This window comes from Poromitra crassiceps (genome assembly GCF_964638095.1).
Source record: "Poromitra crassiceps genome assembly, chromosome: 18".
NCBI classification, from domain to species: domain Eukaryota; kingdom Metazoa; phylum Chordata; class Actinopteri; order Beryciformes; family Melamphaidae; genus Poromitra; species Poromitra crassiceps.
The window spans coordinates 11,234-83,322 of NC_139636.1; the positions used below are offsets into that span (position 1 = coordinate 11,234).

Consider the following 72,089-nt stretch of genomic DNA (forward strand, 5'->3'; position numbering starts at 1 on the left):
GATTTAGCGCTGGCAGGGAGTTAAAAAGGGATAACCGTCGTCTAAAATCTCTTTCTTGGATTTACGGACGGGGGCGCTGCTGTGGGGGAAATGGCGGCCGGGGGAGATCAGAGCCGGGGCGCTGACCCACCTTGTGGGAATTGGAGGCCGAGGCTGTTGTTGCACCGAACGCGGCCCAGTTTTTAGCAGAACATTCTGCAAAATGTAAAGCGGCAGAAAAGAGAAAACCCTTGTTGAGAGCACTTAGCAACAGCAGGCTCAAATTGCTGACTTAGCTCAAAAAGTGTCTTTATGCAAACAACGAAAGGGTAAAGATGGCGTGTTGCCAATCTCCACTTCAGCACTTTGGTTAACTAGCGTTAACCAAACTTTCCCGTTTCATGGCTAACTGACGTTTTTCTTTTTTTACTTTTGACTGAGGGTTTTGTTATCAAGTAGGCGGCGGAGGTCAGAGCCACCGTGTGTGAATTGGGGGCCGAGGTCACGGCTGCTGGGCTTCCAGAACCGAACCTGACTCAGTTTGAATTCTGCTAAATGTAAAGCAGCAGAAAGCCCTTGTTGAGAGCACGCTGAAGCAACAGCAAGCTCAAATTGCTGACTTAGTTCAGAAAGTGTCTGAGTTGACTAGTGTGGGGGCCGGCTGGACTGTCAGTCAGATACAGGCCTATAGGTGCTGTCTGGTTGTAAACACACCTGCCTACATTTTGACATGTAGCCAGTATCTCTGTGAGAGCAACTGTGAATGTGAATATCTGTGGTACAGATCATCAACTTCCAATAATTAATGACTGAGGTCACCTCATGAGGGCGCAACAACAAAGACAACGACAAGTGTTGTCGTTGGACTGAGTTGAAACTTCAAGGGAAGCTTACATGTCTCCCTGCAGAAGGTCACTGTCTGTCATGCAGTATTTAAAAGTGTAGCTCTTGATGGGAACATTGTCATCTTCTTCACTAAAAGCTAGACTGGAGGTTTTACCAACCAAGCTCCATCTTTCCATCTGGCTTACGTCATGGTCATGAACAGATAACTGAAACCATTTCTCACATTAAATGGTTGCCCTGCATACAAAGGGCTTTCATATTTGGCAGCCTTTGTCACGTACATAAGCTGGTTGTGAGAGGCCTTCAGATGGCTGCTCTCCCAAAGAGAAGGGCCAAGCAGTTAGCGAGGTATTGTTCAATATCTGCTATAACCGCTCAATATGTAGGAGACGCTGCTTTTTGTACCCATGAAGTGGATAGTGACCATTACAGTATCTTGTCTTACAGTATAACTGTATTTGTCGACCTGCCATTGTCCTGTGTATTGCTATCCTATGTGTATGCATGGATTATTGTGGTTGCGGATTGGACACTTATGACCCCCAATATCTGATTGCATTATTAGGGTTTATGTCCTTGGCATACTTGTATTCATGTGGACATAAATCATTAATTCAAATGTATGTGTGTGTGTGTGTGTGTGTGTGTGTGTGTGTGTGTGTGTGTGTGTGTGTGTGTGTGTGTGTGTGTGTGTGTGTGCTGCAGCAGGCTCGCTGCCTCCTGCCTCCTAGACGGGGGGCCAGGAAGAGAAGAAGACCTGGATCTAAAGCCGTGCAGCGGTGTCCTTGTGGGTGGAAGAAGTGGACGACCCTCAGAGGCCTCCACATCCACCAGGGACGGATGAGATGTCTCCAAAGCCAGGTAGAGAACCAGACGCTGTCATGCCCATATCATAGCCTACAATAATGCCGTATGTCATATACCATGTAGCCTACATATTAATTCATAATTTGTTCACACATGATAAATGGCAAAACAAACAAACAAACATACAATTTAAAATCATACATACAGCTTTTCTCTGGGTAACTGTAAGAGTTGAGAAATATCCTTGGGAAATCTTTCCTTACTACATTGCTGTAAACCAGTGCTTCTCAACCTGGGTCGCTCCGGCAGCCGAAAGAGAAAGGTCTGTCACACACACTGCTCTTCACTAGATCTCCATTTACACAGCCATTTATTTACTAGAAGAGATGATGGTCTTTTTAATACTTTAGGGGTCTTATCGCACTCCTATCTACCGTAAATTCCGGACTATAAGGCGCACCGGTCTATAAGCCGCACCTTCAAAGTTGACTATTTTTTTCTTCTATAAGCCGCACCGGTCTATAAGCCGCGGGTGTTTTAATGGTATTTTTTGTTTTTTTTACAGTGCACACAGTGTCCGCGGTGTGGTGAAAAGAGGGCAAGAGAGGAAATTAAAACAGAAGTGGATTTATAGTTAGAAAGAGTGCTAAAGAAGAGAGAATTCCGTTTTTTATTTTTTTATTTTAGTTACTCACAGTACTATTGACCAGTCCAACTCAAAAGATATTCGGCAGTTTCACTTTGAGCTCTTGTTCCGCCGCTGGGCACACAGTGTCCGCGGTGTGGTGAAAAGAGGGCAAGAGAGGAAATTAAAACAGAAGTGGATTTATAGTTAGAAAGAGTGCTAAAGATAGTCCGGTCTGGTTATGACGAGTCTCGCTGGGTACAGTACGCCAAAGCGATATCCATTGACTCGATGATGCTGTTGTATGTTGCGCGTTTCTGTTGCACCAACGCGGAGAGGTCCTGCCGGACGAAAAAGCGCGTACCCTCCCAGGTGAGGGGCTTCTTCCCCGCAGCCTGGAGGATGAGTTGACGGTCGGGCCAGCGGAGTAGGCAGATGAAGATGGCCCTCGGTGGCAGGCCGGGGTCTGGACGTGGCCGAGGCGCCCGGTGTGCCCTGTCCACCTCTGGTGGTTTCTCGCCTTCCTTCAGGTCCAGGATGTAACACAGGATTTTGCCACGAAAGCGTCCATGTCACCAATCTCAGCTCCTCTTTTACATTGATCAGGCGAATGTTATTTCTTTTACTCCTGCTGATTAAGTCATCAACCTGCGTGTGCAGGGTTTCGATTTTGCATTTTATCCATTTTCGGACTCACTGTGTTGTTTTTGTCCTCCAGTGCGCGGATGCGCTTTTCCGCATTATAAACTCTGTTCACGGTTGCCTTAGTTTCTTTAGTGAGTGAGTGGATGGACTTCTGCACGTTTTCAAACTTGTTTTCAAGCTGCTCAAAACCTCTGAGCGATGTCGGACTTAATCGATAGTGTTTCACGGAGTAAAAGTTTAGCCCAAGCGTGTATCTCCAGCCTCCAGCAGGTGAGTCATTTCCTCATTCATGGCGTGATTGCTTCGTCTTTTTCTTTCTGCTTACCTGTGTTGTGTTATGTTATGTTATGTTATGTTGTTAAAAGAGGGCAAGAGAGGAAATTAAAACAGAAGTGGATTTATAGTTAGAAAGAGTGCTAAAAAAGAGAGATTTTTTTTTTTTTTTGGAAAAAATCCATAGATAAGACGCACCGTTATATAAGCCGCAGGGGCCAAAAAAGGCCAAAAAACGGGAAAAAAGCCGCGGCTTATAGTCCGGAATTTACGGTAATCTAATGTTTAATCCCACCAGATCTGAACTTAATCACACGCAAGGATATCCACTCTGTGTGTGTGTTTGTGTGTGTGTGTCTAATACTGTACATCCTGATGATGGCTCTCTGTTCCCCCAGCAAGCGGAGGAGAGTGAGCCTGCAAAGAGGTCAAAGCCCTCTGCTCCCGAGTCGGCCTCTGCGATTATGAAGGTGAGTTGGCCGAGGCGCACCATTTGATCCCTCTTCACACCGCTTCACCAAGGCAGGTGGTTTCCAGGTGGTGTCCAGGATTTTCCAGCACTTTCCAGGTGGTTCCAGGACTTGATGACCTCCCCATGACCTTCCCCTGATCATAACCCTCTGCCATGCAAAATTTCAGCCCAATCTGATCGAGACAGACGCGCGTGTGCACACACACACACACACACATGCACGCGTGTGCACACACACCCGTCAACTTTATTATATAGATTGTCGCAAATTTGCTTCAGGGTTTGAAGTGTAGGGTTTTTCTTAAGGTTGATGCAGACAGTTTTTCAGTTGACACTGTTGATAGCCAATATATGTGAAGGCAATATAATATCAATGCAAACCTACTCACCATGTGTAATGTCTCTCTATAGGCCACCCCAACGAAGCGCCACTGCAGCAACCAGCTATATCGCATGGTGTACTACACCTCCAAGAAGGCCGTCCTCAGCCCCATCACCGAGAGCCCCACCACGGAGAGCCTGACCTCCACCCGTCCATCCCCCACACCGCAGCAGAAGCCTGTCCTCAGGAAGTGCACAGGTAAAACACAGGCACTGACACGGTGATTCAAGTTGTAGTAGTGTTTTTGTACCCTTATGCTCCTAAAAGTGAGTTCACACCAAGCAACTTGGAATCCAAACCTCTGATGGGAATCATCAATTAGCGTGACACTTTAGACCACATCTTTCCTGTATGAAACGTTCATTGAACTTGAACGGTTCTTGTGGGGGAAATCTACTAAATTGGATGTAATAAAATGGATTAATGTAATACAATTGATTACTGGTTGAATTTACTGAATACTAAAGTAAGTACAAGAGCCACGCATGAGAAGAAATCACAGAAAATCACTTTTATTTTTCTGCCGGTTTCCTGGACTGATATAGATATTTGTTAATTTATCTGATGGTGAAAAATCTCACAATCTCACTCTCAAGTCTATCTCACTAAGTGAAATGATCTATGGTCTCTAAATATAGCTGAATTGCTTGGTTTGACCAAGTAGCCTAAAACTATTTGTATATGCATTTTATAAAATGTCTATGGAAAAATAAATGGCAGATGAAATCCCTTGGTTCATATGCCTAACCAGGAAGTGGGTGTAACTTTGGCTCTCTATAGACGGTTTCAACTTGACAACATACTGTAAACATTCTAAATTGCCCCCAGCTAACTTCCTGTTGCAGGGTATACAGTCTATGATGCTAATACAATAGCCGACAGGAAATAAGCTAGGTTTCCAACTGTTCCTCAGCAACACAATTCCATGAAAACCGTCTTTCAACAGGTCTGAAATCTTCCCAAGCCTATTATTTCTTCTTCATAGGTCTTTAATATTGCTTAATTGCTTTCTCGTTGCCATTCCTTCACCCCTCCCCTGACCTGCTGTACCTCTCCCTCCCCAGAGGTGCAGGCTGTGCTGGACAGTCCAGCAGATGTGAGCGGGGCGGTCATGGAGGAAGAGGAGGAGGCCAGGAAGAAGGTCACCATCGAGAGCTTCGTGCTACACAAGGTCCTCGGGGAAGGCTCCTTTGGCAAGGTACTGGAGGAGATAAGGTCAAACTTGGTCAAAGCTGTTTTATCGGCGTTTGATGTTGAAAAGGCAGTGAGGTTTTCAAATTAAACCTCTGCTTCGTTCCAATTTTACGTTGAGATTGTAGACGTAAAATGCCACGTTTTAGAAATGTATTCAAACTTACGTTGAGATTGTGTGTGTGCATTATGCTGGTTTTCAGACAGGTAAACTGCCAGCGTTTTATTCTGGTGGTGACTGGATTGCCTGATTGAGATAAGGCTCTGTGGATGTTTGTATGGTTGTCCAGCGGCTGCAGCAGTGTTCATGATGTTCTCGGTGTGTTTGCAGGTGTTTCTAGCAGAGCTGAAAGGCAGAGGGGAGTTCTTTGCCATCAAGGCTCTCAAGAAGGCTGTGGTCCTGAGGGAGGACAATGTGGAGGGCACCATGGTGGAGAAGAGGGTCCTCTCTCTCGCCTGTGAACACCCCTTCCTCACCCACCTCCACAGCACGTTCCAGACAAAAGTAATAACACCCAGACATCCACCTCCACACACTCCTTAAACCCTCCTCAGCCAGTTCTCTGTGACCTATCTCTGTTTTCTTTTCTTCTTTTCCCAGGAGAGGCTTTTCTTTGTGATGGAGTTCCTGAGCGGAGGTGACCTCTTCTTCAACCTGAAAAGCTGCAAGAGGTTTGATCTACAGAGATCAAGGTATGTCAGTCCAAAGCATAGACCAAATATTATGGACGTAGCTACCGTGACCTCACCCATTGGTTTTTGAAGCCTCAAGTTTGGCACTTTCACCGTCACCATCTTGGATATTTTGAAGCCAGTAGTGACGTGAATTTGGACGAGAAGAGCTGCTATTGGTCCGTGGTTGGCGAGCTGCACGATCACTGGACAGGGGACCTGTCAATCACACCCCAAAACATTGACTTTTCTATTGTCTATTTGACAGTACTTGAAATGGGTCCATAATTGACCGAATGAATATCATGCTGTATTGAAGAAGATTTTAAACTGCTGATTGAGACCATAAACTCATTAGGAAAGTGTTTACTGGGGCCATAAATAAAGTGAGAAGTATGCCCATTTTCATATTCACTTCCATGTAAGCGGACTTCCTTTGCAGCAAGTGGAGTCGCCCCCTGCATGCCCTTCGATAGAATGCAGGTTTAAGTTACTTCACAAACGGAGCTAGGAGCTAGCCCACTGGTCCAAAGACACGCTAGATGTTGGCTGAATACACACCTCCATTTTGCCTCACCCTCGTTATATCTCCTCTCTCTGTGTCTTCTTGCAGGTTCTACGGAGCAGAGATCATCTGTGGCCTTCAGTTCCTGCATGCAAACGGAATTGTGCACAGGTGGGTTCTAAATCTAGAAATAGGTTCCATTCAAAAAGTGTTTTCCTAGACATATTCCTCTCTCCCAATTGTACCATCTACAGTAAGTATTTTGTCCACATGAATATCAACCGTAGGCCCATTCCAGATGTGCTGGAATTCCATTTTGCCTAAAATTCCCTAAAAATTGATTTGGCAAAAAAAAGAAAAAAGATTTGATGTACAGTTGCAAGCTACTTTTTATTTTGGCATGTAGCCTGTAGCTTAGCTTGGTACATTTAGCTGGGGATAGCTTCAAAGTAGTGAATCTATATTTTAATGTAGAGTAGCTGGTAGCTTAGCTTCCTACATTTTCCAAGTAGCTTGACCAACAATGGTTCTCAGCCTAGACCAGACCTCACACCGGAAGAGATATGATATGTAGTACACACAAACACCTCATGCTTCTCTTTCTCTGTAGGGACCTGAAGCTGGAGAACGTTCTGCTGGACAAAGAGGGACATGTCAAGATAGCAGACTTTGGTCTTTCGAAGGAGAACATCCACGTCTCGCGGACCTCCACCTTCTGTGGGACTTCGGAATACATGGCCCCCGAGGTGAACACACACTACTTGTTAGAATAGACATGTTTGCATTAGAGACGTCCTGTGGTGTAGTGCAGGGTATACGGCGTATAGCCACTTATTTTTCAGATGGCTTTGCGTATAGCCATTTATACCGGCAGATTCCACCTGGAAGCGTTGAGTGGCTGCGGCTAGCCCCTTTCACCACAGAGTGACAACACAGTCCTGAAAGGGGCTAGCCGTAGACCCTGAACCATCCCTGAAGCGGCTCTCTCCTCTGCTCTGCTAATAAGGCAGAATTCAACAAAAATAAATCGTCAAAACACTGTATGTGATGGGACAAACAGTCACGCATTGATTTGTCAGCAGGGTACACAAGACACATAAGCCTGCTGTCAATATAATATGCAAATATATCAATTACTTGAATGCTTCCATTATTTTTGGCATTTTGGCAGCTACTTAGGTTCCAATAAACCTCTGTTTGAAATTCTTGTTTCAATGAACTAATTCAGTAATGTTCAGGTTATGGAAGCCTAATAGATTCCATTGTTACATTTTCAGTGTACGGTATAATTCAAACACTACCACCCCCCAAAAAGGTGATGGTGGGGAGGGAGTCCCAATTGTCCAGGGACCACTACACCACTGGATATGTCATTATAAATTAGGATGAGGTCTTTATATACAGTATGGGGGCGGGGCTTTGGATTAAAAGTCAGTTGTGGCCCAGCCATTGTGCCACCTCCCACTGGTCCTCGAAATCCTTGAAAGTTAGCAAGAATAGAAATTGAAGTTCTTTTTATATGTGTGTGTGTTTGTTTGTGTGTGTGTGTGTGTTAGATCCTGCTGGAGAAGATGTATGGCACATCAGTAGACTGGTGGGCATTTGGAGTACTGCTCTACCAAATGCTTATTGGTCAGGCACCGTTCCACGGCCGAGACGTCGATGAGCTGTTCGGGTCCATCCTCAGCCACACGCCTGATCTACCAAGCTGGCTGGACCCACATGCCAGCGACATCCTGGCCAAGGTTAGAGGCTGTGTGTGTCTGTGTGTGTGTGTGTGTGTGTGTGTGTGTGCGTGCGTGCGTGCGTGCGTCTGTGTGTGTGTGTGTGTGTGTGTGTGTGTGTGTGTGTGTGTGTGTGTGTCCTGCTGGCCATTCCAAAGATGGAACTTCCCCATTGGCTTCATTTGTATTCAGATTTGGAGGTTTGCCCCTTGATGACAGATTAAGATACTTATTAAAGTGTTGGTTAGGATGGCGAGAAGGAGAAGAGGCAGAGGCAGGCTTCAGGTTCACCACACATGTTTATTTGTGGGGAAAACCAGGCATTTTTCAGCTTGAGGAGATGCAAAGACAGACAAAAAAACAACAAAACTCAAATATTACGTTGAATCGTTGCACTCCGCATACTACATAAGTGAGTCTGTGACACTTCATGGCCACTGCTGGTTTTTGAGGGCCGGTTGAAATTAAATGAGTGACAGGTCGTAGCGGTTCGAAAAATGGGCTGCGCCTCCCGTGTTGTCTGATCGCAAAGTCGTTACTGATTGGGGAGGACTGAATCCACCACTGGCATATCACTGGCCAAGTGAACGGTTCCCTCCCATAACCAGCCGGCTGAGGGAAAGTGTCCCAGACCCAGAGAGAGCTCTGCAGCATGCAGTAACGTAGTGTATCAGACCCAGAGAGACCTCTGCAGCATGCAGTAACATAGTGTATCAGACCCAGAGAGAGCTCTGCAGCATGCAGTAATGTAGTGTATCAGTGTAAGAGCTCTCATGGGTCTGGCGTTGAGACTACATGTAGGCTCATCCCATGGATAACTTGGGCCCCACTGTCAGGCCAGCAGTTCTGGTACCCACTTGTGTAGTAAGGCAGTCTCCAGTCTACCTGGCAGGAAAACTGGAGAGGGAGACTTACGTATATTACAGACAGGGAGACTTATATTAATCATTAATATAAGTAAGGAAATATATTCTGAGGTTGTATGGATGTGACTTTTGACATTTTCAATGGTATTGTGAAAAGGGTCTTGAAAAAGGTCTTGAAAAGTATTGAATTTAACTAACCTAATAATTACGTTCTTATTATCTTTTCTTTTCTGTTTTCCATTATAAACATTGTTCCAGAGTCGGACTACTGTATTACCCACACCAGGTCATATAGGACATGCTGGCATCCTTATCACAGACAACAAGATGAATCTTTTATTCTTTTGGTTGTTAACTCAAACTAAAATAGGCCTCGTGACGGGGAAGTCATTATATGACTGTAAATCCAGCACTGCCTGTATGTCATGTATGTAACCTGGGCTCTGATGTGCTTGTCTGCTCTCTAGCTGCTTGTGAAGGTGCCTACGCGGAGGTTAGGGGTATACAGCAGGTCAGAAGTCAGAAGTCACAACTTCTTCAGCGGGACCGACTGGACGGCTCTGGAGCAAAGGCAGGTGGAGCCACCCTTCAGGCCAAGCGTGGTAAGTACAGTCACCAGGAAATCATGTGTTGGGTCGTGTGTGTGTGCGAGTGAGTGAGTGAGTGAGTGTGTGTGTGTGTGTATGTTATCAATTTGGCCATGGTTAGGGGCTCTGCACTCTACTGAGGTCACTTTTCTAGTTTTCTATGCAAGGTATTTGACATGAACGTTCTCTCCTCTGCCCTCACAGAAGTCCGCCAGCGACAGTCACAATTTTGACATGCAGTCCCTGGACGAGGAGCCCAGGCTGCCCGCTGCTGAGTGGAGCGTAAACAGCACCGTGTTCAGAGGATTTTCATTCGTGAACCCAGGCATTGCCTCCACCCCTGCACAGTGACCGCTCCACAGACTCGAGGGGTGTGCGGGACTGTTTTTTTAATCCCGCTCCTGCTGGATTTCTGACCATTACTGCCCGCTCCTGCAACGTGTGTGTCACTGACGCTGTGTCAATGCGCCAACGTGATTACCACCCGCTCCCGCAAGAATTGTGTTGGGTCTCGCATGGGAGTCCTGTCCCGTTGCACCCCTCTACCACAGATCACTTGCAAGCTACCAGCCAACAACTCAGAACCAGCACTTACAACACAGAGACAATAGACCAGGCATGTCCAAGGTCCGGCCCAGGGGCCAACTGCGGCCCGCGGCCCGATTTTAAACGGTCTATATACGTATATAGAGACACTGCGTAACACGTCATCATTCAGAAGCCACGCCCAAGACGGGGGAAAACAGAAACCCCCCCTCCAATCCTGGTGTTCTCCTATGTCGCGTGCATGGTTGCGTGTTGCACAAAAAGATCGTATATACGGAAGATGAACACTCCAACTTACTTCCTTGACAGCTAGATCCACATCTTTCTTCTCGCCAATTCTCTTGGCTTCCTTGTTTTGCTCAGGAGTACAAAAAAACTTTAACTGCCGATTTTCTACATTTGTTGTGTGTGCACAGCCCACCACACAACAGCTTTTAGCTATGTTTAATTCAAGGAAAACGACGCTGGTGTGTGGAAATGAACGGAGCTTTTCCCCCGTGATGGGGTTCATAGAGCCCAGGGCCATTCCCAGTGCTGCCAGATACAGTCTCTAGCCCTGCTTCACACTGGCAACGTTTAGCCCCGTGTTTAGACCAAAAGTCAGGGTTAACCCTGAAAAGTCAGGGCTAACTCTGCTCCAGAGCAGGTTGCCCTTGGCTGAAGTCGGGGTTAACCCACTTTGGAATGTTCCAGGATTGTGCATGTGTGAACAACAAAATTATATCAAGAATGTTACTAACTCTGAACTTTGCTGAATTGGTGAACACAGCTGATCACTACTGCTGCTGCTGCTATGTGGAATAGCGGACAAGGAAATTGAAAGGAGGGTTAAAATGAAGGAAAGAATAGATGAGCAGTGTTTATTGTTAGTCCACAGACAGAACATTTCAATTGGACATAACCTCTAGTGGTACTTAACCAAAAATACATTCCTTTGTATACATTCAATTTTTTGTTTTGTTCTGACCTATCATTTTTATATGGTGTATTTAATAATAATAAATAATAATAATGATTGGATTTATATAGCGCTTTTCTAGACACCCAAAGCGCTTCACAGAAATCATTATTCATTCACACCATTCGTACCAGTGGTGGTAAGCTACGGGTGATGTAGCCACAGCTGCCCTGGGGAAGACTGACGGAAGCGTGGCAGCCATTTCGCGCCTACGGCCCCTCCGACCACCACCAACATTCATAGACATTCATACCCATTCATACGAGGCAATGAGGGTTAAGTGTCTTGCCCAAGGACACAACGACAACAGCTGGGAGGGAGCGGGATTCGAGTCATTGGCCGACCTGCTCTACCTCCCGAGCTAATGCATTATTACAAAACATATGTATTATAGTGTCAAATCTCTCTCATATCGTGTCCCCACGATTTCACTTTGTTGTTGAACTGTAAAATATCCTGCCTACATTAGATATCTCAAGTCACACAAAGTCATATCTTTGTGTTTGATATTTTAGGGATCATTGCACTTTTTTTTTTAATATGTGTATATATATAATATGAGAATATTGGCATATATATTGATATCAGATGTTGTATTGCTTTGGAATATGAATATTATATTGTTTCCATGTATATATATGTACATTAAAATTTTTTGTTCTGACCTATCATTTTTATATGGTGTATTTGATTGCATTTTTACAAAACATGTATTATAGTGTCAAATCTCTCTAATATCGTGTAACCACGATTTCACTTTGTTGTTAAACTGTAAAATATCCTGCCTACATTCAGTATATCAAGTCATATCTTTGTGTTTGATATTTGAGGGATCATTGCATTAAAAAAAAATATGTGTATATATATATAATATGAGAATATTGGCTGATATATCGATATCAGATTTCTTTTAAAATATGTGTACATATATAATATGGGAATATTGGCCGATATATCGATATCAGAATTTTTTTGCTCCCTAATATCGCTATCGGCCTCGGCCTCAAAAATCTAGTACCGGTCAGGCTAACGCAGAGGAGAGGACTGCAACATTAATCCCACTATGCTGGCATCAAAAGTGGGCATGAATGTGACTGATGGGCCCTAGTGCAAGGTGGCTCTGAATAATTACAAGGGTCTGCTGTCCAGCCAACACATTGTTGGAGGGCCTGCTCTCTCTATGGGCCCCTATGGACAGTGTCCATAAGAAGTATCTGGTGTTAAAGAAAAGTGTTCTTGTTGAAAACAAACCAGGGAGTATAATATACAGTAGTTTCAGTCTGTGTTTTCAGGCCTCTGATCAGCTGCATTGTAAACTGTGTTCATACACTAATGCTGCCCTCTGCTGGTGAAATACATCAACTGCTGCTGAGCTGATAAAATAATGACTCGAAGGCCTTTGCTTTTCTGTATTTGCCAACTTAAGTGACTTCTGATGACATCTGATGCTCCAACAAGATGTCAATGTTTGAATATGATTGATATGGAGAGGCAACCTGCAAAGTGGCATGGAGGTATCACCACCTAAAATATATGCCATGGCAGAAGTGATTGGACAGTGTGAATTGCAATGATCGTTCATGTCATATGTACATAGATTGCAATACTGATTAGAGTACCATCAGTTTTAACTTTGTGTTTTAGATATTGTAGCACTCAGACATGTGGAATATTTGGGGGGGGAATTGCCATTGATGCAAAAATATAAAATGTGAATTTCTGTTATTCACCTTATGTAGCCCCGCCCACTTGACCCCGTTGTGTTATGACTTCCTGTTCAGAACACCATCGCTGCGTTCCGATCGGCTAGTAGTTCCCTGTGAAGTGGACTGCACAGGGTATTCAGCCATATTACTTCACATGGCTGAATACCCTGTGCAGTCCACTTCGAAGGGGAACTACTAGCAGATTGGAACACAGCCCATCTGTTTTAGGTACTGTACTGTCACAGGAAGTGTAAACACAATAGGAAGTAACTGGCTGTGTTGGTACATAAGGTGAATTTTACAGTTTTTCCCACTTTCCCAGAGTCCAAAACAAATGAATATCAAAAGAAGTGAAGTCTGCACACTGCATCCACTTAACTCACAGTTTATTTGTTATATTGACGTTTCGGTCGTGAGACCTTCATCAGAATGAAGCACAAAATGACAGAGCACCCATATATACAAGTCAAACATCTCCTCCCACTAATGGGCATGGGGGGAAAGAAAACAGGTGAAAGCAATCAACCATTAAGGTGAATCATCACAGGGTGCATCTTGCTTCACATGAAAAACAAAATAATGGAGAAAGACATTCTCAAGACATAATACACAAAAAAGTACATTTTAAGATAGTATAGCCTAGTGTAGGAAGCAAAGTTGTCGGTACACTAGAAAATACAGTAAACAAGGAGCAAGGGCAAGTCTAAAACAATTATGTAGAAAAACATTCTATAGAGAAACCTTTTTTGTTCAAAACAAATGAATGCCTTCAGACAGTCAGACATTCTTTCTGTATTTGGTGTTGTCTGAAGTAACAGCAGCATCAGGCTGTCTTGGCTCAATTTGTTGAGTGTCTATGGGATCAAATAACAGTCATGATTCCAATAGAGGCAACCAGGAATTGAGTGAGGGTGCTCCTTTTACCAAGCTTTGTCTGGGGGAAGGCCCCCAGTCTCAGGCTTTGAAAACCCCTGGTATATATAGCTACAAGTGTAAAATAAAATTTTCTCAATTTTTTTCATGTCAAGGACCCCTAAACTGACAGAACTTAGATCACCATTTGATAGGGTTTTGTACAGGGTCCCCCTAGCTCACATCAACAGGTGTTTCTTGTTCATGTTAATAGAGCCAATGAAGTCATGAATTGGACCTTGTTCTTTGACTCTTTTTGAATATGAGAGGAAGAATTATACGAGGGATCAGCCGAGCAGCATTTTGGTAAACAAACCGCGTCACTGGGTGGCAACGGCAATGGAGCCCTATGGAGCCCAAGTGGCGCGAGGCTTGTGTGTCTGACTCTAGCCAGCTAACTCTGTTTACATTTTAAAAACTGCAACCGTTCACAGAACTTTAACACGACATGCATATTTATCATACATCAAACTCTTGAGCTAATTCTGCTCTCACTCAGAATGTCAAAATATAAGCGATGCGATGTATGGTTTTTGAGATATTAACGTTTGTTTGGCACAACTCATACTATATTAACCGCCGCGGGGTTTCGCATTTCAGGGTGTCAAGTGACGTCACGCTGATTCGTCCGATAGGATTTATATGAAAATGTGCAACTTGCGTGTGAGGATTCACAGTTAACGTCCAATTTTCACAATAATACAACTCTTTACTTCATTTAAATCATGGGTCCAAGGCAGCACTACCGGTGCTGGAGCCCTACTGGTTTGTTGGATTGTTCTTCCACGTCTTCTTTTTCGGCCTTCAAACCATCTGGAGCACAGAGACCTCATGTCCCAGAGCCACCAAATTGGATGTCTGGGTTCAGATGGCGGCACTAGAACACGAACGAAACTTGACCTTTTAGCCAAAGACCCGATCGTTCGAATCGGCATAGAATTAATTCAACTTCTTCCAAAGTGTCTGACTGAATGAAGTTGCTGATCAACGTGAGCAAACAGGATCGTGAGGCATCATTTAAAGCTAAAGCAAACACACAACCACATTTAACATCACTGTTAATCAAAGACCACATGTGGTTGTGCTCCATAGCGCCACCACCAGGTTTATATTAGTGCTGTCAAGTTGACATGGCAGCTTACACAGAGCATAACTGCCTACTGTACATCCCTGCTATTCCAATCGCCCAATGCTGGTGCAACCAAACTTCATGTACATATTTACGTGTGTCAGTAGGGCTGGGTATCGCCACTGACTGCCCGATATGATACGATTCCGATACACAAGGTCCCAAGTTGATACGATTTCCGATACGATACGATTCGATATCGATATTTTAGTTACAATACCAGTTTTGCTTTGATAATGGAAGAGATTCTCAAAGAACTAATGCTGTAAATTGTACAAAGAACCCTCTAACCTGGTGCATTATTAAAAAATATTAATATTTACATTAAGAATTGACCATAAAGCAAGCAGTTACATCATGTAATTATTTTTAAATGCAAACAAAGAGCTCTCATATCATTCAATACAATTGAACATGAGAGAATATTTGTAAGATCAAAAGAGTTAACCAAATTAAATGAAATACAATTAAAAGAAATGCTGTAAGGACTCACCCAGTGCAATCATGTAGCCCTCAAAGTTGACATTGCTCATCATGTCCCATGTAGCGCAGAGTATGTTGTTGTGATGATAACAGCTAGCTAGCGCCCAGCTAACATCTTCTGGCTGTTTAACGCTAGGCTGAAGCTACCGCAGCCGACCTCTTCTTTTTTTCATTCTCCACATTTACTAACCTTGTTAAATGGGGGCACGGTGGCACAGTGGTAACGCTGTCACCTCACAGCAAGAAGGTCCTGGGTTTGATTCCCGCCTGGGACGCTGTGGGCGCTGTGTGAGTGTGTCTCCATTCCCATGTCCTCAGTGCCTATACGGCCCAGGTGGCGTCCTCAAAAAGGCTCTTCCTGTGTGGAGTTTGCATGTTCTCCCTGTGCTCCCCTCCAGATAGGAAGCCCCACAAACAAACAAACAAACAAACTTGTTACATGCTGTTTTCAATGATGTCACTTTGGTAAGTGTGTAGACCTATATGCATACAGTACATGGGCAAAAGGCGGCCCCAGGGGCGGACCTGGCCCCTGGCCCCTGGCCCCTGGATCCGCCCCCCAAGGTCCTCAAAGAAAAACAAAACAACCCCCAAAAACTCAATATGTTAATAAATCTTATCTGCTACAGCCATTGGATTTGTATCACTATTATATCGGGAGATTAACAAGAAATTGCCAATCACAACGGAAGAGAGGGAGTGTTGGCAGGTATGATCTCCAATGTGTGGCCCTTCTCTTACTTGATGTAAGTCAGGATGTTGCTCACCCCCCTGAATGGACTGCATGTATTTATATAGCGCTCTTATTTCAAGCGCTTTACAATGTGCCTGCATTCACCCATTCACACACCGAGGGCTCCACCCTCTGCCAATCTGGGGAGAGCCGAAAACTGGCTCCATGCTTCCTCCGAGACATAGGCAGTTAGTTATTTTCACCTGACAGGGGAAGCTTCACCGGTAGGACATAGCACGTGGGAGGATCACACTATTCCAACCAGTTCTCCTCCCTCCAAACAGGCGCCCCTAATGACCAGAGGAGGCACCACATCAGCAACCAGGATATTGCATGTTTTGGTGAAGGGGTGTGGGCACTCGAGGACATGCGGACTGGCACGCATTCCTTCAGCGTTCACAGCGTCCCAGGTGGGAATCGAACCCAGGACCTTCGAGCTGTGAGGCGACAGCGCTTACCACTGCACCACCGTACCCCCACCCAAGGACACTTCGACATGCGGACTGGAGGAGCCAAGGATCGAACCACCGACCTTCTGATTAGCGGACGACCCGCTCTACCTCCTGAGCCACACCCGCCACACCCGGCCTGACCTATGGTGTTATCATGTACTGCATATCACACAGAGAGATGCAAACTGATATATTATAGCTGGGGGAGTTTAATTATTTACAGCAGGTGTTCACTTTTTTATCTGAACTATAGAAAATAATAATACATTACAGCATGACTGACCTATGCCTATTGTGAACCGTGGCCTTGGGTCTTCAATAGGACCATGGTAACAGCCACAGAACTAAAGGAGACACACCTAAATGAGAAGTAGAACTTACCTGGAGTACAGTACTTAAAATGACCAGCTAAGACAACATGGCAAGAGAAATATTATAAGTAGCCTATATTACATGATTTTTGAAGATAGGGGTAAAAGTCAGTCGACATACAACTGTGTGTGTGTGTGTGTGTGTGTGTGTGTGTGTGTGTGTGTGTGTGTGTGTGTGTGTGTGTGTGTGTGTGTGTGTGTGTGTGTGTGTGTGTGTGTGTGTTTAACAAAGTGAATGGAAAGACTGAAAACGTAGGGATGGCGTGCAACACCACACAGACTGGGTTGATACTTACAGCATGAGTACACACAGAACATATTAACCTTTTCTGAAGGGACACTGCTGTGGATTTATTTTTCTTACCTCATAACAGTCTGTGTCACCGATGAAGACGTTCTGCATGTCCATCAGGTTATAGTTTAACTGGAGTTTGGGTCCCAGGCCCTCCCCTTTGATTGTCAGAGGTAAACGAGACTCACAGCCTAAAATGCAGACACAGAGACAGAGACAGATGTAGACAAAGACACAGAAACAGACACAGAGACAGATGTAGAGACAGACACAATCGGAGACATAGATCCAGTGAGACATGGAGGATGACAAACGTTTCTGTAAGAAAATAGGTCAAACATATGCATGAACACACAATATACAAACAATAATCATGTTGTTCAATCAGGAATAAAGATAAAATGTTTCAACTTAGTTTCCACATTTTCCAAGATATACTGTGTATACTTAAAGTGGTGTGGCCATTCAGCGTCATGGCAGCACACCCACTCCCACCACCCATATTCCCCTAGCCACTCCCCCAACCCACCCCTTGAGTCCCGACTGTCGACCACGTTCCTATCCCTAGCTACGAGCGTGTAGCGCGCGAGATGCCTAGTTTGGGTAAATTGGACAAATCATCTTGCCGAGTGCAGATCTTTGGAAGAAGTGTGCTTTGAATGAATCTAAAACATTAGCATTGCTCCAGGCCTCCACACACCACAACACTTCCTTAATCATAACTGAGCGTGCTCTGATTTAGATCCAGATGGACGTCCCTACTTCATCTAATGTGATGGTTTGATTCCAACGAGAGAGCACAAACACCCCATTTGAAATAGAAGTACTGTACTGGCTTGTCCCATGTCAGAGAAGAATAGGAAGTTGTTTCCATGTGAAACCTGAGCGATCTGTCTTCCACTGGCACTGACCTGTAACATCACAGTAGATGGTTTGATCTGTCTTCCACTGGCACTGACCTGTTACATCACAGTATATGGTTTGATCTGTCTTCCACTGGCACTGACCTGTAACATCACAGTAGATGGTTTGATCTGTCTTCCACTGGCACTGACCTGTTACATCACAGTATATGGTTTGATCTGTCTTCCACTGGCACTGACCTGTAACATCACAGTATATGGTTTGATCTGTCTTCCACTGGCACTGACCTGTAACATCACAGTAGATGGTTTGATCTGTCTTCCACTGGCACTGACCTGTTACATCACAGTATATGGTTTGATCTGTCTTCCACTGGCACTGACCTGTAACATCACAGTATATGGTTTGATCTGTCTTCCACTGGCACTGACCTGTAACATCACAGTAGATGGTTTGATCTGTCTTCCACTGGCACTGACCTGTAACATCACAGTAGATGGTTTGCTGGTAGAGTTTGGCCTCCTCAGGCTTGAAGATGATGTTGAACTGTGCTGTGGCGTTCGGCCATATTTCACCCTCCTGGACCATGGACAGACAGGAAGGAAGGGGGGAAGGTTACTTACACAGTGGATGTGCACTCCTGCATATATCAATACACACACAAAACACTACATGTAGATGGGGTTTTAGGATCAATGCTGCAATACTATTTTCTTGCTGTTCTGTCCTCTCTGAACTCCCCTACAGCTGTGCAACAGTCTCTGACACTGGGGACAATTGTTGCAAAAAAAAAAACTAATTCTGAAGGAATGGAAGTCCCCCTCTTCACCTCCCTTTCAATTGTGGTTGATGGACATGATCTCTGTTATACGGATGGAGAGGCTCAGGTTCCTGAGAACCAACTCACTTAGAACATTTCTAACGACCTGGGATCTGTTTCTAGCCTACTGTACCTCGATGAGTTTAGGGGGTGATAAGTGACTCGCCTGGCTGCTTTCTCGTGGACCGCTCGTGCAGGATCCCATCTACATTTCTCTTAAGCACATAATGTGACTGGTAGCACCATGTTGTAATATTGAATGTTGATGATGTTTGTATGTTTTTTCTTTCTTTTCTCTTCCTGTGCCTGAGCCTGTTTGTTTTGCTTGTTTGTGTACTGCTCTATTAAAACATTTAAAATAAAATATTGAAGGAAGAAAAAGAAATCGACAAGGCAGCATAGGTGGCATCGCCCCCTGCTGAGGTGCTGAGGCTCCTGCCAGCTCCAAGAATGCTGCTTTATAGCTGACCCTGCACACTGACAATCCCTGTGGACGAGTGAGGCCGCAAAAGATGAATTTGCTCCCCTCTCAGGAGAGAGGAGAGAGAATAGAGACACAGAAAAAGACACACACACACACACATGCACCCACACACACACACACGCACACGCACACGCACGCACACACACACACACACACACACACACACCGCTGGCTCCACAGTGATGCAGCTGTGTGAGAGGGCGAGGAGGAGGTGTTCCTCTGCAGCCAGCAGGCGGCGCTCCTCTAAGCTTCTGGACAGCAGCGGGAGGCGATGGAGTGCTGTGGGGTCAGACCAGACTCACACTCCAAGAGCAAACGCTGCTTCTGCTCCTCCTCCTCCTCCTGCAGCTCCAAGTTCTCTCTGGAGGGAGGGAGGGAGAGGAGGGAGGAGGGGGGCGGAGAGAGAGAGGGAGGGAGGTAGAAAGATGGAGGGAGGGAGGGAGAAAGAACAACAAAGTGAGCAGAGAAATAAAGAGGGCCAGAGAGACAAAGAGACATAGGCAGGAACAAGATGTTGCCAACAGACAGGAAGTGATGGACACCTGAGCAACATCTGGCAACACTTCAGTACAAAGCAGAGCAGGGACTGTAATGCTGCATTGGTTTATGGTAGGAGCAGAGCAGGGACTGTAACGCTGCATTGGTTTATGGTAGGAGCTGAGCAGGGACTGTAATGCTGCATTGGTTTATGGTAGGAGCTGAGCAGGGACTGTAATGCTGCATTGGTTTATGGGAGGAGCAGAGCAGGGACTGTAACGCTGCATTGGTTTATGGGAGGAGCAGAGCAGGGACTGTAACGCTGCATTGGTTTATGGGAGGAGCAGAGCAGGGACTGTAACGCTGCATTGGTTTATGGTAGGAGCTGAGCAGGGACTGTAACGCTGCATTGGTTTATGGTAGGAGCTGGCAGAGCAGGGACTGTAACGCTGCATTGGTTCATGGTAGGAGCAGAGCAGAGCAGGGACTGTAATACTGCATTGGTTTATGGTAGGAGCTGGCAGAGCAGGGACTGTAATGCTGCATTGGTTTATGGTAGGAGCAGGCAGAGCAGGGACTGTAATGCTGCATTGGTTTATGGTAGGAGCTGGCAGAGCAGGGACTGTAATGCTGCATTGGTTTATGGTAGGAGCTGGCAGAGCAGGGACTGTAATGCTGCATTGGTTTATGGTAGGAGCAGGCAGAGCAGGGACTGTAATGCTGCATTGGTTTATGGTAGGAGCAGGCAGAGCAGGGACTGTAATGCTGCATTGGTTTATGGTAGGAGCTGGCAGAGCAGGGACTGTAATGCTGCATTGGTTTATGGTAGGAGCTGGCAGAGCAGGGACTGTAATGCTGCATTGGTTTATGGTAGGAGCTGGCAGAGCAGGGACTGTAATGCTGCATTGGTTTATGGTAGGAGCTGGCAGAGCAGGGACTGTAATGCTGCATTGGTTTATGGTAGGAGCTGGCAAGTGGCAAGTGAGAAACGCGTCATCTCCGACCTACGTGCGTTCGAGCTTCAGGCTTCATCTCGCAAAACCATGGATGCTAATAGCCGTTAGCTGTCTAAGCTAACAGCTAATAACATTAACGTTTAGTTGTATGAGTTTAACCAACTATTGTATTGGTATGCTGATTGGTCTGAAAGCTTACTATTATTGAAAAGAAAAGAAAAATGTGTCAAAAATGTGTTTTAAATTCTTACAGTTATAGTGGCGTTTTATTTGATTTTTGCTAGTAGCAACTGGCAACTTGCCACATCCCACTTATAAACGAACGCGGCATAATAGTGCAGCTCTAGGTGCTCAGCCCTGGTACCTGAGCCTAGATAGTGCCCCTCTCTGTCTGGAACTCCTGAAAAATCAAGTCAAAATCACATTGCTATCATGTTTGTGTTGAAGCATTTTGTGTGCATGCATGTACCTGAGGGAAAAGAGGTCCTCCTCCTGCTGGCTGGGCCACACTTTCCAACAGAAGTGGAAAGGGATGTCACTCTTGTTGGCGAGGGACACAGTGTGTGTGTTGGCCAGGGAAATGTAAGTCTTCTTCAGCAGGACACACCTGGGCTCCAGACACACGCTCAGTTCCACACAAGCTCCATACAACTCAATGTGCATGTCCTCACCTGAGAGGAACACACACACAGGCACCATACAACTCAATGTGCACGTCCTCACCTGAGAGGAACACACACACAGGCCCCATACAACTCAATGTACACGTCCTCACCTGAGGGGAACACACACAAGACCCATACAACTCAATGTACACGTCCTCACCTGAGGGGAACACACACAAGACCCATACAACTCAATGTACACGTCCTCACCTGAGGGGAACACATGCAAAGACTGTGACCACGCATGCAGGAACACAGACACCCAGACAGAGACTAAGCCAGTGGTTTTCAAGCTATAGGTCAATTCCCATTATAAAGCCCATAAAAAAGCCTCGTCATCTAATCAATCATGAAAAATGTCTGGAAGTTGAAATTTTTCACTTTTTATCATCACATTTCTCATTAAAAACAATGACAAAACAATGGCAAATGAAGACGTGAGAGATTGAGGCATGGCTCCAAAAAAAGGCAATGGCTCCACCTGGTGGCGGTTGGCAAAAATTATAATTTCACGGCGTCTGGTCCAGTGGTCTGGTCCAGGATGAGCTCTTCTCTGATCTACAGAGCCCTGTGTCTGTCTTCCTCACCAGTATGGTAGTCAGGGACGTGCACAGAACATTAGAGGGGCAGGGGCTCAAATTCATAGAAGGGCAAATTGAGGTAATTTGAAGGCCAATTTAGGGGTATAACTCATTTTAAATATTCAGATTTTAACCAGATTTAGAGGAATATCTCATTTTAGGATGAGACTTGTCACGGAAAAATAACTCCATAACTGAATAATATTAGTATATAAAAGTTGCATGCTGTTGCAATACTGTTGTGAAATCATTTAAGCATCAATATGTATTTGCTCCTTTTCTCCCTTTAGGTTGTTGTACTACAACAGATAGCAACACAGGCAGAAACATTGAACGATACTGAGTGAGGCTTGTAATATACCATGCATTTTAACCATAATTCTAAAAAGCAAGACAGAAGATTTAGATAAGGTGTATTAGAATTTTTTTTATTTTTTGCGGATTCAACAACACAACATCCCTTTCCAATAGTGTAAAGTAAAAAATATTTTCAAGAGCAACAATTCTGCATTTGTTCCCTATATTTTGGTTATTTATTTATTGGGTGGTTTATTTATTTATGTATTTATTTATTTATTCATTTTTGGGTTCATTTTTGGGTTGGTGCCTTCAGGGGCAGTTTAGAAAAACACTGCTCCATGCAGAGGCCTATTACAAATGGTGCATTCAAGGCCAAGAGAGCTCGGAAAAGGCATTTCTCTTTGAATGCTGCCTTCAGTGACGGCATGGAAAGGGCAATTTCCATACAAAGCACCATTAGAAATGCATTCATGGTAAGGAAAGGGCACTTTTTATTTTATTTTTTAATGTGTCTGAGCTGTTTGTTTTGTTCATGTGTTGTTGGAATGAAAATGAATAATGTATTATAAAAAAAAAAAAAAAAAAGGGCACTTTTTACAGACTGAAAAAAGGCAGGGGCTCAAGCCCCCTTTCATGTCTACTCACCAGCGCGCGTGTGTGTGTGTGTGTGTGTGTGTGTGTGTGTGTGTGTGTGTGTGTGTGCGTGCGTGCGTGCGTGTGTGTGTGTGTGTATGCATTTTTTTTCTATAGGGGAGAAATTAAGAGTTCGAACACTAAAACAAACAATATAGCCTGTGACCTTATAAACATGTTATAATCAGGGCCGTAGCCAGGGTTCCGAAATAGGGGAGGTCCAGCAAGGGGAGGCGGATTCGGCGGCGCCCGTTAAGGCGCTGCCGAATTTTTTTTTTTTTTTTTTTTTTCCTTTTTAAGCCATATTTAGAGTAATATATCATTTTAAATCAACATTAGGATTATACTGTTGTGATGTCATTATTCAGTATATTCTCTTTCATGTCACCACCTGCTCAGCTCTCCTGTCAACATAATTGTAACTAACAAACACAAACTGTTTTAGCCAAATTCATATCAAAATGACACCTACAAACACAGGTACACAACCCAAGCCGTACACAACACACAAAGTCATCATCGATAATAAAAAAAACATACAGAGGGACATTTATTTATTCCTGATAGGAACGATTGAAAAATAAAATAAAATATATTATGTTGTTTTTACCTTTACACCACCTCTTTTTGTTACTTATTGGGTCATGAAACTGAAACCATGCATATAGCCACCTGCATACCTGACTTCGGGAGCTTGGCAATTGGCATCATGCATGATTAGCCAGTAGCATCCCAACGTGTCACACAGGTAACATTACTTAAGAGACAGACTAGACACTTACTTTCTTGGTTGTTGCTAAAAAATCTGTCAGTGTCACTCACTGTCTGTCGTTCACTCGCTCACTGTCTCGCAGCTCACTCACCTTCAATTATCTCGCCAGGCAGACAGACAGTCATCACTCACCACCAGGGGCGGACTGGGATCATAATTCAGGCCGGGCATTAGATACCAAGCAGGCCAGGCCGATACGGGCCGACGCGCGTGAAAAAATTTGGGGCGTTTGAAGCTCAATTTGGGCCGTTTGAAGCCCAATTTGGGCCGTTTGAAGCCAGATTTGAGCCGTTTGAAGCCCTATTTGGGTCGTTTAATGCCAGATTTGGGCCGTTTGAAGCCTGATTTGGGCCGTTTGAAGCCCAATTTGGGCCAAGTCCAATTTTACAATGAGATGCACCCACTTTAAACCTGAATAAAGTAATAAAACCACTAGTAAACCAGTAGGCGGCGCCTGGCCTGCTGTTCAGTGAGTGGCCTGGCCTGGCCTGCAAAAAAAAAAAAAAAAAAAAAAAAAAAAAAAAAATTTTTTTTTTTTTGGCAGGCTGAAATATTAGGGGAGGTCCGGACCTCCCCGTCCTCATAGCTAGCTACGGCCCTGGTTATAATAGCTACATTTCAGGATTGCCCGACTATAAAACTCTTAATAAGGGTTAACATAATAGAATAAAATCATAAAATTAACCTTATAAACGTTATAATACAATCCAGGATTAACCGGCTATAAAACTCACCATGAGGGTTGAAATGATAATAGAATAAAACCATAAAATCATAAAATGATTAGGCTACATTTGTTGGGTTAAGAAGGACAAGGGGGTGCTGCATATCTCGGGGGGCCTGTTCGTTCTTCGAGTATTGCTGGTTGGAGCTATTATCCATCATTCTCTAGATTGCTCTGGTTGGGGGTTGTGAGGCTTTGTTTGAATGAGGTGAGGGCGGGACTTTGTAATCCTTTGTCATGCATTGCTGTGACCAAGCAAGCAGTCGATGCCAATTTGTGGCTGTGGTTTTGGAGAGAGAGAGAGAGAGAGAGAGAGAGAGACACACACACACACACACACACACACACACACACACACACACACACACACACATATATCAGAATCAGAATCACTTTTATTGCCACAGTATGCAAGTTTACATACGAGGAATTTGTCTTGTATGCAGCGTAGCGGTTACATCAATATACAGGGATAAGAAGTAGGAAGATAACTAATGGCAATCGCAATGTTGCAAGTGCAATCAAACAGTCCCAGTTAGACAGGCATTAAATTAGATACAGTATGATATATGATATATAGGCTATATAGCCTATATGATATACACACACACACACACACACACACACACACACACACACACACACACACACACACACACACACATATATATATATATATATATATATATATATATATATATATATATTGTAGCGTATCACTGATACACCAAGGAACGGAGAGTTGTAGTTGGTACAGGGTCTTTATTCACAGGCTTCGTTAGCTCCTAGCAGCTAGCTTCACACAGCTAGCTCTACACATAACAACCGGTCTCGCTCACTCCGTATCTTGATTCCCCGCGGCACAGCGGCCGCAGGTCCTATATACCCCGTTTCCCCTAGGAACACACCCACACACATTAGTTCCTAGCTACCGTTGAGACACTTATGTTGCACATCACATTACAGGTAATACTTAGATTACCCAAACACGTTACATACTCCTCACCCAACAATAAGGTTAACGCCCACGTTAACACCCACAACCCAACATATCCCCCTGTACCAAAACACACCACCCCACAACATTTTGCATTCCCCCAATTTGCCTCTTATTTTTCAGCACACTTTCAATTTCCGTTCCACCACCACCATTTCCATTTCTTTTTCCATTCCTTAAATTCAACCCACATTTCAATTATCACAAGCCCCAATAGAAATGTCTACGGAGGAGGCTGAGTGTCTCTTCGGGCCCCCGATCACCGTATGGTCCATCGTGCGCCCCCTTCAGTGCCAATTCTCGCAGGCAACCGGGTACAACCCACTGAGTCCCGCTTTTCCCGTGTCCCTTTCTCTCTAAAACCCCATCTCCACCCAGATGCAGGTCCGAAAACATGTTCCACAGTCCCCTTGTGGCCCCGGAACATGTGTGAATCTCTTCCACAGGGGGCCGGCGTCCGGCCGCCACCCACGCATACACCGGACCGATATCCGCATCCTCCATCTGTCTGCGTCTCCACTCACCCCCGTTGACATGCGTGATGTGCCTCTCCTCGTCTGTCGGCTCCACCGCTTGCACTCGCTCGTCCTCCCGTCCCGCTCCCTCCGGGGGCGGCGTGTTGAGGACAGCAGGGCGGACACCATCGGCGTCGATCTCCACCTCGACTTTCTGCAGCGCAGCCGTGGGGGTTGTGTAGCGGCCTGGCTGGGCCGGCTCCTCCAGCGTTGACCCCTCTCGCTCCCCCGGGGACACGAGTGCCGCTCCCCCCACTGTAACAGCATTGCAGGTGATGTCGCTCACTTCCCTCTGGCTGTTCAAAACGATTCCCATTATCTTGATGGTCTCGTCGCTGATGGCGATCTCCCCCACCACTGGCTGGCATACAGAGCAGCTAGCCTGGGCCGGCTCAACAGTCCCTTTCCTGCCCAGAACAATCGGCTCTATACTGCCCCGCTGTTCCGCCGCTTGTTGCTCAGGCGGCTCCACTGCTTGTTGCTCGGGCTGCTCCCCCGGCTGTGTGTCTCCTCCAGCGTTCACACTCTTAATGCAGTCTCCAGCCAAATGTCCAGGCGACTGGCAAGCCCAACAAAGCCTCACCTGTCTCTCCTCTCTCGCTGTCCTCCAATCCCCGACAGCTTCTTGACATTCTCTGGCTAAATGTCCCATCGCGCCGCATGCCCAGCAGGCTCCCTGCTGTCCATATCGTTGTCCCACATACCCGGTCCGTATCCCGGGCTCGCCTCGGCACCACCTCGCCACGTGGCCCGGTTCTCCACAGTTCCAACACAGTCTATTTTGTGTCTCCTCCGTCCACTTCTCTCCGTGCTGCGCGACCTCTCGTAGCGTCCGCAATACCTCCACTGCCCAGGCAGGAGTTCCTTCCACCAGCCGTCTGACTTCTTTCAACACCCGGGCCTCCATGCCCGCCAGCCTCGAGCTGATCTCTGTCATCAGCCCTTCTTCTCTCCCGTTCACCGACAGGCTTTCTTCTAGACGCGCCATCACACGTGGCGCTCGTAGCAGCTAGCTCACACAGCTAGCTCGCTACAGCTAGGTCGCTCGAGCCTTTGATCTCCAACTTTTCTCCGCTGTTCCTCCTCACTCTCTCCTCTCGACCGAAAACAGAGGCGCTACCGCTTCACTTGCTGACACCAATGTAGCGTATCACTGATACACCAAGGAACGGAGAGTTGTAGTTGGTACAGGGTCTTTATTCACAGGCTTCGTTAGCTCCTAGCAGCTAGCTTCACACAGCTAGCTCTACACATAACAACCGGTCTCGCTCACTCCGTATCTTGATTCCCCGCGGCACAGCGGCCGCAGGTCCTATATACCCCGTTTCCCCTAGGAACACACCCACACACATTAGTTCCTAGCTACCGTTGAGACACTTATGTTGCACATCACATTACAGGTAATACTTAGATTACCCAAACACGTTACAATATATATATATATATATATATATATATATATATATATATATATATATATATATATATATATATATATATATATATATATATATATATACACACACATATATACTCCAACACAGCCGGAAATGAGCAATATTCCCTTCAAAGTATAAGGTATATATATTTTTTAACATCGTTTCATTATTATTATGCCTTTATTTTGAAAGCAATAACCAGGGGAAAACCCCCGTTTTGTATTGTGGCTGGCTTGACGCTGGTCCCCATGATCTCCAAAACAACACCTAATGTAGGAGAGAGAAAACATGGCGAGCGGTGCCATATATATATACACACATATATACTCCAACACAGCCGGAAATTAGCAATATTCCCTTCAAAGTATTTTTTTTTTTACATAGTTTCATTATTATTAGGCTATGCCTTTATTTTGAAAGCAATAACCAGGGGAAAACCCCCGTTTTGTATTGTGGCTGGCTTGACGCTGGTCCCCGTGATCTCAAAAACAACAATAAAGTAGGAGAGAGAAAACATGGCGAGCGGAGAGGAGGCCACATGACACTACTCTTCGGTCGGCCTGGAGGCCCTGGCCTGTTCCCTCCCGGGGCCTCGGAGTAGGCCGCGAGGGACGGTGACCCGGAGCTGGTCCGCCTGCGGGAGCGTCTCCAGGGCTGGCTGTCGCAGTACGAGCCGCTGCTGCTGTGGGTGCAGAGACTGCTCGCCTGGGAGAGGCCGCTGCATATTCATAGCATCTTTGTCCCGCTGACGCTCGACACCTTGTTCTGGTAACTGTCGTTTAGCATCCAGCTGACACCCACACCTTGATAACGTTGCAAATAGGACTTTTTGTGTCTAAAAGGCAGGGTAAGGGGTGGTGTTCGGTCGGTAGTGACAGGATAACAATCAAATAACTGCAATTGCTTCAGCTTCAACCATTTAGGCCTACACATTATTATTATTAACACATAGATTGTTGCCCAATGTTCTGCCAGATCAACTGGTGCTATGTAGTAAGTAACTAGTAACAGTTCTCAACCGTTTTCATATCAAGGACCCTTAATTTAGTCCACATGAGGGCCATGGACCCACATTTGATGAGATTTTGTCTCTTGTACCCAAATCTGAGAATATTTTGTATTGTCAGATAGATTCAATCATATGATTTTGTCCATAATTCCATGATCATGACTATCTGTACTGTAGATGGAGAGATAACGGTGAAACTACGAGCAAAAGAGCTGAACTATTCATCAATTTGCTGGGGGAGGGGGGGGGGGTGGAACCCCAGGTAACACCAAAACATCAGTCAGAGGCAGTTTATTTACCATTTGTGTAGAAACCACAGTGGAATAGGAGGGTAAGAGCTTAAAAACACATAAATCACACGGGCGACATATAAGGCAGTATAAACCTACCACCACGGAGACCCAGGATCACTTCCCGGCAGCGGTACTTCTGGCTTGGTCAGACGTTGAGTGGGAAGCCGGTGGGGTTGTATGTGCCCCGGTCGCTGCACTAGTGCCTCCTGTGCCTCCTCTCACCGGGTCACCCGGGGGGAGGGGAACTGGGGGGGGGGATAGCGGGATCGTCCCACGTGCTACGTCCTGCTGCTGAAAGTCCTCACTGTCAGGTGAAAAGCAGCAGCTTACACATGTATTGGAGGAAGCATGTGTGCTTCCATCTTAACTTTAGTTTGGGTCACATGTTGCACATTCAAAGGTTGTGATTGTTTATCATACATGATGGAAGCGCTTGATACACGACTGAAACTTTGAGGGGAATATAACCCTTAATCTTAAATCTTGTTGAATTACTGGATTATTATTGCCAATTATTGCTAATTAATTGGTATTGGTCAGCAACCCTATCAACCCCCACAGACGGGATAGGCTAGATTGTAATTTTATCCTATGAGGGACTTATTGAATTATTGCCCCATTAAAATGTGATACATGGATCGATGTTTTACAAGCAGACCTGCCTGTTGCTGCTATTTTCAGCCCAAGCTTGTGCAAAAATGTCAAGAAGAAAATACTAGAATTTGGTGGCTTTTGGTCTCATTTCAGACAATTTATGAGTTCATCACCATCAACCACGTTGCTGCTCACTAACCTCTCCTGCCATTGTCTTAGGTTCAACAACGCATGCTACATCTCCAACAACCTGTTCCTGAGTGCTTTCAAGGTGGTCTACTACTGCCTGTTGGCCCTGCTGTACGGCATGGCCGGTTCCTGCAGCGACCTCGTCATGGTCAACTCCTCCTGGACCCTAGACCACATCCTGTCAACTGTGGCGCGCCCCCAACCGCACCACCCGCCCTGTGACGCCAGCGCCTTCCTGGACATCCCACTGGAGGAGGATGGGGACAGGAAGCGGAGCTCCATCGTGTCCGTCGGGCAGTTCAGGCCCGAGAAGGACCACCGGCTGCAGATCAGGGCCTTCAAGAAGTTGCTGGACAGGAGAGGAGAGGGGCCGGGGGGCAGCGAGGCGCTCAAGCGGGTACTGATCGGCGGATGCAGGAACCAGGAGGACGAGGATAGGGTGCGGATGTTGCGGGGCCTGTGCCAGGAGCTGGCTTTAAACTGAACATCCTCTTTGAAGAGCTGAAGAGAGAGCTGGGGGGAGCCACCATCGGCCTGCACACCATGTGGAACGAGCACTTTGGGACAGGTAATATATTGCACAGTGGTTAGAATGATCGTTTAGTTGTAGGCATCTGGGTAGTGTCGAGGTAAAAGCACTCGCCTAACACCGTGGAGACGCGGGTTCAATTCCCGGTAGCTGTCCTTCCGGCTTGGTCAGACACTCCTACAGACACAATTGGCTGTGTCTGCGGGTGGGAAGCTGGTGGGGGGTATGAGTCCTGGTCGCTGCACTACCGGCGCCTCCTCTGGTTGGTTGGGGGACGCCTGTTCTGGGGGAACGAATAGCATGATCCCCCCTGCACTACGTCCTGCCAGTGAAACTCCTCACTGTCAGGTGAAAGAAGCAGCTGGCGACTGCACGTGTATCAGAGGATGCATGTGCTAGTCTACAACTCTCGGCAGAGGGGGTGGAGCAACGACCGGGACAGCAGGGGCCAAGTACAATTGGGGAGAAAATGGGTGAAAAAGCTTAAGGAAAAAAGAAAAGAATATTGTTTCGACTGTGTTATTGGTCCCCACTGATCAGATTTTCATCAACGTTAATGTGATTATGCATCATTGCTTTATTCTGGCATTCGTAAAAAAAAAGGCCTGACAGAATTTTTCAGACACTGCTGGTCACAGATGCATCTCACTACTGTATTTCAGCATTTTCAAACAGTCACTATTGGCCCAAGGGTGGCGCTACTATCGATAGGCATCGCCTCAATTGTGGGGGCTGACATGTTTTCTGCAATTACATCACAAGAGGTTACATCCATCTGATCACAGCTCAGCTAGAAGCACCCATAATGATCATTAATCTCACTGGTAATGTATGGGTCACACCTGATGATCCAACCAGGCCTCTCTGTTGTCCAAGAGCTGACATCTTCAGTTGACATTTTTCACTTTAAAAGATGCTCCTCTCTCTGCTGTCCCCTGCAGGTGTGGGGGAGGTTATGGCCGCAGGGAACGTCATTCTTGCCCACAAGTCTGGCGGGCCCAAGCTGGACATCGTGGTGCCCTTTGAGGGAGGCCAGACGGGCTTCCTGGCCTGATGACGAGGACAGCTACGCGGAGGCCATGGACAGGATCCTGCCGACCTGCCACCAGGCTGCAGATCCGACGCAGTACCCGGCCCGCCAGTCGGCGGCTCCCTTCTCAGACCAGGAGTTTGAAGCCTGCTTCCTGGCCGCCATGGAGCCTTTAATGGGGAAGCTTGAACGATGAGAGGAGCACTGCATCTTTGTGTGTAGCTAACCTGATTGTGGCTATCGGCCACCCGAGGCACGCCTACACCATCAGAAGCACTTATACTGGCTGTAGGCTGCGTTCACACTGTAGGAGGGCAATGACAAAATCTGATATTCTGTTCATATCCAAGTGTGAGCAGGCTGTTGGCATGGCTGTGTATGTGGCACATGGCTGTGTATGTGGCACAGATCAGATGTGTCCAGACAGGCATGTTGACACGACTAACACATGGATTGTTAACTTTGTTGACGGCTCGGGTTCATGAATTAAAACAGCCAATAAGGTCATTTTGAAAGAGAAAAAGGAGGCAGTACATTTGATCTTAACTTAAGTTCAGCCCCACATTTATTTTTATTTATTTTTTGCTTTTGTTTTTGAGATTAATATAACTCTGATACTACTAACATTTGATTATATCTGTATAGGCCGCAATGGAAATATCAGCTCTTTATCAAAGTTTTGTCAGAAACTGTCAGAAAGTTTTTTTTTTTTTATGTAGCTACATTCAGCTATATCCTGTAGACATACTGTAGTTCTGTTAGTAAATAAGAGATTCTCCTGACAGTGGTTCCCAAACTGAGGTACAAGGTAGTAACTACATGGGGTATTTGAGAAAAAGGGAAAATGGAAAAATTTCCAAATCAATCGTGAAAATAAATGAAACGTTGAAAAAAATCTGCTCAGGAGGCACAAATCCCAAACACTGCTCGAAAAAACGAACGGGAACAAGCCAGGTCTGTGCGACCCTCCAAGGAAATGCCTCCCCAGACCATCACTGAGCCACCACCAAACCACTCATGCTGGATGATGGCAGCAGAACGTTCATCACGGCATCTCCACACTCTTCATGCTGGGACCCCAGTCGTCTTATACTGTGACAGTTAAGTGTTCCCTGCATTTTTTTGAGCAGTGTATTTCACTCTATTTCCTATTTTGTAATGTTGAAAAGGTGGGTTTGTCATTCATTCATTGCATCATATGCTATCATTTTCTGCTGCACTTTTCTAAGCAAAATGTTGTAGTCGGGTAAAGGCTTACTTGGATTCAGAAATCAAGGAAAGGGGGTACTGAAGCCAAAACAGTTTGAGAACCACTTCCTATGATGACATAATTACATCTCGATCTCCAGTCATACATGTACTGTATGTGTCTATTATACTGCTGCCCCCCCCCCTCCCTTTTTTTTTGACAAGGCACATTCCATCTTCTTTGTGCGTCTTCCCAGTTTTGTTAAAAACGCCGTTGTTGGACTCGGTGGCTTGGTTGATGCCCTATACTGTTGCTGCAGGTTCAGGCTGTATTGGCTGGGCTATGAGCAAGAGTCGCTTAATCCTTCTTCTGATGTGTTTTAGGGCAGTTGGGATCCAAATTATGTTGCATTACCGCCTCCTGGATTTATCCATTCACTGTTTCACTACATTCTGATTCGCCCTGGTACCCTCGGTGGCCCGCTCCAAGCCACCCAGGATCCCACAGTCGTCCAATTTATAACCTCATTAGGGAAGGATCTATGACATCACTGACGGTGTTACAATGTCTATGGGTGTGACATCAGTGATTTATGACATCACTGATGTCACACTGAGGACATCACAATTGCCAACAGTGATGATGTGATGATCACTGACTGAAAGGATTTGGGGGAACAAATTAAACTTCCTGATACCCAAAATGTGAAGTATTTTTGCTATTGATCTAATGGGAATGGGGGAAATTACAGCACATTGATGATTGTTCCGAAAACATACCCGTTCACTGTACTTGTAAATAGACTGATGTACTGTATTTGAATATACATGAGAAGAAAGCTCAGTACATTCCAAGGGCAGTATAGTACATTCCTTTTCTACTCCATTTGATTCTCATAGTTGCTGTAATTGCAGTAAAATCCTGTTCTGGGCTCATCTACCGTACTCTTCTCAAACTGGCACCAGATGATCAATATTGGCCTGATGTTGAAATGAACGACTGAGGTCAACGATCTGTCACAGTCAAGTTTGTTGGTGTTACAGCCTCTAAGGGCATCACAACACCCACATTAAAAAAACAAATAAGATTAATTGCACACATACACATCTTATCCTTGCATACCCAGCCAGCTGGACTTAGTCATTATAACATAATCTATAGCAGGGTCATTTATGGTGATACGTGGGAGACATTTTCTGTCTGATAATTGACCTGCCTGCAGAGCTCAGTACAGTCAACATTATGTAAAGTCTACTTGCACAATAAATAATCCATTCCTTTTACACATCAATGAGAGTTTTTGAAGTCATCACCCAGCTCAGTCTGCTATGTATTGTGCCAACACTGTTACTTCAGACAGAATGCATTGTAACTAACAGCTAACGTTATAGACAGAGCTAGAACTGCATGTTTTTGAATGCAGTTTGGACACATGCTAATTCAGACTGATGCAGCTTCACCACGACGGGGCCAGACAGTAAAAAGCCGTTAACACGGGTTGACATGACGTCTGAGGTTAGTTTGAAATGCCATCGATCAAAACATCAACGGGAGCTGGCGTAGCATAACGCTAGCATATGCTAACGCTAGCTAACGTTAGATACAGCGACGCGCAAAACAAAAGTAAACAAACACACACAGCATTGTTGCTACGCAACACTGGGGGATACAGGCTCGCGCTCGCTGTCTTTCGCGGCAGGTGACCTGACGGGCAGGCGTAGGGGGCGGGGCATCTCGGTTTGAATCTCAGTAGGAGTGGAGTCGTTACTGAAGACAGACGTGCTAATCTCAGTAGGAGTGGAGTTGTTACTGAAGACAGACGTGCTTAGGTGAACTGCTCTTAAATATTGAAGATGCCTGCATCATTGAAAATCAAGTTTCTTCGTTTCTTCACGGCTGCACGAACCAGCCGGCAGGAGTCCGAGACAGGTGAACCATTTGAAAAACCTTTTTTTGAAACAAAACACACTCAAACGGCACCTAGCTAATGAGATGTAATGCAACGGCGTTAGCTTAGCTGTTGTAGCTAGCGTTAGCTAAGTTACTTGGAACAGCAAGGTGAAGCCAGCTAACGTTACCACAACATTAGAACTCGCTATAGTCGTCGATGCAATGTAACGGCTGGGTTGGACTGCCGTAGAAGATGGTACTGCAAAGCTCAGCGAGTTGAGTTAACGTTAGCCCCGCGTTAGGGGACTTGTGTCCATCAGTAACTGCGTCAATCAGCTAGGTGTTCTCATCCCCACCGAAGTCACCTGTAGGCGGCTACCCGGATTTTATGCACTAAACTCGGCCTCGATGAGCCAGGAGAGTGCACCAAGCACCCGTCGCATCAGCACCGATTTTATGCATCAATAGTCGGTCTCCATGAGCCAGGACAGACCCCCTGGCCTGGAGGTCACCGGTCACGTCTAGTACCTAGACAATTATATCATTTTTAAACTGTTACTTTTGCGTATAAGACGTTAGGATCCTCAGAAATAACTATTTGTGTCACCGTGTTTATTGTTTTTAAAACGCCATTTTGTAGGCTACAACAACCTGCACTTTGCTACGCAGTATCAATATGGATGTTAAACAGATAGTAACGTCTACAATAACGTTAATCACCAAACGTCCTCGTCGTCCAGTAATATGGCATTTCAATGCGACATGGTGCCAAGTTACAAACGTTAATACAAACCGTGCCAACACTGCTATTTTACAGAGGACATCTAGCTAGGGGTAGGTGTAACATTTAAGTTGTAACTTGCATACAATTAACTATTTCACTTGGTGCAACTGTAATTCTGATTATTTTATTTACATTCAATTAATGTAATCTCCATCTCTAACACACTGAGCACCTAGTTTCCAGAAGAAGATGACGAAAAACACACACAAACAGACCTGTTGTTCACAGTGTGCTTTAGCAACTTTATGCACTAATTACTTTTTTCCTAGTGCTGCAAATTTTTTGTTAATGCCCTCATTTTTTTAGCCAGTGGGGACAAAATATATAATATATATAAATATATAAAGGTTGGGAGGGTGGCCTCATTTTAAACCACAAGTATTCTATTCTTTAATTACTGTATGTCTGGTGGAGTTATAAAAAAAAATGACCGCCACTGAATCGTCTGCTATAATAGGGGGTTGTTTTTGTCCTTTCTAGATATCAACGACATGTCTGACGGTGTGGTTTCCACCGGACCTTTCCGGGGCATCGCCCTGTCCACAGCTGCCCAGACGCACTACCTGACGAAGCTGTGGACCCGTGATCAGTGCTGTCTGTGTGACAAGTACATCCGTCTGTTCGACGGGGCCAAGTGTAAGGAGGTGAGAGGACTTTTCATCATGTCTCTTGGAGAGAGGACTGCTCCGAGAGATATTTATTTATTTCATGAAAAGTGGTTTTATCGTGCAGTTCGTCATTGCACTGCATGCATGCACGCACTTTCAAAATACTTTCCGTGATTGCCTAAAAACCTGTCATTCTTCTTCATGTGTTCACACTACAGTGTTCAATGTCGTGCCATAAGAGCTGCCTGAGGACGCTAGCCATCCAGTGTAGCCATAAGCAGCTGAAACGTAGCTGCGTCAGTGACAACCTCACCGTCATCACAAAGTGCATCAATCAGTTTGAGGAACAAGCACTCAATCTGGAGGTGAGGGAACGCTCTCTCGCACACACACACACACACACACACACACACACACACACACACACACACACACACACACACACACACACACACACACACACACACACACCTGTTGACCTGCCTTCACAGGGAGGAATATGTCCAACTCACTTGTGTTCCTCCCTGTCCAGCTCTCCCCGCCTCCCATGCAGCCGATGGACCTGTTGCATACAAATGAGCAGGAGCATGCTCAAGAGATCGAGGACTACAAGGCACAGGTGAGCATGATCTCACACACACAGTCCCCACTGAACACAACACACTTTGAAGTTTTACTTTTCTCTCTTGTGCATATCTCTAACTACTTAATTGTTGAATGTCAATAATAGGTTAGCAAATTGGAGGCCAACAATATGCAGATGTATCACGAGCTCCACCAGGCAAATGAGGCCAATGCGAAGTTGACAAAAGCACTGGAGGAGGCCAAATACCAGAACAAGGTAGATGGAGACAACCTTTATTTTTTTATTGAACAGTATTTAAAGTATGTTTGGTTGGCCAGTTGCTAATCATGAGCTCCACTTCAAAACAGATGCTGTCTTGGCAGTTGGAGGAGAATGACGATGAGATCGGCTCTTTGAAGGAAAAAGCTCTGAAGTACATCACTGGGTACACTCGACTCTCCAGAGAAAAGGAAAAACAGGTGAGCTTAAAACAACACAACTAATTTTACTCATTGTTGACATTAGAACAATTTAGACAATAACCTAGGCCTGCAGTTTGATTGATCACTGCAGCAAATATAGTTTGCTGTGATAAGGCCTGAGCCTGCTGCGCCTTCGCTATTATTCTGTGTCATGTCTGTAATATTCTCACACTAAGCCGTCTGTTCCTCCTGGTGTTGTTGCAGATTTCAGAGCTGTGTGCCCTACTGACAGAATACACCGGGCCAGTAGAGCAGCGCTTTTCACCATCTCATAGACCAGGACTGGATGAGGAGGGCAAGGGAGCAGTGTACAGTTTTGACCCAGTGGGCTCCTACCAGAGAGACACCTACAAGGCTGGAGGATCGGCCAGTGCCATGCTTCAACCACTACTAGAAAGCCCCATTTGAAGAACATGGAGGGTGTGCAGCACGCTCCTCTGACTCAGGAAAAGGCGACCCAGCTGGTCAAAGACGTCTTCATCTCGGCAGCAGAAAGAGATGTGTACACTGGAGACGCTCTTCGGATCTGTATCATCTCCAAGGAGGGCATCAAGGAGGAGACTGTCCCACTGAGGAAGGCCTGAGCAGCATTTCATATATTTATATAATTTAGCGGTATGCTCTTTATGGAGTTTGGGGGTTCAGTTACACATTGGTCCATGATGACCAAAGATTTTCGAGTAGAGGTTAGTGTTAGAGGACAATGCAGCTGTTTGGATTCAGGGTATGTTTGGGGTGAAGCCGCACATCGGTCACTGTCCAATGTCTTAGAACTCGCATTGTCATCAATTTATGTTGGCAGCACTTTTACATGGAATGAGTTGGCGAAGGAAGACGGAGCAAGTCTTTACCTTGAAGGGAAGCCATACTGTTGTCTGATTTTGTTTTTATTATCATCTCAACTTTGATGATTGTTTACTTTTTTTTTTTAATACTGAGTATTAATGATGGCATTTGCAGAGAGCCTTTTTAAAGTTGAAGAGGGAAATGTCCTGCGATGCATTTTGTTTTTTTGCTGTATTGTAAAGTGATGTTTATTCAGTATTTTAACATTACAAGTGACTTCAGAGGGCACTACCTCAACAGGATTTTGTACTTCTACATGTAAAATGTCAACAGCAGTTTATTGATATAGTGCTGCCATTTATAATAAGGCTTTTGATAGTATTTTTTTTAAAGAAACACTGTTGAACTTTACTTGTATTTTCTGCGATGCATTTTCTAATATGAACAAAACTTTAATCTATATGTGCCTTATGTTTTTGCACTGTTGAGGCTCATGTGCCTTAAATGTGAATGTTTGCACTGTGAAATTAAATTACCATTTATATTTGTCACAGGTATATTTCATAGTTATTTAACAATATTTGTGACTACTGATGTTGGTTTGGAATGTGTCCTGCTTTATTGATATTAATGATGTCATTTGCAGAGAGCCTTTTTAAAGTTGAAGAGGGAAATGTCCTGCGATGCATTTTGTTTTTTTGTTGTATTGTAAAGTGATGTTTATTCAGTATTTTAACATTCATTACAAGTTACTTCAGAGGGCACTACCTCAACAGGATTTTGTACTTCTACCGGTACATGTAAAATGTCAACAGCAGTTTATTGATATAGTGCTGCCATTTATAATAAGGCTTTTGATAGTATTTTTTTTTTAAAGAAACACTGTTGAACTTTACTTGTATTTTCTGCAATGCATTTTCTAATATGAACAAAACTTTAATCTATAATGTGCCTTATGTTTTTGCACTGTTGAGGCTCATGTGCCTTAAATGTGAATGTTTGCACTGTGAAATTAAATTACCATTTATATTTGTCACAGGTATATTTCAGTTATTTAACAATATTTGTGACTACTGATGTTGGTTTGGAATGTGTCCTGCTTGAGCAAAAAGGGGTAGGGCTAACATCGAGCATATAGTTTTTTCTCTTTCCTAAGTATATATTTCCTATTAAGTAAATTTTAAAGGAATAATCCATAACTTTTCCATATTTTGATGTCAGTTTTGCTTCACTCTAATGCTAATTATACCAGAATAGTGGTTCACCTAAGGCCATTTCATGAAAGCTTTTGCATGTTCTAAACACCAAAGACAAGGTCCCTTGGAACTGCTGACTGAAACAGACCAACAGCGATTTGTCTGAAATAAATATAAGAAAGCAGTATTACATTACATTATGTCATTTGGCAGACACTTTTATCCAAAGCGACTCACACTATCACATTTTGTCAACAGCAGAGAAATCAACTATGCAACACAATCTATGACAGCTACAACTTTTTGACAGAATTGTAGAAAGTAGTGAGAGAAGTTTTTAAGATATTTTAGTTGGCTTGAATTATAAGAAGCTGCAGTCTACATGGAGTGTCTTTGTCTTTTTCACCTCAGCCATTTTGTGTCTAAAAGGCAGGAAGTAATGGATGCAAGAAAGCACATCCAGTGCCCCAGCACTGGAACACCTAAATGGATTGGAAGTTGGGAACCCTCAATGTCTTGCTTGCACCTGTGTTCCTGCCTTTTAGACACAAATTGCTGCTGGTGAAAAAGACCCTAACCCATTAGTGTGAGAAAACAACACCAAAGGAGTGAATCACTTATCACCAAAGGTGTCAAGAAAACCAATCTTTAGAATTATCACTTTAAATTCCATTTATAATATAATTATCACTTTAAACTCCATTATAAACCGTTTGGAATTAGGATCAATATTAAACCGCCCCACATAATTAAGCATGTTTCCATTATTACGAGTATATTTAAACCGCCCCCCCCCCCCCCCCACCCACCCCCCATAAATTCCAAATGCTGATGATAGGTAGAATAGCTTAGAACAATCTCAGCCATTACATTTTGATGTTATAGAATTGCATTTTCTTGGAGCTTGTGGGCGAATACCCCCAAAAATATTAAAACTGAAAGCTATCATTTCCTAACATGTATTTTTACAGAACAGAAAACCCCCAAAGTGAAGCACGCACGCACGCACACAACAATGGATCAGTGAGCAGGAATTATATACAATTTAATTGCCACATTTGAACAAATTATGTGGTTGTACTGTTAACATGTTTTCACTGAGATTTCCACTATAAAATACTTTCCTTACCAACAACATTGGAGTGCTGATCAAGGACGCCGCCATCTTTTGTCACTTCTTCTTCAGCTTAGAGGTGCATTACCGCCACCTACCGGACTGGACAAACACATTACATACGGTAATTAAATAGCACGTTACACGCTAACCGTATTAGTTGTCCATATTGTCTATATTCCTATTACGATATAATTTGAATATACATTTCGTAAATATTGCAATTGTATGTCATATTAAAATGGCAATAAAGTTGATTTCATTCACGTTTGGTTTTAAACAAGAACTATTGATTCAACAGACGTTCCCACCGGACTACTTTTTGACCTGTACCAACCGGATGTGCTGCTAAATTAAAATAGCTGCATTAAAATCCGCATGCTCCAAAACGTTTCCCGAGAGGCAGACGGGCATCTGAGAAGGCGCTGAGGGATGAGTTCCCGCCGACTGAGTCGTAGAATGGACATATATATCGTGAATGGGAGCACTATGGGTGATGATACATGATGAACACTGTAAATAGATTCCAATATAAAGAAGACATCAAACTCCAGTAGGTGGCGGTAATGCACAAAAAGTTGTTTGCCAACCGCCATAAAACATCAATAGAAGAAGAAGAAGAAGACGGGCATCTGACAAGACCGATTTGACTTAAATGGCAACAGAAGCTAAAAGGCTCAAGGTTAGAATTGAATGTTAATCCATTTTAACCTTAGAACCATGCTGCTTCATTCCGAGCGGGGTTATTATCCCCAAAAACTCGTTTAAAAACGTGGCTGTTCGTAGCCCCTTTCGGAACTGTTTTTCGGGCATACGACGTGATCATCTCCCTCCCTCACGTCATATAGTGGATACTAGCCATTGATAGCACTACTTCTTTAGCACGTTTTCCACTTTGCCTGTGTAGAAAGTCCTGTATTATTATCGCTGAGGAAGAGAAACTGGACATAAGAAAAGTCACCCCCTTAATACATCCTTCAGCCCATCTAACTCTGTATTATAGTTTTGTTTCCCTACCTAAATTACTGTAACATTGTCTGGGCTGCTACATTTCCCACCTATCTCAACAAACTGTATATTATTCAGAAAAGGTTCCTAAGAATCATCTCACATTCCAACAGACATGCTCCATCTACTCCACTTAAAAAAAAAATTCTTTATTACCTATTCATAAACTTAATATTCTTCAAACATGTTTATTCATCCACAAGTTTACTTACAGAAAGCAAGATCTTCCCGACACTTTTCGAAATGTCTTTACATTCACTTCAGACATACATTCATATCACACAAGACACAGCAATAATAACCTCTATTTACCTTTCTCTCGAACATCGTCATCAACACAACATTTCTTATAGAGGCCCCATGCTCTGGAGCGAATTAAGTCTTCAACTCCGATCCATAGCTTCTCATTCACTCTTTAAAAAGCATCTTATCCATACATGAACCATCCAACCATCAAGCCTGGGGATGTCAATAGACTAATTTCCTGTTAGCCTATTGTAACTTTGTAATTTTTTTGATATGATTATTTTTTATATTGATTGATTGATTGAAACCATTTATTTCAAACAGTTAAAACAATACATAAAGTGAAAAAACAGTAAACATAACAGTCTAATAGACTTCATCAAAAGGAAAATACCTAAACGCAAACATAAAAAAGGTGAACTGTTTGAAAAGGGGCAGGAAGAAGCCTAGGCTTATCGAGTCCAGCCCCCCAATCATTCATAAACAAAATCATACATCCCTATATTATATGCCTATCCCACCTCTTACGCTCCTCCCCACATGCTCATGCATACACATACATATATATGCATGTATATACACAAACGTACACAAACTTACCCATGCACATACATCATAAATCCACCTACAAATCCCTATCAATACCCATTCCCAATAATACAATCCAACATTACCCCATAAACCCAATCTTTTGATATCAACCTGTGTTGAACCAATGCATCCAAGAATCCATCCAATGTAATATAGAACAATTCTTTACATAATGTATATTACAATATAATTTACATCATGTACACCATATACTGTATTATACATTGTATGCATAATAACCTCATTACACATACAATAATTTTTATACATATATGTATATCATACATATATGTATATTAATGTACAGAATACACATCAGACCAGGTACATACACCCACCAATAACACAGTAATACTCTACCAGGAAGAAAAAAGGACATTGCCAAAAAACAGTAAGAATCCTAGTAACTCAAGATTCAATGTATTTCTTGATTAAATATTTTTTTAAATTAGATTTGAAAATAGAGATACTAGAGCTTTCTTTGATCCTGTCATCCAGTCTGTTCCAAAGAGTCACCCCATAGACTGTAATACACATGCTCTTAAGAGTAGTGCGAGCACACGGCTGTTTCAAATTATATTTACCTCTTAAATCATAACCTCCTTCTCTGTCTGCAAACATTTTTTGAATATTACCAGGAAGTAGATTGTTCCTCGCTTTGAACATAATTATGATTTTGATTATACGATTATGATTGTTGATAGGGGTGGAACTCCGTACAAGCCCTGTGGGCTTCGTTCCCTCCTTGCACTGTTTTTATGTGTGCTAAATAAATAAAACAAAACAAAACAAACTGCAATTGGAGAGCCGAACTTTGAACTTTGATGTAGCCTAGAAAGTTCGACAGCTTGTCTACCTGCCAATTTGTGTGAACTAGCTCATCTTATCTAGTGTTAGGCCCGTTTCACAGCAACCGTTTTGACGTGGTAAAGCAGGATGTAAAGCAAGCAGGTATAACCTATAACCAATAACAGTAATGAGGGCCCTGGCACTGGAACACCTAAACGGAATTTAACCATTTGTGTGTGTGTGTGTTGTTATACCTGTTTTACTTCCTGCATCAAATTGTTTGCTGTGAAATGGATCTATACTAGCCCCATAATGTTCCGCTATGTTCTCCGTATACACTCTGGAACTAGCGTCACACAAACTTCCATAAGTCAGTTGGGGGACTCGGCTGTTCAAAACACTCTCCTACCCGTCTCTGACGTCCGATTGCAGATGCAAAGATATAATAGTCCTCCTGTGGAAGCCAGTAGTTTAGGCGGAGTGGTTAAATTATACTGCTGCGTGAAACAACCGTTTAAAAGCAGTCTTTCTCTTAACATGGGTTGCTGCAAGTACCACCTACACAACGCCGTTACACATACAGTACATACATAAAAGTTAAGTAAAGTTACACAGCAGGACAGGCTACCTTGGATTTGCCAGCTGGGTGAAATCATGTGGTGGACTATTGAACAGTTGACTACTTTATCGCTGGCAGAGAACAGTCACACACACCTCACGCCATTTTCCTGTTTGTTTTGCTGTTGATGATGTTTATAATATCCATGTGATCCCATTGGTGACAGGTAGATGAAGGCTCAGAGCTCAAGAGCTCAATATATAAATATATAAAGGTTGGGAGCGTGGCCTCATTTTAAACCACAAGTATTCTATTCTTTAATTACTGTATGTCTGGTGGAGTTATAAAAAAAAATGACCGCCACTGAATCGTCTGCTATAATAGGGGGTTGTTTTTGTCCTTTCTAGATATCAACGACATGTCTGACGGTGTGGTTTCCACCGGACCTTTCCGGGGCATCGCCCTGTCCACAGCTGCCCAGACGCACTACCTGACGAAGCTGTGGACCCGTGATCAGTGCTGTCTGTGTGACAAGTACATCCGTTTGTTCGACGGGGCCAAGTGTAAGGAGGTGAGAGGACTTTTCATCATGTCTCTTGGAGAGATGACTGCTCCGAGAGATATTTATTTATTTCATGAAAAGTGGTTTTATCGTGCAGATGTGTACACTGGAGACGCTCTTCGGATCTGTATCATCTCCAAGGAGGGCATCAAGGAGGAGACTGTCCCACTGAGGAAGGCCTGAGCAGCATTTCATATATATATATAATTTAGCGGTATGCTCTTTATGGAGTTTGGGGGTTCAGTTACACATTGGTCCATGATGACCAAAGATTTTCGAGTAGAGGTTAGTGTTAGAGGACAATGCAGCTGTTTTGATTCAGGGTATCTTTGGGGTGAAGCTGCACATCGGTCACTGTCCAATGTCTTAGAACTCGCATTGGCATCAATTTATGTTGGCAGCACTTTTACATGGAATGAGTTGGCGAAGGAAGACGGAGCAAGTCTTTACCTTGAAGGGAAGCCATACTGTTGTCTGATTTTGTTTTTATTATCATCTCAACTTTGATGATTGTTTACTTTTTTTTTTTAATACTGAGTATTAATGATGGCATTTGCAGAGCCTTTTTAAAGTTGAAGAGGGAAATGTCCTGCGATGCATTTTGTTTTTTTGCTGTATTGTAAAGTGATGTTTATTCAGTATTTTAACATTACAAGTGACTTCAGAGGGCACTACCTCAACAGGATTTTGTACTTCTACATGTAAAATATCAACAGCAGTTTATTGATATAGTGCTGCCATTTATAATAAGGCTTTTGATAGTATTTTTTTTAAAGAAACAATGTTGAACTTTACTTGTATTTTCTGCGATGCATTTTCTAATATGAACAAAACTTTAATCTATATGTGCCTTATGTTTTTGCACTGTTGAGGCTCATGTGCCTTAAATGTGAATGTTTGCACTGTGAAATTAAATTACCATTTATATTTGTCACAGGTATATTTCATAGTTATTTAACAATATTTGTGACTACTGATGTTGGTTTGGAATGTGTCCTGCTTGAGCAAAAAGGGGTAGGGCTAACATCGAGCATATCGTTTTTTCTCTTTCCTAAGTATATATTTCCTATTAAGTAAATTTTAAAGGAATAATCCATAACTTTTCCATATTTTGATGTCAGTTTTGCTTCACTCTAATGCTAATTATACCAGAATAGTGGTTCACCTAAGGCCATTTCATGAAAGCTTTTGCATGTTCTAAACACCAAAGACAAGGTCCCTTGGAACTGCTGACTGAAACAGACCAACAGCGATTTGTCTGAAATAAATATAAGAAAGCAGTATTACATTACATTATGTCATTTGGCAGACACTTTTATCCAAAGCGACTCACACTATCACATTTTGTCAACAGCAGAGAAATCAACTATGCAACACAATCTATGACAGCTACAACTTTTTGACAGAATTGTAGAAAGTAGTTAGAGAAGTTTTTAAGATATTTTAGTTGGCTTGAATTATAAGAAGCTGCAGTCTACATGGAGTGTCTTTGTCTTTTTCACCTCAGCCATTTTGTGTCTAAAAGGCAGGAAGTAATGGATGCAAGAAAGCACATCCAGTGCCCCAGCACTGGAACACCTAAATGGATTGGAAGTTGGGAACCCTCAATGTCTTGCTTGCACCTGTGTTCCTGCCTTTTAGACACAAATTGCTGCTGGTGAAAAAGACCCTAACCCATTAGTGTGAGAAAACAACACCAAAGGAGTGAATCACTTATCACGATAGGTGTCAAGAAAACCAATCTTTAGAATTATCACTTTAAATTCCATTTATAATATAATTATCACTTTAAACTCCATTATAAACCGTTTGGAATCAGGATCAATATTAAACCGCCCCACATAATTAAGCATGTTTCCATTATTACGAGTATATATAAATACTCCCATAAATTCTAAATGCTGATGATAGGTAGAATAGCTTAGAACAATCTCTGCGGTCATACTGGGTGACGGAGTCGGCAAAGTCGACCCGCTCCCTCTTGGCCATGGAATTGGTGCAGCTCTGGCCGCTGCTCCAGACCCAGGTGGTCTGGTTGATGCTGTTCCTCCGCCGCTCCTTGGAGTTCTACAGGATGTCTGAGGCTGAGTGGGGCAAAGGAGGGACACACGTTATGGACCGGGACATAAGATGTGACTCGAATAGTGCGATTAGGACAGTGGTGTTGCAGAAGTTCTCAGATCTTTTAGGCCTAAATGAGTAAAAGTAGAAATACCACAGTATACAAATACTATAGTTTATATATAGCTACTATCAATCAATCCATTAATCAATCAATCAACTATAAATACTAGTTTCAATCTGTTACAAGTGAAAGTCCTGTATGTAAATGTAAATATTCCAGAATTGCATGTTGTGTTAAAAATAAATATGATTTCTATCCAACACTTTTTAGCCTGATTTGGTTGTTTTCTTGTAAAAAGTTATGCTGCCGCAATGCTCTCTGGGAAGTATGCCAACACTGCTGGTGTTTGGTAGGAGAAGGGAGGGGAGGGGTGGAAGAAGGCAGAAAGAGGAGGACAGGTCCGTTCACAGCGCTAGCTGTCCGTGAATGAAATGACACATGCGCGAGCACAGAGGTCTGCCATTGGCTCTGCCATTTGCCCGCCCCACAAAAGTTCATCCTATCCAAATGTGGAGTGGGCAGATTCGAAAGCCTGAAAACTGGTTGACAACTCACCATCCTCTCTCATCTGTTCATACTTCCTCCTGGCGCTGTATTTCCTCCAGGCCTTCTGGATGGTCCTGGCGAAAGTGTCAAACTGTCTCTCTCTCTCATCTCCTCCAGCAGGAAGAGCTGTGGAGCACACATACATTATACATACATACATACATACATACATACATACATACATACATACATACATACATACATACATACATACATACATACATATACATTATTTTCAGTTCGGAATGATTCCTCATGTTGTTTTTTAAACTATTTCATTTTCATCAGTTTGCTATCCATCAAGTCAATGAACTGCTCAGTACCGATTCGGGGTTCTTGACGAAGACCTTGGTGCGTCCCATCTGGTACTGGTCGGTGTCCATGTTGACGGATCTGAGGAGGTGAAGGACCCCCTGCTGCTCGGGACCCCTCCAGGGCGGCCATGTCTCAGCGGTCAGAATGGCATATCTGGACACGACAAACACACACGCACGCACACAGACACACGCACGCACGAACACACACACACAGACACATACGCACGCACGCGCGAACACACACACGCATGCGCGTACACGCGCACACACACACACACACACACACACACACAGCAGGAGGCACGAAGACGTTACATGTATGTTGCTCTCCCAGGACGATCTTAGAGCAAACCGTGCACACAAACAGGGTTGGGGAGTAACGGATTACATGTAACGCCGTTACGTAATCTGATTACAAAAAAACTGTAACTGTAATCTGTCACAGTACATTTTAAGATGTGTAATCTAGATTACAGTAACGGGGGTATAGTAACGACGTTACAGGCGGGATTACATTCGCCCTTGCCTCTTCATTCATTTTACAAAATAACAACAAGAAACGGTGTAGCCTGGTGCCAGTGACTGACTGTGACGAGGACGAGCGAGGCGGAGCAACAGCACTTTTACGTTCGCTCAGTGTTTAGACAGATCAAGCGCCAAATGATATTTTCAGTAGAATCCATGTGGAAGGCTTGTGTGGGGCTGTCAGCTGAACCTTACGAGCTGCCAGGCAGTGGAAAATCTGCATTGAATGTATCCGCCTGATACCTGTGCTGACAAAACGCTGCTTTAGTCGGCATGGGGCGAGAGGTTTTTACTTTCACTTAACGGCCACATTCCACTGAGTCCGTGTTGGGTCCGTCTGCGCTGCGGTACGGCTTCGGAGCCGATACGTTTCCACTCTAATCATTGTGTCAACTCCCACCTACTCCGCTGCGTTGCGTGTCTACTCCGTCCCAGCTCTGACGATCCGGAGCTCTCCGAAAAAGATACGCAAGGCTTCTATTTTTCACGGATGTGGGCGCAAAGCTGCAGCAAGTTGGGTCAGGGGTGGAGTCAACAGGGCAGAAGTGCTTACAGCATTTCACTTCGTGTTTCAAGATTAAAGCAACAAGCTGCGTCTTCCACTCCACATCATGAAAAATACCCATAACGTAAATTAAAGTGGTCTTAAAAATAACTCTTGTTGTATTCTCCTTAACTTATGTTGGTATAAACATTCTTATCTGGTTATCAATGGTAAAACATGCTTCATCTAGTTAAATAAGGGTTTTAGCCAGGACTCTTGACCAGGACTCCCTGGAAGAAGAGATCTTGTATCCCAATGGGACATTCCTGGATAAAAAAAAAAAAAAGTAATCCAAAAGTAACTGAAAGTAATCCCTACTTTACTTTTAAATAGTGGTAATCGGATTACGTTACTAAGTACAATTTTTAACAAGTAACAAGTAACTTTAAGGGATTCCTTTTTCAAAGTAACCTACCCAACCCTGCACACAAACACACAGAAATGGGATGCATGCTCACAAGTCATTTTTTGCAAGTCCAAGTCAAGTCTCAAGTCTTTGGTCACAAGTCGAAGTCAAGTCTCAAGTCTTGTGGATGAGTGTTCTATCATCTGCTGCATGCAATCCGGTCTGCTTAGAACACTGCATAGCTAAAACTAAGGAATTAAAAGCATGTACTGTATTATCCTCACTCCTTATCTATTAGAATACAGTGTGCAGTTGATTGGATGACATTAGTAGACATTTCCTTAATGTTAATGCACCAAAAAAATACAAATAAAAAATAAAGATTGTTCACAAGTCCCAAACCTCAAGTCCAAGTCAAGTCTCAAGTCTTTGAAGGACGAGTCTCAAGTCAAGTCTCAACTCACTGTGTTGGTGACTTAAGTGCGACTCAAGTCCAAGTCTCAAGTGCAAGTCCCCATCTCTGCTGCGACACACACACACACACACACACACACACACACACACACACACACACACACACACACACACACACACATGTTTGACTCACCTCTGCAGGAACTTAGGGAATGCTCTGCGATAGGCAAAGCCGGCCCTCCGGACGCGAATGTTTTCTCGCAGCCCGAGGTACTCCACCTGATGCTTAGCCCTGGAAACAGTTGGAATTAATTACCATCATTATTCCAGTGGCGTTTACTCTGTGTGTGTGTGTGTGTGTGTGTGTGTGTGTGTGTGTGTGTGTGTGTGTGTGTGTGTGTGTGTGTGTGTGTGTGTGTGTGTGTGTGTGTGTGTGTGTGAGAGAGAGAACACGAAGATGTAAATATGTATGCGTGAGACAGAAGAAACAGAGAAAGAGAGAGGGAGGCTGGGCGATATGGACCAAAAATCACATCTTTGTATTTTCTAGGCTGAACGGCGATACACAAAATATCTCTTTGTAGTAGTTGTTCAGTTGTAAGTCAACGCCACATGCGAGACGGCACAAGCACTATTATTACAACAGAACTGTATAAAATGCAAAGACAGAGTTTCCTTCCCTGACTATTGACTATTGGTGCTTTTACAAAAACGATTTACTCAATGAGATCTTTGATAAATAATCATCAGTAATGTGGATGTAATGACTAAGTGGGTAAAGGCAAATAATGGAACAACTAGAAAAGTCTGGTAAGTTCAGGAAATGACATCACTTTACTGTAATGCAGCCTTATAGGAAAAGACAACACTTATGCCATATTCTATAAATGGTAAATGGCCTGCATTTATATAGCGCTTTTATCCAAAGCGCTTTACAATCAGTAGGTACTAGTGATGCGCGGGTCACCCAGAACCCGCTGGGTCCCGCGGGCTGGGCCGCCCCGCAGGCGGGCTGGGTTGGCAAATTATGAAAATATCGCGGGTGCGGGCGGGGCAGGCTCAGAACGTGACAAAGCAACATTATTAAATAATTTAGAGCAATGAAACACGCAGAGTAATTAACCTTAAAGACGTTAACTCTCTCTCACACGTAGGTACACACAATCACACAGACTCCTGCTGCACTCTCTATAGCCACATGGAGTAAAGAAACGCTTCAATGAGGTAGCCTATGTGCTCTCAAAACAAACATTTTGGAAGGATTATTCGCTGTAATTATTATTTGAAATGTCCATATAATGCCACCGCAGATTTTCTGTTGTAGACTCGACCGTGATCTATTTGTCAACTTTACTGCAACGTGAGTAGGCTGTGAACAATTGAGTGCGCATGAGGTAATTAAAAGAAATCAGACAGCGAGTCTGGCCGTATCTGCAAGCCGTGTGCGCACCTGCTGCACTACTACGTTTAGCCTACTACTGCAACATGGCCAATTGAGAGCGCATGAGGTAATTAAAATAAATGGGGAAGAAGAACTGTTTCTGTAGTCTGCCTAGTGCCTACCTCTCTATACCTGCTACCTCCATTTGAAACACTGCGCGGTCACGCCATCCGCACTTTGGGGAAGCGTAGTCGGTCGCGCTATCTGAAGACCATGGATTAATTGAAGAAAGACCGACATGAAAGCAGCAGCGCAACTCATCCAGAGCAGGCCTAGGCGACGCGAACGCACTGGACCGTGTGGTGGAGGTTGGTGATGCCGTAGTCACTGACACGGGCATTTCTGTGCGGGCGGTGTTGAGCACTGACGAGGACAACACGAAGGTCCTGAATCCCCAGAACTGCAGACGAGACATTATTGAACACCATCAAACCCGCCAGCGGCAACGCTGGACTGGTCTGCGGCTACAAGGAATGCTGGCCTGCCTGCCGTGCGCTGACCATACTGTGTCCCATTCCATCCTACACAACTCAATAATAGATGAATCCATTCTTAAATTCACAATAAAAGCCCGGTTACAAGTTCTGCCCACCAAATACAACCTTGCCCTCTGGTACCCATCACAACATGATTCACACTGTCTACTGCACAATAATCAGCAACCGGAATCAGTTGCGCACATTATGAACAGCTGCCCCGCTTTCAAGGGACTGTATACGGCACGCCACGACCGTATCGTGGATTTGACTGCTAAAGAACTGCGTCGTGCCACTGGACAACACACACAATTCCACATTAACAAAACTGTTCAAATTAACTGGTTTGCCTCATCCCAATCTAACAATACATTTAACAATACTGTTGAAAGCTGTCCAAATACTCCGGATATTGTCATGATCAATGAATCCACCAAGTCTGTTTTAATTTTAGAAATTGGATGTTCCTTTGATTTGTACATGGATACATGCTTCAGTTATAAATGGCTAAAATATCAAACACTTGCAAATGCCATCTCTGCATGTGGGTATAATTGTAAAATTTTAGTCTTGATATTTGGTAGCCTGGGGCATGTTCATAAAATGTGTGTGCGAGGACTCCAACTTGCTGGACTGGCAAAAAAAGCTGCAAAACAGTTGGCCAAGTACTGCTCTGTGTCTGCCATCATTGGCAGTCATTTCATTTGGAAAAGACGTTGTCACTTATACCCATAGAGCCTAATGTTTCTTTTTTTGATCTGCCTATGTCTATAGCCTACAGATAACATTGTGAGCATGATCTTGTATTGTATTGCATTGACTCTTGCTACTATTGGGTTTTGATATACGATTAATGTCTCTAATCGAAAATCCAATAAAGAAATTAAAATGTGTGTGTGTGTGTGTGTGTGTGTGTATGTGAGAGAGAGAGGGGGGAGAGAGACAGAGTTATTAGCTACTTTGCACACCTTGGAAGCTCCGCTGTGCTCCTCCTGCGTCCGGAGACATATTACATTAAATTGGCCGTCGCGGGCTGCTGGGTTGGGCTGGGTTCGGAATTTTCAGATATTTTAACGGGGCGGGCTGGCTCCAATGACGGGTTGGGTTGGGGCGGGCCTTAAAAAAACCTGACCCGCGCATCACTAGTAGGTACATTCACCCATTCACACACCGATGGTGGCAGGCTACCGCGCAGTGTGCTGGCACACCAACGGGAGCAATTTGGTGTTCAGTGTCTTGCCCAAGGACACGTCGACATGCAGACTGGAGGAGCCGGTATAACGACGATATTACAATATCCAAAATCTAAGACGATATCTAGTCTCACATCACAATATAATGTTGATATATTGCCCAGCCCTTTTGTGTGTGTGTGTGTATGTGTGTGTGTGTGTGTGTGTGTGTGTGTGTGTGTGCGTGTGTGTGTGTGTGTGTGTGCGTGTGTGTGTGTGTGTGTGTGTGTGTGTACTCATAAGACTATGTCTTATGAGTAAGTAGGTTAGGCTATTCACAATCTGGGACTCTGGGACAGCCGTACCTTTTTTTTAGGCTTCCTGTACAGCGTGAATCTTCCGCCCGGGACTTCTGCCTCCGCGCAGTGCACTTTTGTTGTGCCGGTGAATATAAGAGTTCCGTTCCTGAACGCTAGTGAATATATACACATTTTGACATTTAGCATTCAAAATAAAAGCGACGCAATGTATGTTTTTAAAAGGCACCGCTGCGCGGAAGTGGAAGTCCAGGGCGGAAGATCCGCACTGTACAGGAAGCCTAAAAAAAAGTTACGGCTGTCCCAGAGTCTATTTACGTGCCGAAAAAGACTCTGGGTTCCCAGATTGGGCTATTTATGCTCAAACAATGTTGACATTAGGTAAAATTAATGGACATAATAATAAGCTTAAAGACCTATTGCCGTTTTTCTCGCAATACCGCCGCAGCATTTTTTTTTTAAATTGTTTTTACCGTCCTAGATATCTAAGACGATATCTAGTCTCACATCACAATATAATGTTGATATATTGCCCAGCCCTTTTGTGTGTGTGTGTGTATGTGTGTGTGTGTGTGTGTGTGTGTGTGTGTGTGTGTGTGTGTGTGTGTGTGTGTGTGTGTGTGTGCGTGTGTGTGTGTGTGTGTGTGTGTGTGTACTCATAAGACTATGTCTTATGAGTAAGTAGGTTAGGCTATTCACAATCTGGGACTCTGGGACAGCCGTACCTTTTTTTTAGGCTTCCTGTACAGCGTGAATCTTCCGCCCGGGACTTCTGCCTCCGCGCAGTGCACTTTTGTTGTGCCGGTGAATATAAGAGTTCCGTTCAATCACGCAGGTGTGATTGGCAGCACCTGCGTGAGTCGGTCGCAAACTCCAGCATGCTGGACTGAACACAAATTATTAAATCTCACCCGTTGTAGCTGCCATCGTAAACGCAGAAAGAGTCAATAATGACAGTACTAAGATTACTGATCACAATGTGCCTGATCATCTCGCTAAAGTCTGCCCTTAAAGCGGCTTTACAGACCGGCAAGATCTACACACGAACATGGAGAATCCATGATCCAACAATCCACCTGGAGCCAGGTAACCCCAGGCCGGCATCCGGCACGGTGGACGACTTTGCAAAGTATGTCCGCCCTCTTTCTGATCAAGATTGGACTCATTTCCAGCAGGATGAAAGAGAGTTTAGAAAGATCATGGACACCAAGCTGCTTGATGACCAACAAAGCATCGCGTTTACCGGAAGAAACTCCAAATGTTGGAATAAACTGTTTTCAATTCTTATCGGATTATACTGCAAACATGGAACATTTTCCGCTTTCTACCGTGACGGCAGACCTTTCGGGACACCTCTACTGAAGTACACGGCTCGGATTCTTAAGAAAGTCCCTGTGCGCACTGCCCTCTCTGAGGATGCAACACCTGCTGAGCTGACAGTCTGGATAGAGTCACAGCTGCAATATGTTTGTGATATAATCCGACCAGCGCTCAACAAAGCAGTGGGAACAACGCACCAACAGCCGAAGAAAGTGAGTAGAGACCAACTAGCCCATCTCTGGACTCGGAACAAGAGTAAAGCCATAAGCATCATACTTAATGATAGTATGTTTCCAAAGCCAACACCTAGTGTCAGTAATGTGGCCCAAGTTCATGAGTATTACACAGCGAAATGCCAGATTAGCCCACCTGAACACCTAAGCGAGCCCCCTTGGCATGGACTATTAGATCTTAACCTCCCGGGTCCGGATCATGATCCCGAAACGTCCCTTTTTACAACTGAGGAGGTTTTAACTGTGCTAAATAGCCTCCCGAACAACAAGGCAAGTGGCTCAGACGGCGTTGTTTATGAAACATTTAAAGCCGCTAAACAGTGGACCTGTCCGGTATTGACCAACATCTTTAATGTCTGCCTGACCAATGGAAAAGTTCCTCAATCTTGGAAAGGAGCATTGATCCATAGAATCCCTAAAAAGGATAACATCCCAGACGACCCGAGTACGTGGAGAGACATTTCCCTTCTGCCAACTATCTACAAACTTTTTATGAAGTGTATACTGAACCGCATCCTTCCGTGGCTGGTGGAGGCGGGTAGGCCTATACTTTCTAAAAAGCAGAAAGCATATATAAACCGCCAAGGTATGAACGAACATGTGTTCAGCCTTAAAACGGGCATTGATGATTTTAAACACGAGTCAACCAAGTTTTATACCGTGTTTTTGGATTTCCGTGATGCCTTTGGCACACTACCTCATAGTGTCATGATTAATTCCCTGGTTGAAATCAACCTGCCAAAAGCATATGTAGACATAGTCAGTGATATATATGCAGGCTCATTCATACAGGTGATATGTGGTGATCAGCTCACTGAACCAATCCCACTCGGAATTGGCATCAAAACCGGGTGCCCTTGGAGTGCTGTAAACTTCATTATCGCCATCAACAGCTGGCTTAAATGGCTCGAACAGTGCGCCCCGCCGGACACGAAATCTCCGAACCCAGTCCAGGGCTACGCTGATGACGTCCTGGTAGCCTCCAGGGAGGAGCGCGTAATCTCCAACATGCTTTTACGCACGGACGCATTTTTGCAGTGGTCTGGACTTGAGGCGAAAAACACCAAATGCGCAGTATTTTATGAACGGCGCAGCGGGGGCAACAGGTGGTACAGGGCCAGACATGACAAACCACCCTCTTTCACCATCATGGGTAAAGAAATGAAAGTTTACGCACGACATGAGGCATATTGCTATCTTGGACATAAATTCAATGTTGCAGGAGAATGGGAGGAGCAGCTGAGTGATATTGTCGCTCAATACTCTACCAGACTGGACATGATCGATACATCCCCTCTACCCATAACCATGAAACTATCAGCAGTGCGCGAGATTGCGCTCTCCAAGGTGCAGCATCTCTTCGCAAACATACACATTCCTAAATGCACTCTGACAGAAATGAACAATAAAACTGTTAATTTGGTACGGAAATGGATGGGCCTCAATACGCACTCAACCAGAGATTTAATTTTTCACAAAAGAAGCGAGGGGGGGTTAGGCGTCCCCAATGTTGAATGGATTTATACAGCTACGAGAATAAACCATCTCCTCCGTATGCTAAACAACGATGATCCCGCCGTCAGAGAACAGGCACGAGCTTCACTTCTCCTGGATTTAACAAAGCGCAAAGTCCCACACTCAACAACAGAGGCCAATTTCCTGGGATTCAGGAAAAAGCCCAGTGGGAAACTGGACACGCGCGCCCCGGGGTTTGGAGTGCGCTCTGACTGGCCCGACCTTAACGACATCTGTAACAGTGCTCAAATACACCTGAGCTGGAGCGACGCGAACGCACTGGACCGTGTGGTGGAGGTTGGTGATGCCGTAGTCACTGACACGGGCATTTCTGTGCGGGCGGTGTTGAGCACTGACGAGGACAACACGAAGGTCCTGAATCCCCAGAACTGCAGACGAGACATTATTGAACACCATCAAACCCGCCAGCGGCAACGCTGGACTGGTCTGCGGCTACAAGGAATGCTGGCCTGCCTGCCGTGCGCTGACCATACTGTGTCCCATTCCATCCTACACAACTCAATAATAGATGAATCCATTCTTAAATTCACAATAAAAGCCCGGTTACAAGTTCTGCCCACCAAATACAACCTTGCCCTCTGGTACCCATCACAACATGATTCACACTGTCTACTGCACAATAATCAGCAACCGGAATCAGTTGCGCACATTATGAACAGCTGCCCCGCTTTCAAGGGACTGTATACGGCACGCCACGACCGTATCGTGGATTTGACTGCTAAAGAACTGCGTCGTGCCACTGGACAACACACACAATTCCACATTAACAAAACTGTTCAAATTAACTGGTTTGCCTCATCCCAATCTAACAATACATTTAACAATACTGTTGAAAGCTGTCCAAATACTCCGGATATTGTCATGATCAATGAATCCACCAAGTCTGTTTTAATTTTAGAAATTGGATGTTCCTTTGATTTGTACATGGATACATGCTTCAGTTATAAATGGCTAAAATATCAAACACTTGCAAATGCCATCTCTGCATGTGGGTATAATTGTAAAATTTTAGTCTTGATATTTGGTAGCCTGGGGCATGTTCATAAAATGTGTGTGCGAGGACTCCAACTTGCTGGACTGGCAAAAAAAGCTGCAAAACAGTTGGCCAAGTACTGCTCTGTGTCTGCCATCATTGGCAGTCATTTCATTTGGAAAAGACGTTGTCACTTATACCCATAGAGCCTAATGTTTCTTTTTTTGATCTGCCTATGTCTATAGCCTACAGATAACATTGTGAGCATGATCTTGTATTGTATTGCATTGACTCTTGCTACTATTGGGTTTTGATATACGATTAATGTCTCTAATCGAAAATCCAATAAAGAAATTAAAATGTGTGTGTGTGTGTGTGTGTGTGTGTGTGTGTATGTGAGAGAGAGAGGGGGGAGAGAGACAGAGTTATTAGCTACTTTGCACACCTTGGAAGCTCCGCTGTGCTCCTCCTGCGTCCGGAGACATATTACATTAAATTGGCCGTCGCGGGCTGCTGGGTTGGGCTGGGTTCGGAATTTTCAGATATTTTAACGGGGCGGGGGGGGGGGCGGGCTGGCTCCAATGACGGGTTGGGTTGGGGCGGGCCTTAAAAAAACCTGACCCGCGCATCACTAGTAGGTACATTCACCCATTCACACACCGATGGTGGCAGGCTACCGCGCAGTGTGCTGGCACACCAACGGGAGCAATTTGGTGTTCAGTGTCTTGCCCAAGGACACGTCGACATGCAGACTGGAGGAGCCGGTATAACGACGATATTACAATATCCAAAATCTAAGACGATATCTAGTCTCACATCACAATATAATGTTGATATATTGCCCAGCCCTTTTGTGTGTGTGTGTGTATGTGTGTGTGTGTGTGTGTGTGTGTGTGTGTGTGTGCGTGTGTGTGTGTGTGTGTGTGCGTGTGTGTGTGTGTGTGTGTGTGTGTGTACTCATAAGACTATGTCTTATGAGTAAGTAGGTTAGGCTATTCACAATCTGGGACTCTGGGACAGCCGTACCTTTTTTTTAGGCTTCCTGTACAGCGTGAATCTTCCGCCCGGGACTTCTGCCTCCGCGCAGTGCACTTTTGTTGTGCCGGTGAATATAAGAGTTCCGTTCCTGAACGCTAGTGAATATATACACATTTTGACATTTAGCATTCAAAATAAAAGCGACGCAATGTATGTTTTTAAAAGGCACCGCTGCGCGGAAGTGGAAGTCCAGGGCGGAAGATCCGCACTGTACAGGAAGCCTAAAAAAAAGTTACGGCTGTCCCAGAGTCTATTTACGTGCCGAAAAAGACTCTGGGTTCCCAGATTGGGCTATTTATGCTCAAACAATGTTGACATTAGGTAAAATTAATGGACATAATAATAAGCTTAAAGACCTATTGCCGTTTTTCTCGCAATACCGCCGCAGCATTTTTTTTTTAAATTGTTTTTACCGTCCATCTGCCCCATGTCGCAAGATGATTCACCGTGGAAGACGGAAATCTCAGCACATTCATAAAAAATGACAGGATTGAAGGAAAAGCAGCTGCAGAACTGCAGTCTGTCTAGCCTGTTGTACAGTATACAGTTTATCAGTGTTTAGGAAATGCATCAGTAAGCATTGTGCTCTCATAATAGAGCTGGTAGTCAAATAAACTATTAGAAAGTTAACATAAGTAATAATAAAGTAATGAATAAAAATCTGATTCACTGAAATAGACACGGACACAGAAATAACATTATTGTCCATTTGTGCTGAGGAATAAGACGACTGGGGGAAAAACCTACCAATGGCGTCTCTGGAGGACAGTTTGGGAACACAGGTGGTAGCAGGCTTCCCTTGGGCATTCTCTTTGCGAATGGGCGGGTGGCTTAGGTCATCCTCCCAGGACCTGATTGTGGCAGCCAGGTCGGCAAACTGGCCTTTCCTGAGTCTGAGTGAGGATGCAGAGTGGGTCACAACTGGTGGGATGGGAGGGCACAGTTCAGAGCTGCAACTGAGGTGCCTGAAATGGTAGTAATATGTTGTCTCAGGCAGTGGTTTGCGAAAACCAAAGGGACGAGACAAAATCTCAAGGCACACCTATATACTGTATCCGTGCAAAATAGCCTCTATAACATGTTATCACTCTAAACATTTTTTATGGCAAATACAATTTGACAAACAACTATTACTCATGAGATTGTTATTAACAAAATAATTCAGGAATTAATTTGAAACTTTGTAAAATGACTACATCAAAGCAGTTTTTGTATACTGTAGTTTTACCTACATGCGGTGTTGGCTGTGCGTCCTGCGTGGGCGATGACATTGATGATGCTAGATATAGCGTTTGGAGATGGTGATGGCGTTTGGAGACGGTAGGTAGCGTTTTGAGAGGGAGATGGCGCCTGGAGACGCTGGATAGCGCTTGGAGATGGGGATGGCGAGCAACGGGAGTCCTATCTTGACCACAGGGTTCCGCGATGACGGCTCGTTCGGCAGCCCAAACTGGAAGGGAGAGAACAGGTGAGTGAGTCAGCTGGCCAGGCTAACAGATTACTCACACGCAAGGATTCAGGATCGAGGAGATGACCGCTCCTTTTCTGATGGATTGAGAGCATTGATCCTGTGCTTACTCCAAGGGCTGTTTCCCCCCGTTGTGGTCCCGTCTGTGTCCCTTCGCCCCTCGGGTTTGCTCGGCACCACCAATCCCGAAAAATGCCAGCTGCCGCCAATTACTTCACTCTGCAGCTCGCCCCGAGGTGCAACTTGTCCAGGAAGGGATGTCACTCAACTGGAAGTGATGTCATCAGGCGCACACACACACACACAGAGGCATAAGACTGATGATGTCATCAGTCATCACTGATGTCATAAGGGGACACACACACACACACACACACTGACGATGTCATCAGTGATGTCATAAGGGGGCACATCACATCCAAATGCTTAAGTCCATGTTGTACACAAAATATCATTAAACCAAATATCTGTCCATACCATCCCCAAAATATAGGCTAGTCTACATCATCCACACACACACACACACACACACACACACACACACACACACACACACACACACACACACACACACACACACACACACACGCAACACAGACACACACACACACACACACACACACACACACACACACACACACACACAACACACACACAACACCACCAACTTCAACAGCATCACAGCCTGGCAGATGCATACTGTATGTCACTGACACTGACTACAAACACTGCCAGCCAGAATATTTTTAATAACGTAACGTTACCCTTGATGTGGTGATGTGGATAACTTCCTGGCCCATGACCATGCACTCTTCACGCGCCAAAAAGCATCAGTCCCAGGTTTTCCACCAACTCCAACTTTAAATCAAAAAACGGGATTGATAATAATCCTAAAGAGTTTCCTCCTTGCAGTTACGTTCATGTTGTAGCTAGCCAGCCAAGGCTGGCTTCATTGAACATGATGGTAGCGCTACTTAGCGTTAAATACATTACTTGCAGCTGTTTTTTCCTCCACTAAAACATGTCTTCCCACCTCCTGACTCCTTGGATCAGAAAACAATCCATAACGTTATATGATCAATACCTTGTTTGTATCGTCTAGATCATAAAATCACTGCTAAACATTTAGCGTTAGCAAAGTTGCTAAAGGCTGAGGTTATCTACTCCCCATCCGATTTATTGTCATAGCTAGCTAACGTTAACATCAGCCTCTTGCAATTATAAATTGGCTAATGTTACTCACCCATCTCAAATAACCGCATTCAAGACATCTCGGACTGCTGTAGCCTTGTACCAAGACGCCGATTACATTACACTGCATTACATTGCATCAGCTGATGCAATGTAATGCAGTGTAATATCACATTTCTTTTAATTCTAGCTGCTATTTACCAGTTCCCCCCGAGGGACCCACAAACTTAAAGGAGAATTTCGGTTTTTTACACCACGGTCCTCATTTCCAGGTTAAAATATGATGTTTTACTCACCGAAATAGTTTGGTGCATGCTGCACGCGCTCTCTAAATGACACTTTTTCTGTCAGATCACGGTTCATTATGATTGTAAATATAATTATTTAGCTAATAGCTAGAAGCTAAGCTAACAACAACACAGCAGTCCACGTTGATCTGCCCCGGATGGGTTACAGTGCCCATCTTCCCCCTCTGTGAAACCTTCTTCAGAGAAACCACAGAAGGGGGAAGATAGACACACAAGCACATACAGTATTATTGACCTCTCTTGGTTTTTTCCAGGTCTATTTTAATGTTTTATTCTCATTATTCTTATTTGATTATCTTTTATTAGTTAGGCTATATACAGGAGTAGGCTATATAAAAAATAAAAAATAAAATGCTGTCATGATACCAGTCGGCTCCTCTATGGCTCCTCCCCTCCATCTCCGCCTCCCATGGCTTCTCCCTCCAGCTCCACAGCCAAGCCAGTACTAATAAGATAGAAAACAGCACAGGCCCTGAGCTATCCACCAAGATCAAGAACGAACTAACGACCGGCGGTTTCATAAATTCCTGGACAATAAACCAGGAGGAGTCGAGGACTAGACCTCTGATCACGGTTTCTTTGTGCTCCGATCCAGTCTACAACTACTGCGCACAAGCAAGAACAACTTATTTGGAAACGCAAAGACTCCAAGTAAGGCTGAATCATATTAACATAATTAGGCTATATGAGCCTTATTGTTAGATGTGTTGTGCATATAGGCTACTGATAATAATGGAATGAATATCCTGTAGAAGCATTGAGGACGATTGTGATTATCTCATGGATTATCTCCTTTGTTCATTGAGTAGTGATTACTACCGGTCACGTGGTCAGACTCACCGTCGACTAGCCTACTACTGATTTGATACAATAAAGGCTAACATCTCTCTCTCAATTCAATTCAAAAGGCTTTATTGGCATGGAGAACATAAGTTTACATTGCCAAAGCAAGAGTGCAACAAAACAAAAAGTAACACAATTATAACCGAAAGGTTAGCGCAAAACTATAATAGTAACGATAATAACAATAATATAAAACTATAATGTTAGCCTGTTATAATACAGAGATATGTAAACATTTCGGTCTTGCAAACAAATATGTACATAGGCTAGGTGACAAAGTTTAAAAATAGGATAAAAGGAGTTGAAGATATCTGTAGCCTACAGTAGCCTATGTGTCTATGTACAAGATGTGCAGAGGGCGGACCCTAAGCTTTAGAGTGGTTGTGTCCCATTTATCCTTTTCCTGTCACAACAGCTCACAAACCTTGCTGCTGTGTTAGTGCACTGTTGTAATTCGCCCAGCAGATATGGAGGTTTTTTGGTATCACTCGTGTTCTCAAAGTCCTTATGAGTGTTTGTTATCTGAGGGAAGTATGTGTCTCTGATGTCCTGGTACAGATTGCACGAGGTTAGAAAGTGCTCTCAATGGCCAGGTTGTGCTCACTGAGTCTGTACATAGTCAGGGTTTTCCTAAGTTTGGGGTCAGTCACAGTGCTAAGGTATCCTGCTACTCTGTAGTCTCTGTCTAGGGCCAGGTAGCATTCCAGTTTGCTCTGCTTTTTGGTTGACTTTCCAGTGTGTCAGATATTTTTCTTTTTGATTTCTTATAATTTGGGTGTCGTCTGTCTGGTGACTCTGCTTGTGAGCAGAGCCCCAGGACCAGCTGGCTGAGAGGGCATCTTCCTAGGCTCTCTCTGTGGGTGAGGGCTTTGCTATGGAGCGTATCAGGAGCACTTTCTTTAAGGTGGTCGTAAAATTTAGATGCTCTCTTCTGAATCTTGATGATTAGTGGGTATCGTCCTAATTCTGCTCTGCATGCATTGTTTGGTGTTTTTCATTGGACGCGGAGAACGGATTTGCAGAATTCTGCATGCAGAGTCGCAATTTGGTGTTTGTCCCAATTTGTGAATTCTTGGTTGGCAAGTGGACCCCAGACCTCACAACTATAGAGGGAGATGGGTTCTATGACGGAGTCCAGTATTTTAAGCCAGGTTTTAATCTCTCTCTCTCTCTCTCTCTCTCTCATTAGATGCGATCCCAAATCCTATCCAACTTGGAGTTAGTGAGTTTAATAACTCAGGCACACCAAACCAAGGCCGTCGGAGCCTTGGTTTATGACCTTTATTTGTTTTATCTCTCTCACTTCCCCTCTACTCTCTCTCTACTCTCTCTCACGCGTGCGCACACACACACTTTTCCAGTTTTTCACAATTGTGAACACACGTTTCTCAAAACGATAATGGCTTTCTCAAAACTGCACACACAAAACTGAAAACCTCACACACACAAAATGCTAAACCTGACACCCCCTTTTTGCAAGATGACTCTTTGCCATCAAATCTCTTCACTGTTCACAAAATGGAACTGGTGTTTTCATTTGGTACACAGCCTTATTTTCAAATGACACACATACCATTCATTGAGTACACACAACTAAGCATTTGCTGCACAGTGAAGTGCAAAATTGAAAACACAATCATAGAAATGGAACACACCATATGAATGACAATGACTCTGGAGAGAATGAGCCATTTCTCCTTTTGTAAAATGTCTCAGTGTAGGCCTACTTTTTTCATAGTCAAACATAAAACAGCACACACGTATGCAGCAAAAAAAGTGTTATTTTGGTACACACAGGTTGTCTCTCTCTTCAAAGTTCACCAAACAAAACAGAGGCTTAAGGCACTTTTGTGCTGCAGTCCTGATTGCAAATTGCTCAACAGACCTGAATGTTTTAGAGATTTGAATATTTGTGTGTTGTAGGTTGATGCTTTGAGATTTGACTTGAGAAGTGTGTGCAGATAAGGGAATGTGCAGTAAGGGGGCGAATTGGAATTGGGCCTATGTTCTGTTTTGGCCTGCGCAGAGTGCGCGCGCCCTCCGTGGAGCCCCGCCTCCAGCGCGTGCGCAAAGAGTATGCCAGAAGCTTAAAGCTTCTGGCATCTGGCTTCTGGCAATACCAAAACAGAACATAGTGAGTGCTCCAGAAATGGCGGCTATCAGTGCCAGGCAGTCTGAATGAAATTGAATGTAACGTTCCCAATTCTATATATTAAATTCTAAAAAACGACCCTCAACATTTGGGAAGGCTAAGCCACACAACTAGTTCGTTATAATCGAACATCATGCTTTTAGGCGACTTTACAACGGTGAGGACTCAATCACAGCAGATATCCGCTGATAGCCTACCACGGAGATCTCACAGGCACAGGCAGCAAAACCCGACGCGCTGATAGAAAAATCTCCATGGACGCGCCGCGCTGCGCTCAGGCCTCGCCCCCCGACACGCCCTGTGCGATGACGTCATAATCGCCGCGCGCCCTATGCGCTTGGCTGGGCGCAAAGAGTATGCCAGAAGCTTTACCCCGCTAGCCGGGCGCTTCTGGCTCATACGAGCGCATTAGCGCCCGGCGAACGTCACGCATTTTCCCATTTTACACTGACATTTTCACGTCTAGGTCTAAATGCCGACTCCTACCTGAGTCTTCACGTGAAGTGAAGACGCTATCCGATGTAAAACATCCTCTTCTTTTAATGACACCTAGTTGTTGCATCCAAATTGTTGCATAAAATCCACTTTTCTGTCTCTCAAAAACCGAAAAGCATTTATCTGGTGCACCGCCCCCCCCCATCCCTCTTTTTCTTTTTTTTATTAACAAAGTATACAAACAAGGCACATCAAACATCACAATGTAACAATCGGAACCAGCAGTATAAGCATTCAAACAAAGACACAAAAAAAACTATTTTTAAGAAAATAAAATGAATAACTACAATAGCTGAAACATATACCAAAATTAAATAACGAGGGCTATCTCAGATTACCGTAACTTAAGCCTGTCCAGCAAGGACAGGAACTTAGATCTTTCTTGTCCTTCATGACTTTCAGAGACTTACTCAGAAGCTTAAGCTCATTCTTCCAGTGGCACAAGTTGGGTTTAGTTTTATCTCCACTTATGTATTAAATACTTTCCTAGTAGCAGAATAATATTCACCATAAAATCCAAGTCTCTATTTCCCCCCCAAAAATACAAAATTTGACTGATTTCCACAACATGGGTATCTCAATGTCCTTGGACTGTAGCCAGCTCTGCATATCTCTCCAGAAGGTCTGCACTAAATTACATTGGAAAAATAGATGTTCTAAAGTTTCAATTTCATTTTCACAAAAGACAAGACAATTATTTAGCTCCAGATTAAATTTGTTGCAGGAATTCGTTTGCAGGATAAATCAATTTAACTTCTTCACTTTCTTTCACTTTTTTTCTCTTATTTTCACCACGTTCAAACTCCCTGAGGATATATTTTCTTCTTATTGGGTTGGGATAATACTCCTTCAGTAGAAAATCTCTAATCACTCTATTGGTATATTTGTCATTACAAAACTCAGTTCCTTCTATGCAGAGCTGTCTCAGTACAGGATGAACATTTGAGTGTAAAATATCTTGTTTACCCCCCTTCCCTCTGATGATGCAGAAGTGAATTGAAAAGCTGTAGATCCTCAAATGGCCAATATGCGTCAGGGGCAGTAGACATTCCCCCATGTTAAAATGCCCGACTTTGTAACAGGATTAAACATCTCTCCAGTGAGGGGCAAAACGCGGTTTTGGTCTATATAGCTAATTTCACCTTTTCATAACAACTGTAGGGGGGGGGGGGGGGTCATTTTTATATAACTCGCATGTTTGGAGTAAAATAGATGATAGAAAAGGGGGTGATTGACAGATAGATCACCTGTCCAGTGATCTAAGTTAATCCGCGAGCTTGCCCATCACAGACCAATAGACCCTTTTCACGGGGGCCATTTTGTGTCGAAAAGACAGAATAAACACAGGTGCAAGCAAAACACTAATGAGGGTTTCCAAATTCCAATCATGGAAGTTGGAAACCCTCATTAGTGTTTTGCTTGCACCTGTGTTTACCCTGCCTTTTCGACACAAAATGGCCCCCGTGAGAAGGGTCTATTGCAGGCAGAGCTGCGGCTCTGGGAAACTCCCATCACGTGAGGTGCGGAAGGACTCAACCCATTCCCTCCCACTCAGCTGACGAAAAATCAAGATGGTGACGGCTAACATTTGAACTCTGCCAGGGAGAAGAAATGTAATGGGATAGATACGTCCATATTATTTATGTCTATGGTCCAAATGCCCGTATGTGTGTGTCTCAAAGACAGGAAAATGTACATATTATGATACACAAAAGTTCATCATTTGTCTACTAGTCAAGGCAAGTCTGAGCACAGCCGGGATCACTGTTTAGAGAAGTCCAGACTAGAGGTCGACCGATAGTGGAAAAGGCCGATACCGATAGAATAACGATAGTTTGGAGCAGGGAAAAGCCGATAGCCGATTAATCGGCCAATAGCCGATAGCCGATTAAACAGCCGGATCGGCTAAAGTTAAGAAATTATCATTGTCATCATCACAGAAGCTTTTTAATTTAATTTATCAGTCAACATCAGTCACGTGGGGTCACTGGGGACCCAGGGTTAGAAAATAAACAAACTCAGCTGCTTGCAGCATGTAACAGCAAAGATAATTGAGAATGAGAAGACAAGAGTATAGTGCCTTTTTGAAAACAGCGCTGCGGCAATTTTGGCCTGAAATACGGCTCCTTGCTGGGGCAGAATGGGCAGAAGCCTAGTCTCCAAAATGGCGGATTAGCTGTGTGCTGTCGCATCTTTACAATAAAAGGTCTTTGGTTACAGTAAGATGCTCCGTTTAACAAACACAACAAAGGACAGAGACAACTACTTTTCACACTCTGTTTTGGATTAAGAGGATGTCCTGTAGCCTGTACTACGAAGCTAGTTTAATGCCTTATCCGAGTAAGTTTGAGTTTAAACCTGGTTTAGCCGTACTACAAAGCAAGTTAACTTTCAATCACCATGGCAACTGACGCTGCAAAGCTAACCTGGTCGCGACCAGGTTAGCTTCAGAGGATAAGATCAAAATCCATGAGAGACCCATATAATCGGCTCTCTGGAGTCACTCACCATTCATAAGATCGCCATATGAAAAATAGATTGCAGTCAACTGAGAATAGAACAAGCAAAACATTCGTGGCTCTGTAGGCTACATAATTAAATTAAGCCTACTTACCACTTTATGTCTTAACAGCTCAACGATGCGTGGAGAAATATGATCACTATTAATCACCGCGGCGCATATCATGAACGGACCCTCAAATGGAGTGAGGGTGATATTCTCCTACATGCCAGAAAAGCCTATACATATAATATAGATATGGGATAAATATGGGATAGCCCCAATACTAAATATGCAGGCTATTCTTGCATCTTTCAGCTGGAACTGTGTCAGGCTGTATGCCAATATATGAGCAAAAATAGGCTAGTTTTTATCAATGATAACTATGCCCGCATCGTCTCAATTCAGTTCAGCAGTTTTCTCTTTTATAGTAGGCTATTAGGCTTTATACTAGGCTATTTTATATATGAATTATTCGATCAGTGCAACCACACACATGAGTGATAGAGATCATTATTCATTGAGCATGCGTTTCTAAATCTATGGTCTAAATAGGCTTACAGATTGTGGAAATGTATAGACTGAGATTACACATTTACATTTGTTGCTGCTGTATCAATGCAGCTGTATCAGACAGAAATCGCTGATCAAAGTAAATCAAATGACTGATGTGAATACAAGCTGCTGCTTTAGACAGCCCTTCAGCAGACTATCCAACGCGGATTTTCATTCTGACATTAAATCGCGGATACATTAACACATTCACTGCCAGACGTTTTTTTTTTACTGTAGTTAGCTTCTGCCAGAGGGTTTTTTTGAGGATTCTGGCTCATCTTTCAAGACCCGAGGATTCTTTTCTGCTAAGATTTTGTGAACACACAATATCTCAAAAGAACTAATAGAATGTGTGCTTTCTCTGTCTAAAAGAGTTAGTTTGTAGAGTTAGTAGTTATGTAAGCATTAGCAGTTGAATACAGCATGGTTTCAGCGTCAGAAAAATTATTCAGAGATAAACGGCTTTTTGTGAAATTCGATAGAACAGTCACTTTAACCATTCATTTTTGGCATCAGTAACGTCAGACATCTAAACAATAGTTTTGAACAGTAATTTCCTCCATAACAGCAGGAAACCCCCCTCTGCTTCCAACTCCTCCCTCCGTGGGCGTTCTTCTTGGCTGCAGCGGCCGTCACAAGCTTGTCACCAGCCTCACTGCTTTGCTGCTGCTGCTGCCTGTCTGCGCGGCCGCTGTTTGAGGAAGTCTGGCTGGACTCGCTCGCTTCTTGGAGTTTTGGTTGAGAGAAGCTTTTGCGATTCTGGTCATATTTATGCTGCGTGTTTCAAAGTGTGTTCCACCTGTAATCTATTATGCAAATTTGCAATCCCGCATCGCCAGCAATCAGCGCGAAAACGAAAGCGTTTTCCCCCATCCATTTTCATGAGAATGGCTGCTTTTTGCTTGCCTTCCTCTAGTCAGGAGAGCACTGTCGCCACTTAGTGGCTCGGTGGAATGGGTTGTAAACGTTCGGTGGCTCCAATAATTATATAAGAGATGTAAAAGGGTTAGATGCACATCCCACGGTCAAAAAAAAAAAAATCATTTTTTTGACGTATTAATACGTCATTGGCAGTCAACCGTTGGATTATTTTTGACGTATTAATACGTCATTGGCAGTGAACGTGTTAAATATCCGCTAAAACTCTGATCATGCACTGCGCTTTCATTGAACGAGGAAATGGGTGTGGAAATGGGTGTGGGCGTGGATCAACTCAGCTGTTCATAATGTGATTGGCTAGCGCACCTCTTTCGCGTGGACGCGCGCCTGTGCACGAGCGAAAAACGTGCGCGTGCACAGGCAGATCCCAGCTTCAGTTATCGAGTAGAAAACCAGCTTCGTAGTATCCTTAAACTAGATAGCTTTGATCCTGTTCAGTCAAACCAGATCAAAGTGACAGATCGCGGGTCTGTTAAGATAGCTTCGTAGTACAGGGTACTGAAGTGTGACGGTGGATTAAAGACTTGATGACAAAACATCGGTTGATTTGGTGGATTATAGTCTTCGTGACAGAAAGAACAGGACACCCGATGGATTAACTTTACATGGATGCGAGTTTTACTGCCGAGTGCGACTTTCTGCTTAACTGCATGTAACGTTAAACTTTTATCGTCCATGCATTCCTGGGAGTGTTTATTCTTTTCGTGAATGGATTATTTTACGTCGCTGGATTTGGAAGGGAAAGCAAATTGGTGAGTTAAAAGTTTAATGGGTCTTGCTACGGGTCTCACTATTTGCCAGATTGCAATTTTTAGTTGAATCAAATGCATTGCATAATTCATTGAAGGCTTTTCCATTGAGCGAAGTGCTTGAGGTAAACTTTACGCCCGCCCTCGTCCACAGCAGCATGCGCTAGTAAAATACAGAGAGTATAACGTTAACGTTATACTCGTTACTACGTTAACGCATAACGTAGTCTACATTGAAAAACGTAATTAAAAGTCTGCAACATTAGTCTCGCAGTGCCAGCCGTAGATGATACCTCCGCCGTTGATGACATGACTAGTGACTAGCTGCGCTCTCTCTCCCCCTCCACTGCAGTTGCAGCAGCATGCTACCGAGGCGCTAGCAAAACACAATCAGACAGCATGGCTGCCTGCGTTCGGTAAAGCGGCTTCTTCAATATGCCATATGATGAACAGCAACCTTATCTTGCCCACAATTTACTAATAAGGCTGTCTTAAAGTTAACTTCATTTAAATATAGGCGAAATTATCTCAGGTAGCCTACACAACAATGACATTACCTTGACTTCTGTTTGGAGCCTCCATGTGATGTGCGTCCTTGCGTGGCTGGCAGAGGCTGCTCAGGCATCGGCCGCTATCGGAGCTCACATCCGCCGATAACGATAGTTTTTAAAACATGCTATCGGCGCCGATTAATCGGCCAATCCGATTAATCGGTCGACCTCTAGTCCAGACCACGTGTCATTAAAATGATGGTATGTTACTTAGGAATCAGTGAGATAGGAGAGCACAGGAAGCACTTCTCACACACCACAGCCTGAGAAATGCTGCTGGCACAAAATCTGAAAAGATATAACCACGGAACCAACCGAATTAGAGAACAGAGTTTTGAGATTTATATTAAAGATAGGCTAGCACTGCATTGCAATAGTCAGAGATGATCCGTGGACCAGCACATTTGTTGTGTGAACAATGTATTAAACTGCTATTCAAGTGAGATCATTCCTCTTAGTTTTAGAACATTCTTTTTTGAGTTAAAGTACTATGTTTGGGGACTCCTTACCATCTTCCCCGGTAACCTGGAAATTCCACGACAGCACCTTGACACTATATGTAAATACTATGTAAAACCTTTTTTTTTATGTTGAATTATTTATTTGGTGAATGAATGATGGACCAGATGCATTGGCTCATTGACTGTGTTTACATGGCCCGGATATGGCATTTACATGAAACACAGAAATCTGGTAATATTCCTATCCCTGTATACATGATAAATACTAGTGTCCCTGTTACTGATTACTAGGTATGTTCTTCGACCTGACGAATAGTCTATTTTTCATTTATTTAGGCGAGTCAACTAGTCTATAAGTAAGAAAACTCAGAAAACAGCCAAAACTGAGGGCATTTTAATCTATCATGTTAAAACGTTGTCCTAAAAAGTATTGTGTGCCATCAGGGCTGGTCACTTAGCATTTTCAGAAGGAGCACGTGTGCCCCTAAGTTGAAAAAACTAGGAGCACACAAAGAATTTTAGGGGCATGATAAAAAATTTATTAAATAATGCGTTTCCCCTTAATAAAGGGATATTTGGAGACATTTTTAAACAAATAACATTTATTTGAATATGAAACGTACACTACGTTTTAAAGTGAATTCATGTGCAACTGAGGTATATTTTCAAAACGGCAAGTTACATTCCTCAAATTAAATTCACAAACCTGTAGAACAAGAGTGCAGAGAGAATACAAATAAAATAAAATAATAAATCCTAGACGTGTGCGGGCTGCAGAGAGAGTGCAGAGAGCGTAATCTAGAGAGGAGAGTACATGTGGCTTCAGTGACTACGTTTACATGCACATAATATTCCGCTTTTTGCCCATATTCGGAAAATTACAATATTCCGACTACATTAATAATCCACTAATATTCCCATTTACATGCAGCCGTAGCTCGCCCTCCCCGACACGTGAGGGAGGGGGGGGGGGGGAGAGAGCTAGATGCAGGTAGGCGGAGCCGCAGAGTTTTTCTGTTGAGAATAAACAGAGCAGCACTATTCTTACGAGCATCACTTGGTCCATTTCAGGAGCTTGCTGCTGAAAAGTTTGGTGTTGCGCATCCAAGTCTTTCATAAAAAAGTAGGCTAGTAGCCTACGTTATTACCTCGCAGGCTCGCAAGCATTGTGGACTTCCGTGGGCACTGGGTGGGCACTATGACTTCTCTCTCTCTCTTTAAATTAGGGCTGCCACAAACGATTATTTTGATAGTTGACTAGTCACCATATTGCACAATTACTCAATCGCTCTGATTTAGCTATCATCAGCTTCTAAATTTAGCTTCAAGTTGTTTTAAGCATGTGCCAAATAAAAATAAAGACAATTAAGATGATAATTCACTCAAAAATAATATTTTCATGAACTTTAAAGTTTAGAGCATGTAGCAGCATATTTATTTCTGGCATCAATGTACTTGCATGTAATAAATGTAATATAGTGCAAATTGCAAAACTGCAAAATAGTACACATTGAAATTGAAAACATATAGACAGTGCAATGAAATATGTACTATCCATTGAATGAATAATGCAAAATAAAATTAGGGCACTACTACGTGGAATGGAAATGGAACCAAAAACTATTCACTCTGTATGCAACCAAAATATCAACAAAAATAAATTGTTTCAGTCTTCTCAGGCATCAAACACATTTTTAAATGTCGTAAGTAGAGTGCAAACTGCGGAGTAAAATGAGGTTTCCAGTATTCCCGTCAGCAACACATGAGCTTAACGTTGCTATGACGACAACGTTACAGCAGGCTTTTAACGTTAATATCGTTAGCCAATAGCTGACGTTAGCAGCTCAAACTTAACGTTGCGGTTGCCTGTGAGCTAACAAGCTAATTAGCCTTCATCTGCATTCGCCACAACGTGCTTCCTTTTGCTCGTGCATCATACTCGTTCTGCCATGATAAGCGAGTTAAGCTTATTTAGCAGATTTTGCATTTCACATTATTGTGGGTGAAATGCTCCCACACTTTGGACGTATGAGGACGGCTAGACATTTTTTCTGTGGCGCACTGGGAGCAAGCTGCAAGCTGCTTGTTTTTCCGCTGACGAGATATCACGTGCTTTTTTTCACCAGTCACCATTGGTTCAAGGCAACGCTGTGTTGCGTTCAAGTGAACTGGGACACAGGCTCTCAACTTTAATGCTGTTCTGATTTTGATTTTTAAGGCTCTGAAAAAAAATACATATATATTGAAGGTCGAATTCTGTACTCGCACACATGCCCCAAAAGGCATTTTACAATTCGCACTGTTCTATTTTTAGTCGCATATGCGAGTAAAACGGGCGCAGTCACCAGCCCTGTGTGCCATTTGAAACCGTGAATTACATTAGTCAATAACCAAATCGTGTGTGGCACTTGCGCCGTTTATTCTGAACATTGCACATCAGAAAACATGACAACTCACCCCAGCCACTGTGTATTCGGGCTCAATAGAGTCCACTTAACTTTCGGAAGCCTTGGCCTTCAACAAAGTTGAGTCAGTGGAAGCATCCTGTGTGGCTAACGCGTTAGCAGTGCTAGCTAGCATCAGGCCCTGGCTTTGCTGTGATGCTGTCCTCTACGTCCACATGTCTGTGCTGACCGTAGATAATAGGGCTGTGGCGATTCACTTATCTCCCGATTCGATACTATCACGATACTTGGGTGCCGATTCGATATATATTGCGATTCTTAAGTATTGCGATTCTACGATTATTGCGATTCGATATTACGATTTATTGCGATTTTTGTTTCTTTTTTTCTTTTCTTTTTTCAGTTTGCTTTTTACACTAGATTAGAACATGGGAAAAGTTTAATCATACACTAGAGACTGTATTAGATAAGCATTGCTATTGCTTCGGTCCAGTGGTTATATGCCAGTTTATATGGTAGTTATGCCTCTGCTGCTACCTCAAATATTAACCGATAACCGCAATGATGATGCCTTTTTTATGTTCCTTCCATTGTCCCAGATGCCTCGGACGAGACGGGATTCGTCCTCGGACACGGACAGTCCAAGCAGCAGCCGAGATTGTTGTCGGGACGACAGAGGGTGCAGGTGCAGACAACGGTGCCGGAGATCGCCTTCGTTCTCCTCTAGCAGTGACAGAGGAAAAGACAGAGGCA

General features: G+C 43.9%; 1 protein-coding gene and 1 pseudogene across 2 annotated transcripts; both read left to right on the forward strand.

Annotated features, from left to right (window-relative positions):
* Nucleotides 1-25,648: 25,648 nt before the first annotated feature.
* LOC310792433 (GDP-Man:Man(3)GlcNAc(2)-PP-Dol alpha-1,2-mannosyltransferase-like) lies at nt 25,649-32,413 on the forward strand (annotated as a pseudogene). The gene is made up of 4 exons (XR_014553941.1): nt 25,649-25,693; nt 27,985-28,151; nt 29,499-30,036; nt 30,939-32,413. The product of XR_014553941.1 is annotated as a GDP-Man:Man(3)GlcNAc(2)-PP-Dol alpha-1,2-mannosyltransferase-like (transcript).
* Nucleotides 32,414-35,381: 2,968 nt separating this feature from the next.
* Nucleotides 35,382-37,238, forward strand: LOC310792434 (uncharacterized protein; the record flags this gene model as incomplete). The annotated part of the gene is made up of 6 exons (XM_083654126.1): nt 35,382-35,534; nt 35,717-35,863; nt 36,031-36,117; nt 36,229-36,339; nt 36,432-36,542; nt 36,750-37,238. 6 exons carry the CDS (start codon nt 35,382-35,384, stop codon nt 36,951-36,953), a joined length of 813 nt encoding a protein of 270 aa, XP_083510252.1. The 3' UTR covers nt 36,954-37,238.
* Nucleotides 37,239-72,089: the final 34,851 nt, after the last annotated feature.